The sequence below is a fragment of the Lactuca sativa genome, chromosome 8 (assembly GCF_002870075.4).
Source record: "Lactuca sativa cultivar Salinas chromosome 8, Lsat_Salinas_v11, whole genome shotgun sequence".
Taxonomy (NCBI): Eukaryota; Viridiplantae; Streptophyta; class Magnoliopsida; order Asterales; family Asteraceae; genus Lactuca; species Lactuca sativa.
The window spans coordinates 14,568,286-14,640,374 of NC_056630.2; the positions used below are offsets into that span (position 1 = coordinate 14,568,286).

The 72,089-nt window shown below is 38.2% G+C and overlaps 2 protein-coding genes and 1 long non-coding RNA gene across 4 annotated transcripts; all 3 read right to left on the reverse strand.

Moving 5' to 3' along the window:
• Positions 1-15,387: 15,387 nt before the first annotated feature.
• On the reverse strand, positions 15,388-18,845 carry LOC111905836 (uncharacterized). Of its 2 annotated transcripts, XR_006186114.2 has the most exons (6): positions 17,657-18,845; positions 16,820-17,571; positions 16,409-16,489; positions 16,096-16,283; positions 15,928-16,007; positions 15,388-15,846 (listed from the first exon to the last, which is right to left on the reverse strand). It is a non-coding gene; the product is annotated as an uncharacterized LOC111905836 (long non-coding RNA). The 2 variants fall into 2 exon arrangements; XR_008225761.1 differs by having other exon boundaries at positions 15,388-16,007.
• Positions 18,846-21,195: 2,350 nt separating this feature from the next.
• On the reverse strand, positions 21,196-24,332 carry LOC111905837 (uncharacterized). The gene is made up of 8 exons (XM_023901557.3): positions 24,182-24,332; positions 23,833-24,026; positions 23,210-23,423; positions 22,199-22,365; positions 21,960-22,084; positions 21,808-21,868; positions 21,642-21,690; positions 21,196-21,545 (listed from the first exon to the last, which is right to left on the reverse strand). The coding sequence occupies exons 2-8, from the start codon at positions 24,007-24,009 to the stop codon at positions 21,484-21,486; spliced, it is 855 nt and encodes a 284-aa protein (XP_023757325.1). The 5' UTR covers positions 24,010-24,026; positions 24,182-24,332; the 3' UTR covers positions 21,196-21,483.
• A 2,447-nt stretch (positions 24,333-26,779) lies between these two features.
• On the reverse strand, positions 26,780-36,271 carry LOC111905838 (uncharacterized protein At3g06530). The gene is made up of 28 exons (XM_023901559.3): positions 35,924-36,271; positions 35,519-35,732; positions 35,326-35,421; positions 35,106-35,223; positions 34,850-35,023; positions 34,594-34,764; positions 34,462-34,517; positions 34,126-34,364; positions 33,949-34,037; positions 33,744-33,872; positions 33,596-33,670; positions 33,318-33,486; positions 33,086-33,225; positions 32,920-33,012; positions 32,646-32,826; positions 32,453-32,553; positions 32,077-32,371; positions 31,720-31,965; positions 31,482-31,644; positions 31,314-31,389; positions 31,059-31,217; positions 30,123-30,974; positions 29,330-30,022; positions 28,604-29,236; positions 28,111-28,520; positions 27,619-27,859; positions 27,373-27,543; positions 26,780-27,249 (listed from the first exon to the last, which is right to left on the reverse strand). Exons 1-28 carry the CDS (start codon positions 36,081-36,083, stop codon positions 27,019-27,021), a joined length of 6,375 nt encoding a protein of 2,124 aa, XP_023757327.1. The 5' UTR covers positions 36,084-36,271; the 3' UTR covers positions 26,780-27,018.
• Positions 36,272-72,089: the final 35,818 nt, after the last annotated feature.

Genomic DNA, 72,089 nt, shown 5'->3' on the forward strand with positions numbered 1-72,089 from the left:
TACGCTCCGGTTATCATCAGATGCGGGTTAGAGATAAGGATGTACAGAAGACTGCTTTCAGGACTAGGTATGGTCATTATGAGTTTGTGGTGATGCCATTTGGGCTCACCAATGCTCCAGCCGCGTTCATGGATCTCAAGAACCGCGTGTGCAGGCCGATGCTGGATCGGTCAGTGATAGTATTCATAGATGATATCTTGGTATATTCCAAGACGCAGGAGCAGCACGAGGAGCACCTGCGGGAGGTGCTGGAGGCTTTGAGGAGGGAGAGAATTTTCGCAAAGTTCTCCAAATGTGAGTTCTGGTTGCGCGAGGTGCAGTTTCTTGGTCACCTCATCAACCAGAAGGGTATTTTGGTAGATCCGGCCAAGATAGAGGTCGTGATGCAGTGGGAGGTCCCGAAGTCTCCATCTGAGATTCGGAGCTTCCTAGGGTTGGCAGGGTATTATCGGAGATTTATTCAGGACTTCTCCAAGATAGCAGTGTCACTCACCCGACTGACCAAGAAGTCGGTGGTATTTCGTTGGGGGTCTGAGCAGTAGGCAGCGTTCGAGACCCTCAGACAGAGATTGTGCGAGGCTCTGATCCTTACCTTGCCAGAGGGAGTAGAGGACTTCGTAGTCTACTGTGATGCCTCGATCACAGGTATGGGAGCAGTATTGATGCAGCGAGGCCATGTGATAGCTTATGCCTCGAGACAGTTGAAGCCTCACGAGGCTAATTATCCTACCCATGATTTGGAGCTGGGGGCGGTTGTGTTTGCCCTCAAGATTTGGAGGCATTACCTTTATGGGGTCCATTGTACTATTTACACAGATCACAAGAGTTTGAGGTACCTTATGGATCAGCCGAGTCTGAACATGAGGCAGAGGAGGTGGTTGGATGTGCTAAAGGATTATGATTGTGAGATCCTTTACCACCCAGGGAAGGCCAACATGGTGGCCGACGCCCTAAGCCGCAAAGCGTCGGCGGCCCCTATCAGAGATCTGTGTTTGAGGATGACAGTGATCACCCCGTTGTTGGAGCGGATCAAGGAGGCACAGGTGGAGGGCCTCAAGGAGGAGAGACAGAAGTGTGAGAGGATCGTGGGCCGAGTAGCCTCGTTTGATTATGATAGTCGGGGATTGCTGACGCGTCACGGGAGGGTGTGGGTATCGTACTGGGGTGGAGTACGGCAAGTGTTGATGGATGAGGCTCATAAGTCTCGGTTTTCTATCCACCCAAGGGCGACGAAGATGTATCGAGATCTTCGACATGATTATTGGTGGCCCTGCATGAAGCGGGACGTCGCCTGGTACGTTGAGAGATGCCTGACCTGCCGGAAGGTCAAGGCGGAGCACCAGAGACCTCACGGCAAGATGCAGCTGTTAGACATTCCCGTGTGGAAATGGGAGGACATCACCATCGATTTTGTCACCAAGCTCCCCAGGACCACATGAGGAGTGGATTCGATATGGGTAGTAGTGGATCGGTTGACGAAGAGTGCCCATTTTATCCCGATCCAGGAGAGTATATCGGCGGAGAAGTTAGCCGATATCTATGTGCGAGAGATTGTGGCACGTCATGGAGTGTCGGTATCGGTGGTGTCAAACCGAGATGTCCGTTTCACATCCAGATTCTGGAAGCGGTTCCACGACGAGATGGGTACTCGTCTCCATTTCAGCACCGCTTTCCACCCTCAGACGGACGGGCAGAGCGAGAGGACGATTCAGACTCTCGAGGACATGCTTAGGGCATGTGTTCTAGATTTCGGTGGTAGTTGGGATACGTATCTTCCGTTAGCGGAATTTTCGTATAACAACAGTTATCATGCGAGCATTGATCGACCTCCCTTTGAGATGCTTTATGGGAGGAAGTGTAGGACCCCGATTTGTTGGGGCGAGGTCGGTCAGCGAGTCATCGGGAGCACAGAGGTGGTGCTCAAGACGACCGAGTTGATCCAGCAGGTCCGTAGTAGACTGCAGACTGCGTAGAGTCGGCAGAAGAGCTACGCCGACAGGAGGCGTTCGGACTTGGAGTTCTAGGTGGGGGATATGGTCCTTCTGAAGGTCTCACCTTGGAAGGGTGTCATCAGATTCCGGAAGAGAGGCAAGTTGGGCCCCAGATTTATTGGTCCTTTCAGGGTTTTGGCCCGGGTGGGTCGGGTTGCTTATCGGTTAGATCTTCCTGAGGAGATTAGTCAGATCCACAACACTTTCCATGTGTCTCAGTTGAGGAAGTGTTTGGTAGATGAGTCGGCAGTCGTTCCCCTAGAGGATATTCAGGTTGATAGCAGCCTGAATTATATTGAGAGGCCGGTCGCGATTCTGGACCGGAAGACCAAGACCTTGAGGAACAAGGAAATTCAGTTAGTGAAGGTGCAGTGGCAGCACCGGAAGGGATCGGAATGGACGTGGGAGGCTGAGGAGGAGATGAGAGAGCACTACCCAGAGGTATTTGCAGATTCAGCCGTAGCAGACTTCGAGGACGAAGTCTGAGATAAGTGGGGGAGAATTGTAACGACCCGTCTCCGGTATGATGATTCCTTGGTATTTACTTTGAAGTTTTGCAAGAGGGACTCGGCGAGTTCATAGCCTGAATCGCCGAGTAGGGACGGGATTTCGAGCACGTGTTAGCTGGCGACTCGGCGAGTCCATATTCTGGACTCGACGAGTCTGTCCGTCTGGGAGAAACCCTAAATCCCCGGGTTGCCCACTATTTAAGCCACCTTATGGCCTCCATTCTCGCCTCCTTCACCCTCAGAAGCTGTGAGAAAACCCTAATTCGTTCTTGAGTGATTCTAAGTGATTTTGTGTGCAATTGTGAAGGCTTGAAGAAGGAGAAGAAGAAAGGAGCAAGGAGAAGGATTGTAGAGCAGAGATTCAAGGGAAAACAAGAGTTCTTTGAGGTATTCTTCGGATTTCCTTCCCTTTTATGCTTTAAAACCCCCTCTAGATCTAGTTGATGCTTTTCTCAAGCCTTATGTTGATATGGAAGCCCTTTTATGTCAAGATATCTTTAGATCTGTTCATTTAGGAGTTGTAGAGCCCAGATCTATTGCCTTTATGGAGCTATTTTGCATCATAACCCTAGATCTACCCTTTTGAGTGCCTTTTTAGCCTTTATTCCCTTGTTCATGTGTTTGTACACGTAAAGTTGGAAACTTTACGTGGTAAATCAGCTTATTGGACTCAGATCTATCATTTGTATGTTTTGGATTCGAGTAGAATCGAGTGTAGAATAGTTGCATGGCGGTGACTCGGCGAGTCAAGTCGCGAGTCCCCGATTTCTTCCTTTTGAGCGGTGTCGAGTGGGACCAGTGAGTAGTGGAGTGGACTCAGCGAGTTTGAGGGTAGACTCAGTAATGGAGGGACTCGGCGAGTTGTTCATACAACTCGGCGAGTCCAAGGCAATCTTCTTAAGCTCAAGAACAACTCGTCGAGTTGTTCATATGACTCGGCGAGTCGGATGAAGATTGTCTGAGTTCTTGGATCGAGAGGGTACTCGTCAAGTCGATGCCATACTCGACGAGTAGCAGCGAGTAGGGTCGAGGAGTGAGAATAGGGACTCGGCGAGTTGGCGGCCCAACTCGGCGAGTCAGGTCAACTGAGAGTTGACTTTGACCGAGAGTTGACCTTGACCGAGAGTTGACTTTGACCAAGGGTAAAAGAGTCAGTTTACCCAGTACAGTGTTTAGTATTTGATTGAGTGTGTTTATGGACTTGTAGCCGGGGAGATACCGGAGCAGCAGCAGTTAGCTTCCAGAGCCATACACTCAGCAGCCAGTTCACGAGGTGAGTTTCCCTTTAGTAGGAACGGGTCTACGGCCATATGTCGGCCCGTTTAATTATCAGTAGTTCCGGACTTTGGTCTGATGCAGTAGTTAGAGTGCTTGATGTCTTTGTGATACAAGCATGTTTGTGTTATGTGTTCCGGACTCTGTTCCGATGCAGTATGCAGTATATGTGATTATAATAGTTGTTATGTTTTTATGCTATGCCATGATCAGTCAGTTCCGGACTTCGGTCCGATGCAGTAAGTTCCGGACTTCGGTCCGATGCAGTCAGTTCCGGATTCCGGTCCGATGTAGTTAGTTCCGGACTCTGGTCCGATGCAGGGGACAAGGTCCCAGTCAGTTCCGGACTTCGTTCTGATGCAGCTAGTTCCAGACTTCGGTCTGATGCAGTGGGCAAGGCCCAGTATGTGCTTTATTTATGTATTGTATGGTATGTGGTAGTTTGGGGGAGCTCACTAAGCTTCGTGCGTACAGTTTCAGTTTTGGTTTCAGGTACTTCCGCAAGCAGAGGGAAGAGCTCGGGATGATGGCATCGCACACACCACAGCTTCAGCTTTTATCCTGGGAGTTGATTTAGTTTTTGATTTGATATGACATAGATATGATACAGTTTTCCGCACAGTGTTTTGTTATGTTGAGATATATCACGTATGGTTTTATGATATGACACTCAGATTATGGTTTTTAGTTATATCGAAAAATGAAATTTTTGGGTCGTATTTTTGGGTCGTTTCATTTCAATTTCTTAGGCTATCTGAGTCTTGAGATACATGTAAGGGCGGAAGATAGTGGGAGCTTGGGGTAGTTCGTGCTATCCCTCAAATATTTCCATGAAATGAAACTAACTAGAAGTTTTTCATATTTACAAGTGTGTTCATGGAGAAAATCACTCAAACATTCTTACACAGCCATGAAATTTTAAAATATAACACCATCTACATCAAATATAACCATGTTGAAAAATTAAATGTCGTGAGGCTCTATGATTGAAGCAATTTGACTAAAGGCTTGACAATTACACTAGAAAATATACATGGAATAAAAATGATAAAGTATTTATGTGCTTCATTTTAGATCAAATGCTCATGGCCAAGGAATTTGTCGAGGAAAATCCAGGATATGGATATTGAAATACGAACTAATAGCAACGAGATTATGCAGTGCATGTGTAGACGTCAGTTTTGTAATGTTGTCTTTCTTCAAAAGCTTGCCCACAAAAGGTTTCCAACCCTTTAACAAGTTCTGATTATTATGTTTAATAAGGGAAAATTGCAAGAAGAATAATAAATTTTTAGAAAAGTTGATTTTGAAACTTTCTTTATTTTTCAATTAAATCCCTACATTTTATTTTATTATTTAATTTTAACACTCAAAAATTAATGTCATCAAAAATGTCACATCATCATCGTGATATGTGAGCACCACATTATCATGTCATGTTAGTTGACATCTAAGATGTCCGGTCAAATGGCCAGCGTTAAAACAAATTGAAAATATAGTGTTAAAATTACTATTTTTTGAAAACTTGATGTCATTTTTGCATTGTACCCTAGTTATAATGTGTTCAAGTTTTTGTTGAAATATACTGTTTTATTTTTTGAAACTTGAAATAAAGTTTTTGTTGAAGTCTTTCATTCCAGGTTGCCTTTGGTAAATATTTCAAAAGAAATTTAGATGTTTGTGATTTGAAACAACCTGCACGAATAGAACAAGTAAGCATTAAGCAATTAAACAAGTTTTTACAGTTATTTCATTTATTTCTCATTTTCTTGAAAACTAGAAATTAAAATTTTGGTTTATTTGATTAAGGTTATCACCTGGTTATTATTTGTTTTTTATTGAAACAAGTTTTTTATAAAAGTAAATTATTGAAATCTACTCTATGGTTTGGTCAAAATTGTATGTTTGGTCCTTAACTTTTTTTTGCATTCGAATTGTTCTTATGGTTTGATTTTGTTGCGTTTTTCATCCTTAAATAGATAAAGTTAGAGACCAAATGGGCAATTTTGACCAAACCATAGGGACGAAAAATGCAACAAAATCAAACTATTAGGACGATCTGAGTGCAAAAAAGAAAGTTAGGGACCAAACGTACAATTTTGATCAAACTATAGAGACGATTTCAGTAATTTTTTCTAACTTGAAATTAATTATTAGATATTAGTTGTTATTGAAACTTGAAATTAAGATATTTTCATAATTTATATACGTTGAAATCCATTGTAAGGTAACATTGGTAATTTTTTTAAAAATAAAATTAGATAAATATGTCCCCTCAAGGCTTATATATGTAATTATAGTCTCACAAAAACGTATATGAATATATGATGGTATGTGTATGGTTTAACTTAGACCATTACTTTTGTTGACATTGGAATAAAAATAGATATGTCCCTTCAAAGCTAATATGTGGGCTCACTATAAATTGCAATACAAAGAACATTTTTGGTTTAAACAAGCCGATGACGATGCCTTTGAGCTGCGACAAATATTGACCGGTCGTTGATAAGCGGCTCCAAAACAGCCAGTTAATAAGAAGGTAATATAATTGGGTTACAGGGGCAGTAACTGCAGATAGAAATTAAAAAATAGTCAAAACAACCCCCGAAAAAAAAAGGCAGAAGAAAGTCACAAGATGACACAGCATAAACAAAAGGACCATTTCTGCCAAATTAATCATCAAGTTTACTTCCGATTCCAGCGCAAAGCGCAAGTTAGCATCATGTCACTATTTCTTAGCATTGTCCAACTTTATATATATATATATATATATATATATATATATATATATATATATATATATATATATATATATATATATATATATATATATATATATATATATATATATATATATAATTCCATAAATAATACAAAAATTCCTTATTTAGGGACCAAACCGAACCCAAATAAATCATGTTTGATATTTTTTTTAAACATTGTGTGGATTTGGAGGGTTAAGAAATATGGATTATTTGTATTGTTTGATTGGGGAAGAAGGAAGTAATAGGTGAGAATAATCGTCGATATCTATTTTATTTCGATTTCATATTATTCCTGTTATGATATAATTTATTGAGATCTCTTTATTTTTCATAATTTTCAGATATCTCGATTTCTTTTGTTATGTCATTGGGCTCTTTCAACGCTTCACTAATCTTTTCAAGAAATTTTGTTTTCTTTTTTGGACCATCAATTATTTTTGCTCCCTTTCGTTTTCGATGATTTTTATCTTTGTCAATCAGTTGGTCTTCTACGCTTCAGGCGTGCCTTAGATTCATTTGCACTTGTATTTTTTTTTTCCTTTTGGATATCAATTTTACAGTAGGTACATGAGACTTTGCTACTCTCTTAGGGTCAGTAAATGTATTTGGCAATTGATTTGCTAGATTTTTTAAATGAATTATATTTTTCACTTCAAGCTCACATTAACTTGAACGATGATCTAAAATTGAAAATAATAATTCATTCCAAGAGATTTTATTTTCCGGCTTCTTTATTTCTCCCCCTGATGTTGCAAAAACCGATTCATCAAAATGACAATCATCAAATCTAGCTGTAAATAAATCTTCAGTTGATGGTTCTAAATATTTTACTATAGATGTAGATTCATATCCAACATAAATTATCATTCTTCTTTGAAGACCCATTTTTTTGCGGTTGGGTGGAGAAATGGATACATAAATTGCACATCCAATTTGATGGGTTTTGGTCATAAGACATCCTATGTGCTCATACAAACCCTAATGCTTGGATCTAGGTTTCTCTATTGTACATGCTTTGAATCCAAGACTATAAACCCTAATTCTAGCATATGGAAATCAATATTAACATATAATTAGGTTTAAGAACATACCTTGATTGTTATATAGCAATAACAATCCAATTCCTCCTTGAATTGACCTTGGAAAGCTGAGAGTCACAAGTGTCACTCCTCTAATGGCTTACAAACACCATAAGCAAGTGGAGAAGGTATAAAGAGAGAGGAGAGAGGTTAGAATTCGTCCTTAGGACTTCTTGGGAAGGGTTGGACGAATTCCTATGCCTTAGGGGGTTTATATAGGTGTAAAGATTAGGGTTTTAGTCCTTATCCTTATCTAGTTGCTTGTCCACCAAGCAACCATAAGATAAGTCCTAGAAATCCTTATCCTAGTCGAATTCTAAGAGATTTACACCTCAAATTCGTTCACCATATATATAAGATAATCCTTACCTTATTTTGTAACTATCACATAATTACAATTCAGCCCCTCTAGTTTAATTAATTACACTTGATCACAAAATTAATTCTTAATTAATTATTGACCAATATTAATTAAACAAATATGATTTCTCCTTTAATATATTATTCTTATAACATATTAATAAATCATAATAACCTCTCTCTCTATTTATTTCTCCAATCAAGTTGCTTTGGTGAAGGCAACCCAAAAGGACCATGCACCATCGGGTCAAGTACATACCAAAATAGTTATGGACTTAGACACTAATCCAACACAATTGTCCATAGATGGGAAATATTTGGCTCATGACCGCAAACCAGTTAAATAGGGGATAACTTATGATAACTAGTTGGTCTGATGTGTAAAAGTGATGTTGCGTGTAAAATTGCATGTCCTCATGTCGATGTAGGAAGTTTAGAATGCATTAGTAATGGTCTTGCAGTTAATTGATGGCGTTTGCTTAACGACTCAGCAAGACCATTTTGCGTATGAAAATGTGCAACATGATGTTCATTACTTATCTCAATCGACATGCAATAATCATTAAAAGCTTGCGATGTAAATTCTCCAGCATTGTCAAGTCGAATTTTCTTAATTGGGTAATCGGGAAAATGTGCCCTTGGGCGGATTATTTGTGCAAGTAATCTTGCAAAAGCGAGATTACGACTAGACAACAAGCACATGTGTGACCATCTAGTTGACGCGTAATTAAAACCATAAAATATATAAATGGTCCACACGACGGATGAATTGGTCCACATATATCCTCTTGAATTCTTTCTAAGAAACTAGGACTTTCAATGATGGACGAGAAATTAATTTTCCTTGAGAGCATGTAGCACAAGACAACTCATTAGCTTGAAAAATCTTCTGGTTTTTCAATGAATGACCACTTGAAGTTTCAATTATTCTACGCATCATTATTGATCCAGGATGGCCCAACTAGTCATGCCAAACTTTGAAGGTGTTAGCATACCTTTTATTTTCAATAGCATGAGATTCAATCATTCTAATATTTGTATAATACAATCTGGAGGACAATACGGGTAATTTTTCCGAAAGACTTTTCTTACTCGATATTATTTTTGACTCTTTATTATCGTCATTAATTGTTTCAACTTGATATCCGTTAGACTGAATATCCTTACTTGATAAATTTCTTGGTGATTTGGATGAAAATAATGCATCGCCAACTGTAATTATTGTCCCTTGTGGTAATACTATATTCGCTCTTCCGAGCCTTCAATCATTTTTACACTATTCGTTATTGTATTAATATTTGCTTCTCCAATTGACAAGTAAGCAAAATATTTTTCATTATTAAAAATATTATGTGTTGTTGCACTGTCTGCAAAATATATATCTTCCTCGTTTCTTTTGTGAATATCCATATTTCTCTGAAAATGACAAGAGTGATAAGGAGTTAGAGCTCTATGGTAAATTCGTGTTGATAACGTGTTATAAAATATGATCAAATAACAAGATAAATTATAAAGTAAAGAAAGATATAAGAGTGTAGAGAGCTTTTATTCCAATACTAGTGATGAAATCATCAAACTTTCTAATACATATAGTTCATTATTTATACTACCAAAATAAGATGAAAAGTGAGTTATAATATGAACGCACATTATGATGGTGCATTATTACAGTCATAAAACACATTGAAATAGTGGTTAATAATACTAAATAATGATGGAGAGTTATGGAAGAAATGGAGAATCCAATGGTCATTCGTAAAATATTTAATAACATCCTACTATTTATTACAGATTGTTTAATTCTTTTTCTTTTTAGTTTACTTTTATGGGAGTTAACCCCTTTGAATTAATTTTAATGTCAGCTAAATTGTTATAATACATTATTTTATCATAATGGTCAAAGTAAAGAAATTTGAATTATTATAATTACATGTAACATTTAATGAAACATTTCATTCTCTTTAATACTAATACATCTAATCTGAATTAAAGGATGTTATAGTTCTTTCTTATTTAATGACTCCATCATCATAATCCATCATAATCCTTGTGTTTACAGTTAAATAAGGAAATCACTCTTCTGTATTATTTCTCTACCTCATTTTTATTTGTAAACATAAAGATGTTTTTAAATAATACATAAGATTACTTTTATTATTATATCTTTTTAGAAATATATTTTTTCAATTACATTACACTACACATTTTATCTAGTTTAGTTGGATAGAGATTTTAATTCATTAAAATGTTCGGATTCAAGTTTATCATTAAGATTTGCTTTTAAAATTTTAATTTAAACTAGAAGGGTTTCCTCCGCGTTGCGGCGGTTGGAAGGTGTCACTTTTGTGTGAAACTATACTACGTAGGCTGAATTGGTAGTCACAGTAAAGTATGTTGCTATTCTTTGCAATCGAAAACCACAAGCTAGATAAGGAAATGTAATGTGTTTCAAGGGATGAGTGAACTGTTGTGTACAGATATTACATAAAGATTGTAATCCTCCTTCAAGTTTCATTTAAAAGTTGTAGAAAATACAACACAAAATTCTACCAAGTCTACAATATGGTTTTTCTAAAATCCCTGGTTCCAATACAGAATAAAGAGTCCATATTGAGAGAAAAGGGCAGTTTAGACATTTCTCATAAAGAAATTATGTCTTTCTTTTGTGGATCAACTGCGGTAAGCATTTCTGAGTGGACATCCATGCTTGCACGTCTATTTTGCATTTCTGTCAAGCTGGAAAGAAAAACAATGAATTAAGTGTAACTCTCACATGGAAATCATCGTGAGTAATATCTTCTCTTTTCAATGAAGTTCAGGCTGCAGCTAAAGAAAACTATTTACATCGATTAATTTTAAAAATAAATGTTTTTAAAATATCAGGGAAATCTAACCTTCTTTAATGCATTGGCACTCTTAATATTAAAAGAACTTCATTTTACAGATTTGTTTGACTCGGACGTTTCATCAAACACCTACCGTGCAAAACAAAATACAATTGCAAATAATAACAAATTCTTTGAATAGAACCAAAGCTAAAGGCTCAAATTCTAATACCTGAAAGAGATTATGAGCCCAAACCAATCAAAAAATATATACCCCTAAGAGCGCACAAAAACAGAAAGACAAATACTTTCAGCCACACATTTTGCTAGACAGAAAAGCTAAACACCTAAACCTTATAATGGACCGTCATTAACCATTATCCAACAAAGAAACAGACGAAAATTCGAAAGAAACACTAACAAAAATCAAACTTTTTGTCCGTGTACTATGAATATTGATCCATTTGAGGTCAAACCATGTTGTTAACAACCGTAAAACAGAACAATGTCTAGCATCAATACCTTGTTTCTATCTCTTAGACTGACCGTTATGATCAAGTAAATCTTAGTTTTCTCCATAAGGAAAGTTTAGTGGTTTAGTCGGATGACTATTAAAAATGTAAAAGAAATCTTTAAAAAGAAGATGAGATTAGGTGACACACTAAAAATGAATAAGTTTAAATAAAATTTAGGCAAAATTAGGTCTCGACCAACCATTTTATTACACACACAAAAAAAATTGAATCATGTGCGCCTACATGACTCGTCTTCCATTCAACATATAGAAAGAGCAGAATTTAGCAATTGCAAAGATGACCATAGTCCACAGTGGTTGATAAAGAACCATTTTTCCCTGTTACCTAGTTTGGAAAAGATTAAAATTAAAAAAAAAAAAAAAAACAATTATATAAATTTAGCCACCGAACTGTTTCTTTTTACGATTTTCATCATAATAGTTACGTGGCTAAATTGTTAAAAATTAATAGTTTAATGACCAAAACAATAAAAGAAATATTAATAAAAAAAGTATAATGATGAAAATAAGTTGTTTTTTTTCTGTACTTACTATAATATCAAAACTGACCAATTTAAGAAGCCATCATAATAGTTAGGTGGCGTAGATTACATCCATAATTTTTACCCACATAAGGGAAGAAACATAGTAAAAAAAAGTTATGCTTATGTCTATTTAAGAAGCCATAACTTCAAAGTTCCTTTCTTTAACTTTTCATGACTTGATTAACTTTTTATGACTTTATAAGCAATAAAATCAATAATAATTTAATGAAAATCAAAAGGCTTAGTGAATTCAAACTGCTTGAGAGCTTCCAAAGCCATTTGAATTTGCTCAAAGATGAAAGTAAAATCAAATTGGAAATGGAAATAAAATAACGATGTAATACAAAATAAAACCATAGTAAGGACTAAACACAAGAATTAACAATCTACTTTAAGTTATTTTTATATTAGAGCAAATAACTTTAAAATTAGTTCATCATGTAAAGAGTTATAAGAAGAATGAGATACATGTAATAACCTTGTGACAGCAAGTTCATCTATTGATACATATATGATGACAAATAGCAGCAACTGATATGTTGTATTTGAAAACCTGCACGGCGGAATCGCAAAAAGCTATAAAACTACTACAAAATTCAATGAAAATTAAAATGAGTCTCAGAAATACTGTCTGATAATCGCAAAAAGCAACTGATATGTTGTATTTGAAAACCTAATACAAATGTCTTCTTTTTTCTGGGTACACCCACTTCTACTACCGCTGCAATTTGTAACATCCCCCTCTGGCACGTATTACAATATTGTCCACTTTGGGCCACTCGGCACGAAGACTTCCCAGGGGGTCACCCATCCCGGTACTACTCCCGCCCGAGCACGCTTAACTGCAGAGTTCTTATGGGATCTGCTGCCCTCACGGCTTTAAAACGCGTTGTGATAGGGAAGGTATCCACACCCCTTATAAGGAATGCTTAGTTCTCCTTCCTAACCGATGTGGGATCAGATCTAACCCACTTTCACCCCCCATTATAGGGTTCGACGTCCCCGTCGAACACATCGACCCGTGCCCTGGCTCTGATACCATTTGTAACGTCCCCCTCTGGCACGTATCACAATATTGTCCACTTTGGGCCACTCGGCACGAGGACTTCCCAGGGGGTCACCCATCCCGGTACTACTCCCGCCCGAGCACGCTTAACTGCAGAGTTCTTATGGGATCTGCTGCCCTCACGGCTTTAAAACGCGTTGTGATATCCACACCCCTTATAAGGAATGCTTAGTTCTCCTTCCCAACCGATGTGGGATCAGATCTAACCCACTTTAATGTAACACCCAAGATTTTGAAAGCCAAGAAAGTAAAGGAAACCCTAAATTTAAGAGGGACTCGGCGAGTCCAAGGAAGGACTCGGCGAGTCGGAGCGGGATCCGGGTCGAGGAGTAAGTGACCAACTCAGCGAGTCGGCCAAGTGGACTCGGCGAGTCTGGTCTGTGCGAGGAAAACCCTAAATCCGGGGCTTGGAGCCTATTTAAACGTCTCAATCTTCTTTCTAGGGCTCCTTTACAGTCTCTCACACCCAGAACGCCGCACCTTAAGCCCCATTGTGTTCATTCAAGCTTTTAGCCATTTTTGAGTGGTTTTAAGGAAGAAGAAGGAGTGGGAATCTTTGAAGCATCAAGGAGTGGCTTTGGATCTGAAGTTTGGGGAACATTTCAGAGCATTGGAAGGTATCAATTTTTTTCCCTCCTTTAGATCTTCTTTGGTTATGAGTTTTGGGGCTTTTAAGCCATGCCTAAGATTAACTTCAAGCTTGAGGTCCAGATCTGAGGTTGCTACCTCAGATCCATGCTTCTTGTGGTCTAGAATCCCGAAAAGTATCAGCCATTGGGTGGATTTTGGAGCCTCTTTGTCTTAAACCCTAGTTATTAATGCTTCTTGCCTAGATCTCCCTCTCTACACGTAAAGTTTGCAACTTTACGTGGGAAATAGGCTTGGGAAGGGTAGATCTACAGTTTGGAGTTCATGCATGACTAGGAAGTTCTCTGCATGTAAGTGGGTCTTATTGGACTCGGCGAGTCCTTCGAGTGGACTCGGCGAGTAGCTTGAAGATGAGGAGGAACTCGACGAGTGGGATGAACAGATCGTCGAGTCGGATGAAGATAGGCATGAACTCGGCGAGTTGGATGAACAACTCGGCGAGTTGGATGAAGATTGTCGTGTGCTCGGCGAGTCTGTTCTTAGACTCGGCGAGTCAGGTCGCGTGGTCCCAAACCCTTCGAGTTAAGTCTCGAGTCAGCGAGTCGAGCCAGGACTCGGTGAGTTGGTCAGGACAGGAATCGGGAATCAGTAGACTCGGCGAGTCAGGGGCTGACTCGGCCAGTAGAGTCGCGAGTGGAAGGACTCTGGACTTATGAACTCGGCGAGTCAGTAGGGTGACTCGACGAGTAGGGTTGACCTGGAAGGTTGACTTTGACCAGGACGTTGACTTTGACCAGAGTTGACTTGGTTGACCTTTGAAGGTCAGTTAGACTAAGTGTTACGTTGATATTGGTAGCTCGGGGAGCTAGCGGAGCAGCAGTTCGGAGTTAGTGGTCAGGTAGCGGTCAAAGGGGTTAGCAGCAACAGTTCAGCAGTATCAGGTGAGTTCCCCTTGTATGAATGGGTCTACGGCCACAATGCCGGCCCATGTAGTTATGAGTAGAAGACCCGGGGGTTAGCCCTAGGCACAGTATGCTAGTATGATATTCGGACGAGGTCCAATGATAGAGGGCGGGTGCCCAAGGAGCGGTTTATGTGATAGATTATACTTGTTGTCTGTGTGATACTTGTATGTGCCTGGTAGGGAGGTGAGTGTGGGCGAGGACCCGTATCTCACCAATAGCAGAGTGTGGATGGTGTTCCACATCTCAGTAGCAGCAGAGTAGGGGCGAGGCCCAAGCAAGGAAGGGAGTGAGGGTGGGCTGGGACCGTATCTCACTATCAGTAGGAGTATGGACAAGGTTCCATGACTCATCAGTAGCAGGACACGGGCGGGGCCCAGGGATAGGCGAGGCCTTAGAGCAAGAGTTGTTAGTATATGTTTAGTTTATGTAATGTTATGTGATATGTTTATGTGCTATTATATGTTAGTGGGCGAGGCCCTGTGACAGGCGAGGCCTAAGTGAAACAGATCTGTATCCGAGCGGGGCTCGAAGCCAGGCGGGGCCTGGAGCGGCGGGGCCGTTGAATCGGGCGAGGCCCAGGATAGCGGGCGTGGCCCAGTATGTGCAGTATGTGGTTTTGCATGGTATGTGGTAAGGTGGGGAACTCACTAAGCTTCGCGCTTACGGTTTTCAGTTTTGTTTTCAGGTACTTCCGGTAGCGGAGGGAGGAGCTCGAGGTGATCGCATGGCACACATCATAGATTAGTCAGCCTGGGAATGTTTACTCTGATAATAAACATGTGTTTTGAAAACTTATACTCAGATTATGTTTTGGAATGATGTCTTTGTTTAAAGTAATGTTTTATTAAAAAGAAATTTTTGGTCTTGCATTTTGGGATGTTACACAATTTCACTTCCTTTCCATGTAAAAACACCAACCATACATTTAGCAGCAGAATTCCAATAGTGAAAGATTTTCACTGACCCATGTCAATTTATGTTCAATCTGAAAATCAGTATCAATGTTACAAAGCTTTTATAAGCTAATCTTTGTTTCCGACCCAATCCACCACCCTATCATGACCAATTGCATCAAATTTGTCCCACCTCCAAACGGCATACCCACAAAGACAAAAAAAATATATTAAAATGTATTGTACAGAGAGGAAGAGTAATGCAAAACTGGTTGTACATCATGTTTAAAGAGGTTGTATGAGTCCCATCCCTTTTAGTTTTTTTTTCCTTGATAGCGTTCATGACACCTACAGCTTCCTGTTTGTCATCTTCAAAGAGTATGTAACATACAAAAATTACATCACTATGTTCTATTTCACCACTAACAGTTTGAAACTTACATTTTAGAATAGGCCACTTAAGCAGAAAAACTGTTGTCACAGAAATATTTCGGTATTAAATCAAGTAAAAATGTGATAATAACTTAACCCTAGTATAATTTAATATATTACCTCATTAGCCTTTTCAATTGTTTCAAAAATATTAATGCCCTTGGAATTTGTGCAAACATGTGCAGTCACCAGCCAAAAACCTGAGTAAATTAAATATTAATAATAGTAACATTTTATGTAAAATGTAAAGTTCCAGCAATAAATTTGATGCACAAGAAGTTTAAGTACCTGGGAGGAATTCGACCCAACAATGATTAACCCAAGATTTGCTCATTGACCAACAAAAGTTGCAATCTTAATACTTCTCCAACAGCACCAAATGCTCCAGAGCAACCATCTATAACACTTGCATCACATTCAACATCACCATCTACTGTCAAATTCGAACCTCTTCCAGCAGTTGTGCATGGATCATTCTAGAGTTGATCATTTAAGAAATTAGTTTTACACAATTCTTTTAATCATTCAAGAAATTAGTTTTACACAATTCTTTTAATCATACTATGAGCAAAAGCAGAGTTGGAAAAGAAGAGGCTCTTACCATATGTGTACCCAGCAAAAGTAGTCATACCTCCAAGCTCTCAATAGCTGCTGATACAACATCTACACATGCACCGAAGCCCTATAACCAAGCAAATGAGCATGAAAAAGTATACAAAATCAACCAATGAATCATCAATCTTTAAAATAGAAATCTGCAGCTGTTTCAACCATTCTAATTAACCTTTAAATCATCAAGCCAAATTCTCTTTTCCAGAAACAAATGGATTCAAATTCGTAGTAATTTAACACATATTATTCTCCTATGCATAAAGTTTGATCAAGTGAAAAAAAATCATTTTTGGGTATTTTAAAACCTTATGAACTTTAAAGTCGAAAGGTATGTATAGATTCAAAACTCTGAAGCTCATATTCATGAACGATGGAATATAGAGTGAAAAAACAGGCGTACCTGAACCAATTAAATATTGTCTGTGAGCTCCATCCATCGCTACCCAACCGCAAAAAATATGAAGCATTAGCCAATAAATCACAAGTAATCATAAGGTGGAGAAAGTGATTTGTTTCAGTCGACTTTAGGCCTCAAACGAAGAACAAAATAGAAGATTTTAGGGGTTTTTTGTGGAGCCTCGATTTCTATAGTGAGTAGACGACGATGGCGGAGGTGGTAGGAGAGGTCGTCGTCGACGACTACCACTGAAAGAGGGAGAAGGACTCCTATCACTTTTACCCAGAGCCGTCTCGTTGTCAGCGACAATGAAGGAAGCAATTATGATGCTATGATGGTCGGCATAAGAAGATACGGCTGATGATGGTAGCATAAGAGAGAAGACGAAGAGTGGAGGCGTGGGGGTCAGGTGATTGATGATCACTTGAGAGAAGATCGAGACGTGAGATGACGGTGGAGGCGCCGATAACCCAAATCCAGAACATCGATGCTTTTGAGGAACATCGACATGCTGAAGAAGTTGGAGGTGACTCATCCTACCAAAGCTTGGTGGAGTTTCGATCATGGAGGCGGTGGTAGATTCTGATGGTGGCGGAAGAGAGACGATCCAATCACTAGACGATAGTGTGGGGGTGGGGCGATCGTCAGCTTCGTCTCCACCGGTGCACTTGAGAGAAGAGCGAGAGAGAGAGAGAGCTGATACTGTTGTTGGGAATACATACTGTTGTTGGGAATCTCCACCACCGGCACAGTTCCTTCATCATTCATGGCAAGTAGGTTAAATCCATGAAGTCAAAAAAAGATCACATACGAAGCAAAGCAGAAAGACGAAATGACTACCAAGAATCAACGGTGGAGTTAACCGATGACAATCAACCACTTCTGCAATTTCGGTGGAGAAGATAGAGTACGATGCATCTTGAATCTTTGTAATCGACTTCCAAAATTAGGGATAAAAGCAGCAGCCACCGACGGTGAGGACGGAGGAGGTGTGTTGCGGACGAAATCATCAGGGTACAGTGAAGAAGAATCGAGAATAAACAGTGAAAGCGGTGGAGTTGGAAACCTGATTGGTCGACAAAACGGTGAGGCTTTTGCAGATGAAATCATCAGGGTATGGTGAAGAAGAATCGAGAATAAACAGTGAAAGCGGTGGAGTTGGAAACCTGATTGGTCGACAAAACGGTGAGGCAAAACCGAAGAGAAGCGGTTGAGGTAAAGTGAGGAAGCAACTGGAAGTGTTATCTACTCTCGATGAAATCAATGTCGCGTGTGTATACAGAAATCAAAATCCGATTGGGCAACAAAACGGTGAAGCAAAATAAAAATAACACGTGTCCATAAAAGAATACATGTAATGGCAAGTAGGTCAAATCCATGAAGTCAAAAAAAGATCACATATGAAGCAAAGCAGAAAGACGAAATGACTACCAAGAATCAACGGTGGAGTTAACCGATGACAATCAACCACTTCTGCAATTTCGGTGGAAAAGATAGAGTACGATGCATCTTGAATCTTTGTAATCGACTTCCAAAATTAGGGATAAAAGCAGCAGCCACCGACGGTGAGGACGGAGGAGGTGTGTTGCAGACGAAATCATCAGGGTACAGTGAAGAAGAATCGAGAATAAACAGTGAAAGCGGTGGAGTTGGAAACCTGATTGGTCGACAAAACGGTGAGGCTGTTGCAGATGAAATCATCAGGGTACGGTGAAGAAGAATCGAGAATAAACAGTGAAAGCGGTGGAGTTGGAAACCTGATTGGTCGACAAAACGGTGAGGCAAAACCGAAGAGAAGCGGCTGAGGTAAAGTGAGGAAGCAACTGGAAGTGTTATCTACTCTCGATGAAATCAATGTCGCGTGTGTATACAGAAATCAAAAGCCGATTGGGCAACAAAACGGTGAAGCAAAATAAAAATAACACGTGTCCATAAAAGAATACATATAATGGCAAAAGTTGCCCTCTACAAAAACAAAAAACAATTGTAAACAACTTGATAGACAATATATAAAGACATAAATTGAGCCTCTACAAAAACAAATAACAAATGAGAAAGCATTGCAAAGACACTCATATATAAGGGATCATTTTTGTCAAATCCTTAAAGATGGAGAACTTTAATATATTGTATAATTTGTGTAATTAGTTTATATATAACCGTTTTTCACGTAACAATAACAAATTTGTAAACCATTCGGTTAAAAAAAATTAGTTATTTGGTTCATATCTTAACTTAGCGGTCATGCAAATTTCTAGTAATTGAAGGGCCTTAATTTTGTTTTTGTTCCGGGTCCCAAATATGTTTGGAACGACCCTGATTATATTATGCACAATACGCGAATATTCATCTAATCATAAATAATGTATGTTATATCACCATTCTCATGTTGCATTTCATGCCACTTGAATTGATTTTAGAATCTCTATTATTGTAGTTTTGTTGAGCTTTAGAGATTCTTCGAAATTTATAATTGCTTAATATTTTAGAATCTCTATTATTGTAGTTTTCGTGTTTTTTAAGATTAACTTTAAATTAAATAAACTAAAACACAGGATCATTTTCAAGTTAGTAAAATAAAACACGATATCGTGTATTGTCGCTTTTGTGTTATATAAAAAATATCGTACCATGCCGTGTCATTTAAAAACACGACATGACTATCTAATTTGTCACCCCTAATTACAATATAAACTATAACAAACAAAAACAAGAGTCAGCCACATTGTATATATAAAATAGGAAAATCTTCAATAAAATCCTACAATTTTTGTTTAATTTATGTTTTAGTACCAAATTAATTTTTTTTACAAAAAAGTTCTTAAAACCAGCAAAATGTTGCATTTTAACCTTTTTTTAATGGTCAGAACTTGAACAAATTAATTTGAGACTATTTTGTAAATTGACCTCGGACTTTTCTGCAAAAAAAAAAAAAAAAAAAAAATATTATTATTATTATATATTATGGAAATTGTTTCTTATGAATAGTGAACTTCCATAATTTTTGTCTATTTTAGTCCCTGTACTTTATGTTGTTTTTTTGGCAGAATTGGTCCCTGTACTTTGACAACTTTGGTCCTCATTTTTTAGCCATTTTGACACTTTTGGTCCTTGTAATCGATATTTTTAAATTTTTTAGGAAACTTTTAATATTTAAAGTTTGGCCACAAAACTTTAACAGTTTGACAACTTTGATCCCTTTTCTATTTAGGAACCTTTTAATATTTAAAGTTTGGCCACAAAACTTTAACGGTTTGATAACTTTGGGCCTCATTTTTTAGCCATTTTGACACTTTTGGTCCTTATAATCGATATTTTTATATTTTTTAAGAACCTTTTAATATTTAAAGTTTGGCCACAAAACTTTAACGGTTTGACAACTTTGATCCCTTTTCTATTTAGGAACCTTTTAATATTTAAAGTTTGGACACAAAACTTTAACGGTTCGACAACTTTGATCCATTTTCTAAAAAAAATTTAATTCCTACCGCTTTAATTCTTTAGCCATTTTCACACTTCGGGTCCTTGCAGTCAAAACTTTTATATTTTTTCATAAAAACATGAACAAAACGGTCCGGGGCAAAGCCCGGGCTTGTCATCCTTGCACTTTCTACGTCTGTCATATTTATCGATTCAGAAACAACATTGAAAGCTTTTGGCCCCCGCATAGCGGGGTAACCTTTCTAGTTATTATTATTATTATTATTATTATTATTATTATTATTAAAAACCCATTTTTAACACAATTTTCGTGTGCAAAAAATACTCAAGGGAAATGAAATTTTTGAATAAATCCTGCTAAAGTTTACAATGTTACACAAGACAACCAGCCTACAATTCACAATATCCAAATGACACTACTCCATTCCAAATCAAGTTGTTTCTAAATCATAATATGTTGGAAAAGTATAAAATAAGAGTCTTAGTTTTTAATATGATACATAAAGGATATCTTCACTGTTGAACATGTTATTATATACATCTTTTATTCTAAAAATTATCACATAGCATTTGACTCCAAGAAAAGATAAGTTTTAAATAAAATTTTGGGTTTAATTTCATGTTTATTAGTGAATTTTCAACAAAAATGTATAACACTCTATTTTGTCTTGTATGTGTTTATTTGTTCTGTAGCCTGTAGGAAAAGTAAAAACTGAATCCTAGTTTAAAATTTGTTTTAAACCACGACGTACCTAACTATGGTCTATGGATGACATACGTTGGCCTCTCTCATATATAGACTTAAAAGAAAGAGATAAAACGATGAAATCATGATTACATGCAATCAACAAACAATGCGATACTTGTCTCATTGTTTAGTATCGTATTCTAACACGAAGTCATTAAATAAAAGCTAATAGAATGATCTAAAGTAAGAATAAAAGCAAAATTATTATTTTTTTTACAAAAAAGTCTTAATATACTTATTTACATTTTTAATGAAATAATAATAAAAATAATAAGATTTTTTTTTTTGCAGAAAAGTCCCAATATTTTGGGTCAATTTATGAAATAATCCCAAAGTAATTTGTGGATTCCTCACGCCAATAATGGAGCTTTTTTTTGTGTGTCAGGAAAAAACAAAAACAAATATTTATTCAAAGAGACTGTTTATGTATCCATATAAGGGGAAAAAAAGCCTCGACAGCTCTGAAAAACAAATAAAGTTAAGGTTTTGGGTTTTCAAGAGAGGTGAACAAGAAGTTGCCAGAGAACATAGCTTCTTTATCTGCACATCAACAATCTAATATTACTAACTTTTATATTATATTGTTAGTCATTAAAGGGCATTTTAGACATTTGACCAAACAATGAATCTGCATACCTGTTAATGACAAGCAAGTACATTCTCGCCTAACATATCTTGTGAAAGCCTGCAAATTTTCAAACAGCATTACAGTGTATTTGTATGTATGTTTTGTAGATGAGAAAGAACAACAATCAATCTGGTTAATGAATGAAAAATAAATAAATAAAAGAATAATTAATACCATGACAGCTGGTAATGAAGCAGCATCTAGCTTCGATGAACCATCTTCAAGAAAGACATTTCTGTACAACATAACATAACATGTAATCAATTTCCAGAACAATTATATTTGTTTGGATGACATGAAAAAGAAAAAGAAAAAAAAAATCTCACTTCCATATTGCAGTCTGCAAGTCATCCTGTTTAGCTTCTGGAAGCATGGCAGTATCAAAAGCAACAATATTTCCATAGAATACTTTTTCCAACTCCCTCATCCATTTAGACAACAGCAAATTAACCTAAATTCCAATCACACAAGAAAAAGTTGTAAAAATAATTACTCCAAAAAGTCTTTTCTCAGCTCCTCTAAATCAGAGAATTAATAGCCGAAAAGACATAAACTAATTACTAACCCCTGCTTTTGAGACTCTCATCTCTAAATCATGATTGTAGATTTCATACACATATTGCCCCAATTCAACACCTTCTTTTCCTTCTGCTTTCAATCGACGCAAACAGAGCCACATGTGTACTACAAGCATGGAGAAATTTGTTCTAAACGTTTTCTCCAAGCTAAAAACTGCATCTCAAGGTAACAAAAAAATAAATTATCAATTAAAATATACGATATTTATCATGTATCTTAAGAAAACAAAGCCAAGTGTAAAGTAAAAACCATATTGCATCCATAAGGTTCCTCTATTTGTTCTGCATTGTAGATATTTGACTAATAGTAACTGTTCTTCACCATTATATTGAATCATTCACACATCACTAAAAAGGTCAAACAAGGAATCCATACAACCATCAACAGCTTTTTTAACTAACTTATGGGCATCTTATTTATTTAGTGATCATTTTGCGACCCCTACAGGTTGGATTTCGTCTTAATTTGAACATATATAGATGCATATTTGGATGTGTGTGTTTGGAAGTTGGAACTCATAGTTGTCATTTGATGCTTAAAATTGAATTAAATGAACAATAAATATGCAATTAGAAGTCAAACTAATTTCCCATCCAGATAACCCTTATCCATCTAGAAGTTTGGTGTATAAGTCAAAACCTTGAGATTGTGGGGAAATCATAGCTTATTTCTCATACCATGGAAATTGAAGCTTATTTTTGTATGCAACATATTTCTGGGTCAACAGAAACAAAGTCCAATGTCAATACTCAATACAAACAATAGATTCAGGCATCAGCCTAACTGAAGCTATGAATCAATCCTACCATTAATAATTTTGACGACTACAAGTTCAATTTCAAGGCCAAATGCAGACATACATGTGGAGGTAGCTATAGCAAAGGGTTGATAAGGACTGGTTTTGACTTTTGACTATACTATAGGACACTCAGCATAATGAGCTCGTATGAAGAGTACCATATTCTTTATTAATTAATAAGAAGAATAAAAGACTAACCATCATAAATGGCAGGTTTATCCACTTGAGATATAACACGGCGATAAATGACATTTGCAGCTCGAATAGACTTGCTCTGTTTGCTATAAAACAGCATCAATTTGAGGAGAAATTGGCGGAGACCCTCATAGTTAGGCTCCTCGATCCTCAGAGCAGATCCAGGTGGCAAGGCTAAAGAACAAGGCTTAGCACGAAACAGCTTATTCAGATTTACCTGTGGAATGGAATTAATCATCACCAAGCAATCAAGTTGACAGCATGCAATTGCAGAGATGATACATAAATCACATGCTTAATGATTTACTTGTAAAAACATAACTCCTCAACAGGTAATCAGTAAAAGTTACTACTGGTGTCACTTTGGTTTGGACCCAAAACAAGAGTCTGATTCAGCTAAAATGATCTTCAAGTCCTGAATGTTACTACACATGATAACACCTAACCATAATGTTGAAAATTTAAGAGTACTTCGTAATCTGAATATCCAGATTTTCAAAATGAAATGGTAGTTTTTTAAGCTTGACTAATTTAGCTCAGTTTCACAAGGCAAATTATCAGGCAGAAAAAAATAAATAAATAAATAAATAAAACCACAAAGCTGAAACGATCGAGAATTGAAGTACCTCTGATTTAGCACCAGTGTATTTCTCAGCAGCATCTGAAGCTTCTGGCACCTCAACGGCGGCAACCCTAGAAATTCGCCGGCACGGAAGAGCATACAGATCTCTAGGCATATCTGATTTACTCTGTTTCCCTACTTTATAAATATTAGCCAGTGTCCTGCTCCATCGAGGCATCATCGTCGTTGCAACAAAACCTAACAAACCAAATAACAAAACTCCTCAAATAAAAAACTTAGAAATTGCAGTGAAAATGGAAGAAAATGGCGGGGGATTTGGGGGCTGAAGAAGAATAAGTGGCGTATAACTACACACGCAGATCATTAATACACATGGGGATGAAAGGCGTTACGTGTAGTTGTCGATGCAAGCAGGTGATGTGCAGTTAGCAAATGGAGATTTTCCGTCAAACTCTCCCCAAGGTCTTAAACCCTAAAGCAGAAGAAAATTGGTTAATCCACGGTTTGCACCGTTATACTCCGATTTTGTACTAAATTAATTATCAAGACTATTTAGTTATTTACACTACAAATTTAAAAAAAAATGGTAAATCATTTCACATAAAAATTAATTGAAAACACTAATAATATTTTTAGATGTTATAATATCTAGATGGGAATATGATTTATTAAGGTAATTAACTTTTCGGTATGTTTACATTTGGGTAACTATCTTTTTTTTGTATACATCTAGGTAACAAACTTGTTGGAAGTGTTCACATATGACCATTATGACCTGCTATAGCAGATTAAATCCTAGATGTGAACATTTTCAACAAGTTCGTTACCTAGATGTATATAAAAAAATGGTTACCCAAATATGAACAAAACGAAAAGTAAAGTTAAATTACACGAATGGTCCCTGTGGTTGGGGGAATTTGTGTTTTTAGTCCCTAACTTATTTTTTTAACTTGGATGGTCCCTACTGTTTATTTTTGTCGCGCGTTTGGTCACTGTCTTACCTAAAAAGACGATTGTGCCCTTATTAATTAATTTTTTTAATTAATTTTCTTATTTATGCATTTATTTTTTACATATTTAAAAAAATTAATTAACCCTAACTTATTTTTTTAACTTGGATGATCCCTACTGTTTGTTTTTGTTGTGCGTTTGGTCCATATCTTACCTCAAAAGACTATTGTGCCCTTTTTAATTTATTTTTTAATTAATTTTCTTATTTATGTATTTATTTTTTATATATTGTAAAAAATTAATAGACCCCATATATTTGTATCTCCTCATCCTAAACCTGAAACCACATTCGAGAAATTTAAGCTCGGTCCCACCAGTCACCATCTCATCTCTTATCCTCCTAAACTTCTTTTTCCTTTCCATATTTAATGACATCAACGTCTTCAATATCTCTTCTTTTTTTGGTACTTCAACTCCGGCGAACCAACCCCACAACCCTTCTTTTGGGTTGTGGTGTTGGAAAATTCAATGAAGAGACAGTGTGTTGTGAAGTTGGTTCGTCGGAGTTGAATGACCTAAAAAAGAAGGGATAGTGAAGACGTTGATGTAGGGTCTATTAATTTTTTAAAATATATAAAAAAAATACATAAATAATAAAATAAATTAAAAAGGGCACAATAGTCTTTTGAGGTAAGGCAGGGACCAAACACGCAACAAAAATAAACAGTAGGAATCACCCAAGTTAAAAAAAAATAAGTTAGAGACCAAACGCACAAATTACCCAAACTATAGGGACCCTTCTTGTAATTTACTTTTACCTTTTCGGTGGGTTCACATCTGGGTAATAATTTATTTTTATACACATCTAGGTAACGAACTTTTTGGAAGTGTTCACATATGATCATTATGACCGGACATAACCTGCTACAGCCGGTCATAATGGTCATATGTGAACACTTTCAAAAAGTTCGTTACCTAGATATATACAAAAAAAAAATATAGTTACCTAAATATAAACAAACCAAAAAGTTAATTACCTTATTAAGTTCATTTCCCTAGTTTGCAAGTATTAAAGTCTAAAAATTACATAATAATAATGTTTGTAAATTTTTGGAAGCTTTTATAATTTAGCCTTTTCATTTAGACACAATTTTCAATTGGACCTTATTTTTCTAATTTAAAATTTAAAGTCTATAATTTGATTATTTTTTAGAAAGATAATAAATAAGAAATATGTATATAATCTCAAACATAATAGTAGTAAAAACTTCCTTAATAAATGAAGGTTTTTTTGCCACATGTCAATCTCTCATTAATTTTGACACTTGTTTCGGTTTTTTTGGTTTCGGTTTCGTCGGTTTCTCGGTTTCTTGGTTTGGGTTTGCTCACCCCTAGATTTCATCCATAATCAAGGCAAAGATGTATGGACTATGAGCATAGCCTTGATGGAGCCTGATTTCTACGGGGAAAAGCTTAATATCACTAATTATTGTCTGTGAAAACATGTGGTACATATCACGTATAACCGTGACATAACTCAACTAGACCCCTATTGCCTCCAAAGTCTTTCAAATCATCTCATCTCATGTTATCATGTCTCCTCTAGGCCAAGAACCACATATCCCTTATTTCTTTCTTGATGTTTTTCCATAAGACGTAGACCTCCTAAGCATGAAACCAAATTTTTTGCGATATCACAGTTTATTGTCTTACCCTGCTGCCAACAACCTCACTTGGTACCAAATAGTTTGATACAGCCCTACAGTTACCACAAGTTTGTGCCCCTCCATTCTACAAGTTCCTCAAACAGAAAGAGACAACAACAATTGTGTTTTTATCGATATCATTTAATGGTTTTCACTAATTTGTTTCCAATTCAATGGAACGTCTTCATATTATGAATCTTGCATAACAAGAACTTTGTTTTTAATCTACTAATTCGTTTATTTACACAATTGTTATTGGTTTTCACTAATTCATTTTCCCTACAGGGTGCAGTCCTAAACTAGTAAAGAAATTTTATTTCAAGATGGAGGATATGAAAGACTCAAAAATCAGTAAATTCTTTCAACTAAAGTTACCTGAAATTACAAAAAACGTGGAGCTTAGCTAACCACAACCACAACCACTGTTACGAGTTAAGAGAATTCAAAACTACATGTAAACTAATGTTGTTGCATTCCCAAAATTTCTTGATATCAAACAATACAAACAAACAAAACTTGAGATGATGCCCAAGGCATCTCCTACATGAACACTATAATCGTAATTAAAAATTTTACAAATATTCGCGAAGGCTTTCACCACTTAATGTCTCCATTTCCTTCAAAATTTCTTGAGCCAGTGACTTAACATTTGGTTCCACATCTTCCAACAATTCTCCAAGGAAAGGTATTGTTTCAGGCAACAACACCAAATACTCTTCTCTTAAATTCTCAACTAAATACTTCACTATCTTCAACCCCAACATCCGAGTCCTCACCTTCTCACTTCTTGTTTGCATCAAAACCTACACCCACCCATAAAAACACAGCATTTTAGTTTCACAAAAATATCCAAAATGTTTTTTATTTTATTTTTTTACTTAATGGTCTTAACTAAACTATAAAATAATAATAATAATAATAATAACCTCGTGATTAAGTGGTTTCCATAGAAGATCACTAGCAGAAGTAACAGCCATTTGCCCAACACAAGAAACTAACAATTCGTCCACTTCATTCACAGATGGTACATCTGGATGTTGTTCTAGAGAGCTTGGTGGGTCCACACCAATCTGTGAGACAATCGGCTTCAACAACACCTGCACAAAAAAAAATTAATCAAATAAGATTATATATATACATAAAAAAAAATGTGATTGATTGATTCTGCTTACTTGGAAATTTGAGGAGTCGAGAAACTCGAGGTTCCCAGTGTCATAAAGAAAACATTTATGTAGAGATGACAACACCAGTGCCCTTATATGCCACCTGGAATGTTCTGGGCTCTTGTTTACATTTGGCTCCATAAGCTTCGCCTTCTTCTTTCGAGTGGGACCCGGTGTTGCCACGTCATCATCGCTCAGATGTCGCACCAACCCATTGAGAAAGTATTTGAAGTATGGAACAAACAAGGATCTATAACATCACAGAAAATAAAACAAACGACATCAATATCACATTAGGAAAAATTGAAATACAATGATGTAATAGAAAGTTGCTATTTCCTGCATTTAGCTCAAAAATATATATATATATATATATATATATATATATATATATATATATATATATATATATATATATATATATATATATATATATATATAGCTCAAAAAAAAAAAAAAAAAAATATATATATATATATATATATATATGAGTGAACTCACCGATGGCTATCCACAAGCTTCTGTATTAATCCAAAGAACGATATTGCCCTATCAATACTTCCAGGGACTGAATCGTCATTTTGCTCATCGACATTATCTGACCACTCAACACACCGAATGAAAAGAGGCTTAAACATGTTTTCTGTAAGCTTCATTGTCAGAACCACCATTGCATTAATAACATCCTTTTCAACAGCAGTAACATTATTGACAGAAGCAGGACGTTGGCGACGAATGTCAAGAGCAACAAGACACATGTCAAATATATTCAAATAGTAAGCAGAAATAGATGATCTGTCCATTGTAGATATAAAGTTTCCCAACATCTGAAATAAAACCGATAATCCTGAATCCCCAATCTTGATTGCTTCAGAGTATATCTTCAATAGAGGTGGAAGCGACAACCGTACCTGGTAAAATAAAACAAAAATCAATTAAATATATATTTTATAAGATAAACATTTACCTAACAAAAGTCAAAGTTTCGACTTACAGGAATTTTTTCTGCTATGAGCTTTCGAACGTTGTCTGCTTTTGACTTTAACTTTGAACTTGAGTTGGTTGCGTATTGAGGGCGTAAGATTACAAGTTCCAAGATTTGAGGAAGATAAGGATTTAGGAAACCTCCAAGTTTATCAATAACAGCTTCTATGGTAACAAGAATAGACATGAAGAGAGACTCGTTTGAATTTGATGACATGTCATCACACCTCTGAAAGACATGGTTCATGATACTAGGAAGCTCAGGGAGTGCCCTAGGTCCAAGAACATTAATTAAAGCGCCAACAGTCCGGAAGCATCCGGAAGATATAGCCAAGTCTTCTGAATGTATGTGTTTGATGACAGTTGCTAGACATGTGTTGAAAACGGAATCACTAGAAGGAAAAACTGTCACTAAACTTTCAAGGGTAGAAATGGAAGAAAGTCTCAAGGAAGCATGTTTTGAAGTGTTGACACTATCATCAACTATCTTCAAGATCTCATGTAACATTTTTTCGAAGTGTCGCGATGCAACTTCATCAAAACGAAGCCATGAGCTTCTGACACTTGGATTCATTACCTTCTTGTTGTGCTTTTGAGTCAACATGGTCAACTCTTTTCCCATGTCACATACAAGCCCTAGAGCCTGTCAAACCAAAATAAACTAGTCAATATAATTATATAAACATGATTTATATGTGATAATATGAATCATGTGATTAATATAGAAATTTCTCACCTTCTTTCTCACATTTCGATCTGAATGACCTAACAAAGTGATGATGACTTGAAAATAAGTCGAGGGTAGAAGCCCTTTACTGACAGCTGTCAATACATTATTCATTACCTCCTTTAGTTCCTTTCCTAATGAATCTGAAACACCATGTTGCTTTCTTCTTGATCCAAGAAGTTGCATGTGTGTAACTACAAGCTCCATGAGATCCCCACTTGTTGCCTGAATGCTATCAACATCTTCACCAGATTTAATCTTGAATGCTATTTCAGGGTCTTGTAATTTGTCACCAATAAACTTCATAGCAACTAGCAACTGTACAAACAGTTGTGGGACCCACGTACCCATCTCTATCTTCTGAAGCAATGCCACAAGTGAAGGAAGCCATACCATGCATGAATACTGCTGACATACTTGTAAGGCAAAAGTGTACTCCCACTCTGTGGAGAAATTCTCCAAATTCTTGCTTTTTGAAGCCAACGAGTGAAAAAGTAGGAAAAGTAATGAAGCTAAGCTTCCACTCTCCCCTAAAGTACTCAAAAGATGCACAATGATTGAAAGCCTTCTATGTTCAGTAACATCAGGTAATATATTCAAAAAAACTTGTAACACTTCTTCTGGATTTTCAGTCCTTGATAGCCAACATGGGACAATAGTGGAAATCAGGTCTTCAAATACTTTCTTGGAGTGACTATCCCACTGCAGAAAACAACTTGTATTAAAAAAAACGACACATTTGATACATGGATTATGAATGCAATTTATCAAAAAGATTAATATTACATTATTATATTATTACCTGTGTTACAGCTGATTCGCAAATGACAGTAAGAATATCAAGAATGTGATCCAAGATTCTGTCTGGCAAAACTTTTGAAACTGCTGACAACAATGAGAAGACATGATTACGTGTGGTTGGATCATTTGTAGACCGTGTACAATTAAGCAATAGCTTTATGTCAAAACTCTGAGCAGCTTCATCATTTGGCATAAGGGAATTTGAGATGCCTTCAAGGACTGATAAAAGATTCTGTTGAATATAACACATTGTGACATCTGTACTTTGTGAAACATCAGCAGAAGCTTCTAGAAGTTCCTGATCCTGCTTCACAGCTTCTTGTATCCACTCTTTGTCCATGAAAACTATGGTTAAGTGCTTGAACAGTGGCTGAATAAGATCAGACCTGTTGTCTATGTCTTTCTTTAGTAACAGAATGTCAAGTAAAGAGCTTAAAAATGTGAGCTTGCTGCATCGGGTATGGCCCGCATCATTAGGTTTCAACTGGGTTGTTACTTTCTTTTTCTTTTTTCCATGTGGGGTACCAGTTAATGGACTTGATTTTTCCAAAACATAATCAAGCATGTGTTGTACCATTGATGTGGAAATCTTTATCTGTAACAAAGCGATTCTAGCAGCATTTTGAATGTCACCATTGTAGCTTCGAAACAAACACACGAGTTCTTGAAAGAGAAGCTCTTGTGTTTCAGACTTGAAACTACCATATAGAGAGCTATTAAGACATCTTAAAACAGTCACACACGGCTGTATTATAGATTGATCTTCAGAGTATGAACGATCGACCTGAAGAGCCTTCAAAATATATGATTCAACAGCGGGCCCACCAGTTGCTGAGGTAAGCTTTGTACAGCACTAAGAAGAGGGAGAAAAAATTAATTCAATGAAAGAATGAGATTTTAAAAGCTTATGATTATGTAAATTTTTTAGAGAAATTACCTCTAGTAGAAGACATAGGATTTGAACTTCTGTCTTTGACAATATTTGATGGGATTTATCATGACTGCGTCTTTCTAACAGGTCACTTAGCAAAGAGTTGAGTTCTTTAACTAGCATAACTTGGCTTCCCAAACCTTTGACTAAAGATAGTACTTTCAGCTGCCAACGTGTCAAGCATATAAAAAGTCAATATGGAAAACTCCAGAATGGATGAAAGTCAAAGGCAACTGAATTAGCATTTTGCAAGAAACATACCATTCCAAAAGGACACAATGATAGTGCAGATCCCAAGATAAACTTCAGTATGTTGTCCTTTGTTGGCCGATCAAATCTGGATAAGTTTTAAAAAGATAGAGATTAGAAAACATACAAGGCTTTTGTTATAAATATGAAAAGTGCTTATAAAATCATTAGTGAAAATACCTCTCTCCAACACTCTGTGGAACCAACATGCTATGATGTGTAGAGCTTAGCAATGTTGTAAAGAAGTCAGGAAGAAAATTTTTGTCAGACAATATAAGCTTTTTGTGCTGAACCATCAAAGCCAAAAGATCTCCAAGAAAATGACTCCAAATTGCACTTCTCCCTGTGGAAAAGGTACCACAAAATGTCATAATGCCACTCAAATATTAGTTAAGTAGGTCTAAGAAAAGAGAATTACCATTTTTCCCTCCAGATAAACTAACATGTGGCCATAAGGTAAGTAGTCCTTCAATACAGCTCATTGCAGCTACCCGTATTTCCTGGTGATCACTAGACAATGGAACAAGAACTGAAGGAAACTCAACAGGTAGTTGAAGAAGTAAACCCTCATCTACTTCATTTTCCAAACGGATTTCCTCTTCCAAATGAGAACAATAAAAGGCAAACGAGTGTAGACTTTCAATTTGGACAGCATCAGCAACACCTGCAATCAGAGAAGTCTTGTAAGAATACCCTTTTTCCATAAAAATGTTAGTGAAACTGTGAAAGAAAGGATGGAATTATAAGAACAAGAAAAGTCAAAGTCTTGACTCACCTTCATCCGTGAAAAGTGAAGACAAAAATCGGGCTGGTGAGCTCTTCTGATTTGCAACAAGATGATGAAGATGTTTCTTGAAAGCAACCTTTGAATGAGAAGCAAAGAAAGAAAAAAGATCTTGAAGAATAACTTTCTGCTTCTTGTTTTCATCATCCAGAGCTGTTGCAAAAAAAGCTTCCAGTAACCTCCAGAATATGGATATTAATATCTCAGCATTCAAAACCTCGAGATTCACATCATACATTTGACCAAGGAATGCTTTGCAATCATTGTCCACCATTCTTCTATTCGCCTGTAAATTAGTTAATTCAGTTAATAAAAAAGCTGCAAATCATGAAATGCTCATAAAAATTCTAAATCTCTTCAAAGATACCTCATCTGTAGCAACTCCAACCCCAGCCATCTCTAACTTTTCCCATTCTTTTGTAACAACTGGAAAACAGGATTCGTATATAGCAGAAAATCGACCAAGATCTGAAGCAATATCAGAGAAAATGAAGCAATCAGAATTTGCACATGTACACATGGCAGTTTAGAAAGGATAAACCCGGAATAGACAAGCTTACCTTTCTGTGACTTCATTACTGAATGCAACAAAATCAAGAAAAATAACGTCTTTGACAACTCCAAATCATGGCAGTATCCAACAAACCACTGCACGTATTCATCAGGGTTGGCCAAGAAGCATTCTGCCATGACATCCATATTTTCCATATTGAGAGCAGAAGTACTTGTATGCGCTAATTTCTGTAACAATTTGAAGATAAGAGAAAAATGATTATTATTTATTACACCTCACTTTTGGCATACGATTGATAAGCATAAAAGAATAATACTTACCTTTCCAGAAACAGAGGTGCTGCCAAGTTTCTGGTAAAGAGGCCATTTTAACTGTTTGGCTGCATCTAAAGCTTTTATATTTATCCTCTGGGTCTGATTATAAACAAAAAAAATGTCAGTAATTGCAGAAAAAAAGTCAACTAACAATGTGAATTTTATGTAAGACCTTTGGCATGACTAAGACTAAAGGAAATATCATTGCTGCAAGCTCTTTTCCATATTGTTCTGAGCCTTGAAATCTTGATATTACATGCTCCAGACATGACATGCTGACATCAGCTGCTAAAGTGGTATCACTTGATGCCTCTACAAGAAAAAATAAAGTTAACTATAATGAATGCTTAAACTTAGACCAAAAGCTATGTCAATTATCAAATACAAGTATAGAGAAAACTTACTTGATACTAATATATTGATGCATCTTTTAAACACCTTTTGAAGACCATCAAGAAGATCTGTATTTTTTATAAACTCAGACAATCTCCCCATACTTAATGCTGCCTGAACCACGCTTAGGTCATCATCGTACAGCCGTCGCAAGAGAGCATCATTTACAGTTTGAAGCTTCTAGAAGATACATAGAAGAAATATTAGAACAAAAGCAGAAGGAATTATTGACCTAAATGTTGACTGCTTCACATTATTGATCTAAAATTGCATCACATTAACATATCACCTGTGAATTAGCAGACTTATCTCCAATCATGGGGTCCGCATCCAAACTCATAACAGTAGCACGTCGAACCCTAGCCTGTGACATTATAGATATATAATAAATTTCAGTAAAATGAGCAAATTATAACAAGTTATACGAGGGCATATACCTGTGGATGTTCCAGTCCAAACCAGATCTTCGAGTCAGATAGTGGAAATGACGAGTCTAACCCTCCATCTAATGTCTTACAGAGAATCTCATATGTGAAGCTATCTTTCTTGGAATTCATTTCAACATCCTAGAAGAAATAGGAAGAATAGAGAAGTTGAAAAAGAAAGCAATCATGATTAAAAATATACAGCAAAATAACAAACCTTCAAAAAACTTTGAACAGCATCACGTAATTCCACTGGATAATGTTCATTGATGGAGAGCAAGATTTGTTTCACCTTGCTTCCTTCCACTAAAACAAGAATGAGCAAATATACAAAACTCAGTTGTTAAAAATGGAACTTAAATAATGATTTAACAATCAGAAATGCTGAATTAACCTGGTGCAGATAAAGATTGTTTGTTCCCTTTCTTGGATAACTTCATGCAGGTTGAAAGAAGTTTTGTAACTAAACGACCAACTAAAACATTAACAGGAACAGCTTTTATCATTGAAAGCAACACTTTAAGGCACGAATCATCATCATGACTGTACTCCATGAGGGATTCCAAAAATATCCCTAGAAACTTGTCGATGTTGAACTCCTTGGTCAATCCAGAAAGAACACCCGAAAGATCCCTTTATCACAAAATCAAATCCATGTTCAGGAAACATAAAGAAAAATAAAAGCTTTGAATTGTCAAAAGAAAGAAAAACTTTATCCTTTGAGGCCTACCTAATTTCCTTCAAGATATCCACAACCTTTTTAGGGAGCACTTCCATAGATTGCAACTGTCATGTAAATAAGAAGGGTATAAATTAACTGCATACAGTTACAGATAAAAAAACATATGGCAAGCAAGAATACCTGTACTACATTAACCAAGGCCATAAATGACACACGAAACAAGTGCAAATCAGTAGATTGTTCTACATCCTCACGTGCCACATCAGCAATAGAGCGAATCAAGGTTTTGACAAGATTAGGAGACAATGTTGATCTATTAGCTAGTAAACCAACAATCATCAATGCTCCTGCCTGAAAGAATCATATGCATCATTCCTATGATGAAAAAGATACCTATACTACATAAGGTCACATAAGTCAATTGCATCAATCTCACCTTGTGATCTATGTTTCCTTTTGAATGAGTCTGAAGGCCAGAAACCACAAATGGAAGAACTCTCTTTACAACATCGGTGTCAATAACAGTAAGAGAGCCCAAAACCTCTATAATGACAGCTGTACAGAAACTTATCACAGGCCTTGTAGGTTGTAGCTTCTTTGTAGGTGAGGCCTAAAAAAGAATACTTGCAATAAAAACTTTGTTCCATCTATGACAATATTCCTCATTAAAACATATGGCAAAAAAGACTTACATAGGTGCATAAAGTCTCTAAAACGCCCATATCACGAATACATTGCTGCACAATAACCTTCCTGGGTGGTGGTGCACCCGATATTTTTACACCCTCAAGAAACCGCCATTTACCATTTCTATAACATAACAAGTTGGTAATAAGGTTATGGACACTCGAATTGTAGTTGATTTCCAAAAAGAAAATAGAAAAAGAAGAATGGGATATACCCTTTTCTTACCCTGTGTCAATAAGTTGCACAATCCGGACAAAAACATGTGTATCATGGTAAGGTAGAGCACATAAAATCAATTCATCAATGTTGTATACATGAATCCTGTTGAATAAGATGCAGAATAGCACATGAACTGATATGTTGACATACAAAAATGTGAAAGGACATGAAAAAGTGAAGCTTGAATGGTAATACATACTTGTATCTACGGATTAGATATTCGAGTGTCCTTAGTGCTGAAGGTAACTTAAAATGTCCGGACAGCAGCCTCAAATAAGAACTAATTGAAGCATTGATATGGTTATTGTCTTCCACACCCATAAGTTCTCGATCCAGTTCTTTACTCTTATGAGTGAACAAATCATTCTTGTAGTTCACAAATCTTTCATCCAGGCTCACAAGACCCTCCAACCCTGAAAAAAAAACAAATCTCAGATCATTCGCAATGAGTACTAGTGATAATACTCCAGCATCCATTATAATTCAACAGGGTTGCTTCTCAAGTTCAAGTGTATTGCTAATTACTTTAAGCTTTAATGTTAATCATGTTTAGGATCGAATATACAACGGCAAGCACTGAATACCCATTTATTCATATCAATACCTGAAAGGGCAAGGTTAAAGAGAGTATCGAGGTCGATATCAGCTGCTTCTTTGGCGTCAAACAGGATGGAGGGACGGGTAAACGGTCTTTTGAGAGGGTCTGTGTCGGCTTTGACAATTGACCTGATTGCCTGCAGTTGTGAGGCGATTGACGTCGCCATTGTTGTTCTTTTGAAGACGATTAAACAGAGATGATCGGATTCCTAAACTGGTTGTTGTATTGTACCAATGTCCCGACTGGATATGATAAACCCTAAACCCCAGAGTAGAGTGGTTGCTTGTGGCAAGTGCCTATGAGGGGCTACCGACTTCAAATGAGATGGCGCGGGTGTTTAAGCCCTTTAGGGTTTATGTTTTCCTGTGTGTACCAAGACGGTTCTTTTTTATATGACAAATATGGCCCCTTTACTATTGCTCAATCTACATTTAGGTCCTCTTTCATGCTCTATGCAGTATGCACCTCCAAGTCTCAACTCCACTCCATATCTCATTTTCACTATGTTTTTTATTTATTAATTAGTTTATAACCCGTGAGTATCACGGTTACAAAATTAATTAAACTTTCATAGTAAAAACTCAAAATTATTAATTAATTATATTTTTTTAGTTATATAAAATTATAATCATTGATTTAGATAAATACGTGACATTATAATCTATATTAATTTTATTTTAAATGGTATTCTAATGTTATTTAATTTAATTTAATTAGAGTGAGAAATTTAAATTTTAAAATTTTAAATGCATAATCAATTGATTGACATGTGGCATGATATTAATTATGATGTTTAATAAGATGACACATGGCCAAAGGAGAATCAATCTATTTTTTTATTAGAATAGGGACTAGACGAATTTACGTGCGTTGCACAGCGAAGATTAAAAATATATTGTTAAAATATTGAAAAATATATGTTTAAAATAGTTATACTATTGACATTAACTTTGAGATAATATTTTACACTAATATATATATATATATATATATATATATATATATATATATATATATATAATCTCAATTATTTTGAACAATAATATTCATTGACATCAACCCACATTCCTCATTAATAGAATTAAATATAATTATCTATTTAGTATTATTTTTAACAATTATTATTATTAATTAGTTATATTTTTACTTATGCGATCATTTTCTAATTTCAATAATAATGTTCATTTAAAATACAATTTATTTATAGTTAAATATAATTTATAATTTGATGTTATTATCATTTAAAATTGTTATTCGTTAATTTTAAATCACTTATTATTAATAATAAGTTAAAGAAGACTTTTAAGAAACACTTATTATTATTATTATTAAAATGTGAAACATACACTAAATAATAAAGTGATAACATAGATAATTTGCATTTCAAAAGAGACTTGCATGGATAATATGACATATCCATGTAATTTGATTTTATTGTTTGTAATTATTGTTTATTAATTTTAAAACCACTTATTATTATTAATAAGTGAAAGAAATTTTTAAAAAACACTTATTATTATAATTAAAATGTTAAACATATATTAAAATATAAAGTGATAAGATGCATAGTTTGCATTTTAAAAAAGGTTTACATGCATAATATGGATAATATGACATATCCATGATTTTTAATTAATTATTGTTTTGAAGCAACATGAACATACAAACATGTTTACAATAGTTAATTAAATATTATATATATCATCTTCCAAAACATATAATCGATAACATGAATCTAATCTAATTACATTAAAATTTTAACCACAACATACAATGATATTCTTAAAAGAATACTTAAATCAAGAAAACACAAAAAAGAATTAGTATATAACAAAATTAAAAATTAAAAACTTCAACATAATAACATGGCTCGAAAAATTGTCCAAAGCCTTCAAACCAACACAAAAAACTTTAAACCTGTTTTCTTTGTGAATTTTGTATGTGATTTGTATTTTGTGTCTACTCAAAAAGATTGACATTTGTATAGTGAAGTATCCATTAATTGTTTATTAAATATATTATATAAGTTATAAAACCTTTGAATTGTTAATCATTATTAAGAGACTTTTGAGTGGTATTCATTAAAATAGGAGGTTTCAAATGCATGAGGTGCTTGCAAATTTTTATGGGGGTTTCAAATGCATGAGGTTTAAGAAAAAATGCTAGCTTTATAAGTATGTATGATATGATATATTTTCAATTTCACTCTACTTCATATCTCATTATCACTATGTTTTTTATTTATTAATATATTTTCAATTTCACTCCGAACATTATTTTGATATAAATAAACTAAGTTATAATTTGTACGGTTTGACAAAATAAAACAACATAGAAATTATAAAATCATATTCATCATTATAAATTTGCAAACAATTAAAATAATATTAAAAATCAAAAAACACAAAGATAATGCATTACATGAATACTCCATGTCAGATGCATTACAAGAATGGTCAATTTAACAATTATATCATTCCTAGATTAAAAAAAAATAAAGAAAGAAAGTTAGTTACTATTAACCTGCATGTTAATTAAAACTATCAATAAGTAATAAAATCATATATTTTTTAGGGAAAACTGCAATAAAGTCCATACATATTAGCCTCATAATCGATTTAGTCCCTATATAATATTTTATTCAATTAAATCCTGTAACGCTCTAAAAATTCAAGCCAATTTAAACTTTTCAAAAACAATCCAATTTCATTAAGTCATTACAATAAGGTTTTCAATACAATTATTATCAGAGTCTTCCCATAACCATATCATAAAACATAAAATGAGGAGCAGTACGATCACGCCTTCGCCTTGCCATGCTCTCCTGAAGTACTTGAAAACCATTAAACCACAACTGTAAGCCCGAAAGCTTAGTGAGATACCCCCAAAATACCAACCACATATACCACGCATAACATATCATAAATGAACTGAACAACCATGCACTTCGGGTCTACTGTGTGATTGGTCCGCCGCACCGAGCCTTCAGTCCACGTGGTCCACCCTCCGAGTCTAGCCATATCCATCGAGTCTGCAATGTGGTTGGTCCGCCCGCACCGGGCCTTCAACCCACCTGGTCCACTCTCTGAGTCTACAGTATGACTGGTCCACCCGCACCGGGCCTTTAGTTGGCCTGGTCCACTCTCCGAGCCTCGGCACGTCTGGTCCGCCCTCGTGGGGCCTACAGCCTATCCGGACCGCTCGTTGGGCCTTCGGGATAACCGGTCCGCCTTGGGTATGTTGGCCTACAACACAAAGCAGGACCCGCCTCAACCCAACCCCAGTCCAACAACCATGTGCACACAAACATACAATCATATAACAATACGCATCCAATCAACCCGATCTAGCAGATCACATAACATAACATCATCCGAACCAGGATACCGACCTAACCGGTCACTAGCATTGCATCATCCTATATACCAGGATACCGTCCTTAACCAGGTCTCTAACACATACCATCCTAGCTACCAGGATGCAAACATAGCAAAGCAATAACATAACAACGATACCCGGATTACAATCCGATAAAGGGTCGGCCTTGGTGCCTTAGACCCTGTTGATATAGTGAGGATAACTCACCTCGCAACTTCTGACCGAAAAGATAAGATCACGCTGTTCCAACCTCCGACACGAACTCCACCGCTAATAATACCAAAAGACTGAACTCAATAAATACCAATAATTACCAAAATACCCCTGGAAGCCAACTGGTCAACTCTTGGTCAAAGACAAAGTCCTTAGTCAAGTTCAAACTTCCTGACTGACTCTACTCGCCGAGTCAGCCCGCTGACTCGTCGAGTCCCTATGCTCTGAAAACTCCCATATTGCGACCCAACTCGCCGAGTCGCCCCAAGACTCGTCGAGTCCCACAAACTCTGAGTCACTTCCTGATCAACTCACCGAGTCGTCCCTCGACTCACCGATTCACAGCTCAACCAGGAAAGGTGAGGACTGTTGGATTAGTGTCTAAGTCCATAACTATTTTGGTATGTACTTGACCCGATGGTGAATGGTCCTTTTGGGTTGCCTTCACCAAAGCAACTTGATAGGATGAATTATGGAGAGAAAGGATTAAATATGAGTTATTAATATATTATGAGAATAATATATTAAAGGAGAAATCATATTATTTAATTAATATTAGTCAAGAATTAATTGGTAATTAGTTTTGTAACTAAAAGAGATTAATTAAACTTAAGGGACTAGAATTGTAATTATAAGATAATTGCAATTTGGGCCATGGATTGCCTTTTATTATAAGGTGGACGAATTTTATGGGGGAAGCCCATATGAAATCGTCCAAGGCTTTAATTAAAGGAGTCTATGGGTTGCTTAGGGCTTAAGCATCCAAATTAGGGTTTCCTTGTTAGATAACCCTAATTGCCTCATTATATATAGACCCCTTAAGGACCAAAAACATGAACAAGACTCCTCTAGGGTTTGTAGACGGTTTTGGGCAGCCTCCATCCTCTCTCCTCTTCATCCTCTTGCTTATGGTGTTTGTGAACCATTAGAGGAGTGACACTTGTGACTCTAAGCCTTCCAAAGTCAATACAAGGAGATTTGGGATTGTTATTGCTACATAACAATCAAGGTAACATCTTAAACCTATTCTCATGTTAATATGATTATTTGAATGCTATAATTAGGGTTTATAGTCTTGGATGTACAATAGAGAAACCTATATCCAAGCATTAGGGTTTGTATGAGCACATAGGATGTTCTTAGGATCAAAACCCATCAAGGACCTCACGACCAGACTCGCCGGGTCCAAAAACAGACTCGCCGAGTCCAAGGCTATCTTCAACCAACTCGCCGAGTTGTTCTTCCAACTCATTGAGTTTTTACCTATCTTCAAGCAACTCGCCGAGTACCACTAGCTCTTAATCCATTCAGTGGATTTCCAAGCCATGCAAGGGCTCCAATCCATAAATCTACCCTTCTACAAGTTGTTCCTCACGTAAAGTTGCAAACTTTACGTGAATACAAAGAGATATAAGCATAATACACTCTTGGGCTAGGGTTTGGGACCAAAAGGCTTCATCAACAACTCTTGAACATGGACTTTATGCTCGTTTGGATCATCACTACTCTAGATCTGAGGTAGCAACCACAGATCCAACCTCCAAACTCAAGATAGCACTAGGTATACTCCCAAAAACCCCACAAATGATAGATCTAGATGGATAACAGCTCAAGCAACGAATCATTATCTCAAGAGAAGACTCCGACAGAAGAATAAGCTAAAGCCTTGCAAAGCCCCTTGATCCAAGCCTCTTAATCTTCAAGGATCTCTTCAACAACACTCCTTCAAGATCCAAATGCTCTCTAATTCTCTCACAAATGGATATTAGGGTTTTTGGACTTCAAGGGAGAGTAAAGAGGTTGGGGATAGGGTATTATGTTCTTTATATAGGGCTCAGCTGTAACGCCCGTAGATCTGGGCTAGTCAATTTTGAGGCAATAAGTGTCGAAAATGACTTTTCGGAAAAAGATTAAGTTTTAGTATGTTACAAGGTTTCCGTACATATAAAGAGCGCCGAAATCCGAGTTATAACGAAGAAGTTATGACCCGTCGAAGTTTCGCGATGGAACCAGCATGACACCGGGAATTGTAAATAGTAAATTTACGATAGAGCGACTTTTAGCCTTAACGATCTAAACAAAATTCATAGAAAATGTTAAACTAAGATTGTCCATAAAAAGACCGCCCAAATCTGACTTCGTATGAGGAAGTTATGATTTTTCTAAGATTTAGCACAGCAGTGCACAGTCTGAAAATTCGAATTTTAGATCGGTCGATTTTCAGCCAAAATAATCTAAACGAGAAATGAAGATATCGTTAATAGGAGTTAAACGATAAAAAGACAGTAAAAAACGGAGCTCGTATGCGAAATTTTATGGACGAAGCTTAGTCGCTACTCTTCGAGCGCGATAAATTCGATACAGTTTTATAAATCCGAGATACATTGAGAATTAGCCAACAGGGTCTAAATGAAAGTTGTAGTACTCGTAAATACCAACACGTGGATATAAATAAAGTCGGAAACGGAGCTCGTATGCGAAAGATATGGACGAAGCTTAGTCGCTGCTCTTCAAGCGCGATAAATACGATACAATTTTTGTAAATCTGAGATAGAAGGAGAATTAGCCGACGAGTTCTAAATGAAAGTTGTAGTCCTCGTAAATACCAACGCATGGATATAAAGAACGTAGAAAACGGAGCCCGTACGCGGAAGATACGGATGAAACTTAGCGGCTACTTTACTATAAAATCCCTATAAATAAAGGGTGAACCCTTCATTATTTTTTCACACCATAAGCATTTCTTTCTCTCTCTAACCTCCCTAAACCCCTCCCGAGTTTAGGGAACCTCCCTAGCACGAGAAGAAAGCCCTGGAGCGCCTGATGGCTCCGAGAAGAAAAGCTTTCGGCTCAGAAACGCTGCTCCAGCGAAGCCCGTTTTTTATAAAAACCCGCTGTAAGTGAGCTACGCCTATACTATATTTAATATAGCTTTTATTTAATTATAGTAACATTATTATGACCTTAAAATAATTATTTGGGCTATTATTATGAGTTATATTGAGTGTTATTTAACGCTTATATAATAGTAAAAATAGTTAGACTATTAATTAGTCTCGGCAAATAATAGACTAAACTTTACTGGTAATAATACTAGGTTTCGTCAAAGGAAATTATTTTTTTTAAGAAGCGAAGCGCTGTCTGAGTTCGGAATCACCACCTTTTCAAGTGAGTGCATAGTTACTTTCATCTTACACATAGATATGAAGTATTTTATATAAATTACGTGCTATGTGTGCATATTATCTGAGTACTTGCTGTCTAAGCTAAATGAACGATTGTATACATGTTTTAAATGATTTAAACTGTATATGTATTTTATATCTACAATAATGTTGGGGTAAAACATAGGTAGATGTAATAGATGGAATATGAGTTGGATGGTGTTATAGACCATGAGGTGAGGGTGAGAGGTGGACGATGTGAGAAGTCTTTTCCCAAACGATGGCCCCGTCATTCAGCAGAGTATGGATGACAACCACAGACTATTCTAGACAGTCCAGTGGAACACTAGCAGGCTCGCAACCTGTAGGTGTTATGAACGATGTCTTCACCCGGTGTACTCTAAACCTTGGTGATCATGCATACTTGATACCTAAACACTGGTGATCATGCAGACTTGATGCCTAAAACCTTGGTGATCATGCAGACTTGATACCTAAACCTTGGTGATCATGCAGACTTGATGTCTAAACTCTGTCGGCTATGAAGACTTAGTGCCTAAACACTGACGACTATGCAGACTTAGTGCCTAAGCCCTGGCGACTATGTAGACTTAGTGTCCATTGTGTAAATCGTGGCAACGATGGACTTCGTGTCGATTCCTTAGGATGATCCTTAGGAATAAATTAACGAGAAATAGTTGATTCTTAGGGTAGATCCTTAAGAATAAAGAATATAATGGGGATGGGTAATTGAGTTGATTGTTTAATTATTTAAACATAATAATTATATTATTGTGGGTTGAAAACCCTATGTACTCACCAGGTTTTCCAACCTGGCCCACTCAGTTTATTTATATCATAGGTGTTGAGATAAAGTCACATTACACTGAGAGACTTAAAAGAGATATAGATCACTAGTGATAATGAATGTAAGTTATGTTTATGCTTATGTTTCTGTATTGACGATGACATCCCAAATATTTTAAAATGAATAAAAATACTTTTCTTCGGAAACGCTTTGATAACGTACTTATCATGTTTTACCGGGAACAAATTCTACAACATTTTTAAAAGAGGTACTCTGATTTTTATAAAGCATAAACAAAATCGGTCTTTTCTGGCCGTGAAAATGGGGATGTCACATCAACCCCCGGGATTAGGGTTTTCTCCATACAGCACCAACTCGCCGAGTCCACCCATACGACTCGCCGAGTTGGTCACTTAACATGTGACTTGCAACGCAACTCGACTTGCCGAGTCTATCCATCGACTCGCCGAGTCGACCTTCTTATTTACACTTTTAGCCATTCAACTTTACTTCTAAATTTCTGGGATGTTACAATTCTCCCCCACTTAAATTAGGATTTGTCCTCGAAGCCTGCTGCAGCACACAATTCCAGAAACTACTCTTGCAATGCACCTCCTGGCATTAACTGATCCAAGTTTCTCCAATCACTACAACCGAACCCTATAAACCCAACTCATCCCCTGCGGTGTCCTGACCACCCCCTCAAGCCGGCCACTGACTTCATCCTCTGATAACCACACTTATCAACCGAGTACCACTCCATGGTACTTCACTCGTTCCAGATCACAACAATCACTTGACTCATACGAGCTAGATATAACCTTGAACCACCGGGATCTCGACCCGGTACCGCACTGCTATCATTTTCCTCGCCAGACATATCCTTCACCGAATTCACTACTGAGACTTAACATGCTCCCTTTTTTAGTCCAACTCTATCCCTTCCATGCTGACAGGATGACACATCCTTCAGCTTCAGGGCAACTCCCATGAGTTCTTCTCCGCAATCACATACACATGCTGATCTAGCTCTAGCATGCTCGGGTTGGGAAAACCCGACACACTGACGACATCTCCAAACATCCCACAGGATAAATTACCACTGCATGCATAATTTCTTGTTCACACCAAACTGGGAATCCAAGGCTCCATCCTTGCATCCCTTCTGAGCCTCTTTGGCCCTACACCCTCGGAACTCCTTCCGTGACCTCAGCAGACATCCAAACCGGATGTGATTCCATACCACCGGCACAAACACACTACTCAATAACCATATTTAGAACACCTCAACCATACCTCCGCGCTACTGCTTTCACTTTCGTGAACTTACACTCCCTCTCGGAGCTACATACCTTTCCCTTCTTTTACCCAAGGAAATCTACTTGGCCGCCTTGTCACTACAACAAGTGTCGTGGTGCTCGCCTAACGCTACACCATTCCCTTATAACATAACTGTTATCCCATGCACCACACATGCTCTGAATCTGCTCGCAAGGACTCTCGAGTCCATGCACTACCTTCCACCAATCATGATCAATACCCGGGGTCAGACCTTCTGATGCTATCACATCACAACATACTCATTCCATCTCCTCATACAGATCTATCAACACATGCAGAGTCTTCAACATGATTGGACCGCCTTACCAGGCATTCAACCAATCTGGACCACTCTCAGAACCTTCAGAATGTCTAGACCGCCCCCGAGCCTTCGGCCTGACTGATACGCCCACTGGCCTTCAGTCTATCCGGACCGCTCAACTAGCTTTCATCATCCTGAATTATCCCTCCTGGAAAACTCTCCCATGCATACTGTTCTAGCCTTCTAGGGGTTCCGAACTCTAACTCCATCCTACATACTCAATCCCGGCCTGATCCTAGGCCTTCCACAATCAATCGCCCTTTCCACAAAACCCTTGGTCTGTATCCCGCCCCGTTTGCCTGTCACTTGTTCATACCAGCCTATGCTCTTGGCTTACTGAACCACTGCTGAATCCCAACAGCTAATCAACCTCTCTTGCTTGTCGATCTTCTGGAGAAATTTCCAATTCTCCCCACTAAGAGCACTAACTATCAACCACCGCTTGCCATAACCGACCTTCCTTAACATCCCTACACAGCACATTCCCTTACACGCGAACTGATTCCCACTAGAATGAGCAACCTTCACACAATCACATATCAACATTGATCATCTCGGACTTGAAAGAACCCCTACCTTCAGCTAACCACTCCTCATACTGCAGATGCTACCCGATATTCAGACCAAAAGCCTGATTTCCCACTAATAATCCCCATTGATGATAACAACCGAAACTCTCAATACCCAAAACCCTTAACCATACCATAACCCTCAAGGAACAACGAATACAATACCCAAAAATTCACACAACGAGACTAGCATATATAGAACACTCCATAATAATCACAAGATAACAAAATATCAAGAAGGAAACACACCCGCAGCTGCATCCGGCACTGCCGTGACCTCCTCTGCTGTAAGCTGAAAAGCACGACCCTGAGCCCTCGGGGGCTCTGCTCCACCCTGACCTCCACCCTTAATCCTCAACGTGGCCGGTGCTGGAGCTTGCACCGACCTCCCAACCAGCTGTGGACAGTTGGCCCTCATGTGACCAACCTGATGACACTGATAGCAAATCCTCATATCATGGGTTGGGGCTGACTGACGACAATCCCTCGCGTAGTGCCCCTCTCTCTCGCACTTGCGGCACGCACCACCGGACCTACAAGCTCCGGCATGACCCTTCCCGCACTTCTCACAAGTGCGACTGCTCTGACTGCTCAAACTGGAATCAACGGTCTTAGACTGTTTCGGCGCCGGCTGCGACTGTACCGGAGCCTGCCTCTGTTCTCTCAACTGTAACTCGATCTCCAACTCCCGCCGCCTAGCGGATTCCTGCAACTCCAACAATGTCTCGCACCTCTGCGTAGACACAAACTGCCTGATATCCCTCTTCAACATACTCAGATATCGGGACATCTGGGCCTGCTCATAAGCAAACTCATGGCAAAACATCGCCCTCTCAGTGAACATCCTGGTGATCTCCGTTACCGACTTGGAATTTTGCTTCAGCTCCAGGAACTCCTGAGCTAATCTCTCCCTCTCAACTCGCGGAACATAGCGAGTACTGAACATCCTTCTGAACTGATCCCAAGAAACCGCAACTCGTTGCGCATCAGAATATGATCACGTGGTCAAACTCCACCAATCATTCGCCCCGAGCCTCAAAAGGTTCAGAGCACACCTCACCCTCTGATCAGCAGGAGATGAACACGTAAAGAAACACCCCTCCACGTTTAACAACCATATCATAGCAACAATCGGGTCCTGAACTCCATCGAAGGTAGGGGGATTCGTATTATCGAAGTCCCGATACTGAAAACCTTTACCGGCTCCTCCCCTTGCCGCTGCTACAGCCGTTGTAGCTGCCGCAGCAGCCGTCTCTGAAAGAGCTGCATAGCGCTCATCAAAATACTCGACCATGGCGGTCTTGATCGTCCCAAACAGTTTCGGCAACTCGGCCCGGAACATAGTAGTAACCTCATCATGCAGGATCTCACGAATCCTAGCATCCAACTCGCCTGTGCTCATCTGACCGATAACCTCGGGTGGTGCTGACCCACCCTGAACGCCCTCTCCTGCTCCCGATCCTCACCCGGATCCACTCCCAACATCCCTCGTAACCACCATACTGAAAAATACCGCAAACATCAGATGCCACTCACTAACCCGGGAACAGACTCTCAACCCATCCCTAGGGGTTGTGACTTCCTTGATACACGTATAGGTCCTATGCTTTCAGTAGTGGGGCCCATACTACCTGCCACACCTACCCATATTTATATCAAGTATCACCACAACACCCTAGAGATGAACATACACAACAAGCAACAAATCCTCGATCATAGAGGAATACTAAATATCTCATACTGACCTACCGGTCCCACAACTCACCCGACCATGAAACTTCCACCAACTCCTGCAGCACTAGTGTATGCTAGTCATACATATCGAAGGGCCCTATAGACTTTCGAATATTCAATCCTACCCTAGCTCCCAATCAAACAAGAACAAAACATAAGGCCAAATCAAACATTCTCAGGCTATAAGATCTTAATTACATACGGCCGTGATGCATACACTAAATATCTACAGTAATGATGCCAATTTCATACAAGGAAACCCTAGGCTAGCAGGCATCATATAATCAGACAGTTCTATCATGCAATTCCTGAAGATCCCTAGCCTAGCACTAGCATGCTGTTCTATCATATCACAAAAACAATTAACTTGCATGGTATTTTGGGGTTACTTACTGGCCCCGGCTGATCGTACCTCCGCGTCCTCTTTTACTCATTTTGAAAACCGTTTTAAATTCTCTTTTGAAAACTCTCCTTGATTTGAGACTAGATTCACACGAATGTTCCTCCAATTCACTCAAATCAAGGCTCTGATACCAACTTGTAACGCTCTAAAAATTCAAGTCAATTTAAACTTTTCAAAAACAACCCAATTTCGTTAAGTCATTACAATAAGGTTTTCAATACAATTATTATCAGATTCTTCCCAGAACCATATCATAAAACATAAACATGAGTAGCGGTACGATCACGCCTTCGCCTTGTCACGGTCTCCTAAAGTACCTGAAAAACATTAAACCACAATTGTAAGCCCGAAAGCTTAGTGAGATACCCCCAAAATACCAACCACGTATACCATGCATAACATATCATAATTGAACAGAACAACCATGCACTTCGGGTCTATTGTGTGACTGGTCCGCCGCACCGGGCCTTCAGTCCACGTGGTCCACCCTCCGAGTCTAGCCATATCCATCGAGTCTACAGTGTGGTTGGTCCGCCCGCACCGGGCCTTCAACCCACCCGGCCCACTCTCTGAGTCTATAGTATCACTGGTCCGCCCGCACCGGGCCTTCAGTCGGCCTGGTCCACTCTCCGAGCCTCGGCACGTCTGGTCCGCCCTCATGGGGCCTACAGCCTATCCGGACCGCTCGTTGGGCCTTCGGGATAACCGGTCCGCCCTGGGTATGTTGGCCTACAGCATAAAGCAAGACCCGCCTCAACCCAACCCCAGTCCAACAACCATGTGCACACAAACATACAATCATATAACAATACGCATCCAATCAACCCGATCTAGCAGATCACATAACATAACATCATCCTAACCAGGATACCGACCTAAACGGTCACTAGCATAGCATCATCCTATATACCAGGATACCGTCCTTAACCAGGTCTCTAACATATACCATCCTAACTACCAGGATGCAAACATAGCAAAGCAATAACATAACAACGATACCCGGATTACAATCCGATAAAGGGCCGACCTTGGTGCCTTAGACCCTGTTGATATAGCGAGGATAACTCACCTCGTAATTTCTGACTAAAAAGATAAGATCACGCTGCTCCAACCTCCGACACGAACTCCACCACTAATAATACCAAAAGACCGAACTCAATAAATACCAATAATTACCAAAATACCCCTAGAAGCCAACTGGTCAACTCTTGGTCAAAGACAAAGTCCTCAGTCAAGTTCAAACTTCCTGACTGACTCTACTCGCCGAGTCAGCCCACTGACTCGTCAAGTCCCTATGCTATGAAAACTCCCATATTGCGACCCAACTCGCCGAGTCGCCCCAAGACTCGCCGAGTCCCACGAACTCTGAGTCACTTCCTGCTCAACTCACCGAGTCGTCCCTCGACTCACCGATTCACAGCTCAACCAGGAAAGGCGAGGACCTCACGACCAGACTCGCCGAGTCCAAGAACAGACTCGCCGAGTCCAAGGCTATCTTCAACCAACTCGCCGAGTTGTTCTTCCAACTCGTCGAGTTTCTGCCTATCTTCAAGCAACTCGCCGAGTCCATGTGACTCGCCGAGTACCACTAGCTCTTAATCCATTCAGTGGATTTCCAAGACATGCAGGGGCTCCAATCCATAGATCTACCCTTCTACAAGTTGTTCCTCACGTAAAGTTGCAAACTTTACGTGAATCCAAAGAGATCTAAGCATAATACACTCTTGGGCTAGGGTTTGGGACCAAAAGGCTTCATCAACAACTCTTGAACATGGACTTTATGCTCGTTTGGATCATCACTACTCTGGATCTGAGGTAGCAACCACAGATCCAACCTCCAAACTCAAGATAGCACTAGGTATACTCCCAAAAACCCCACAAATGATAGATCTAGATGGATAACAGCTCAAGCAACGAATCATTACCTCAAGAGAAGACTCCGACAGAAGAATAAGCCAAAGCCTTGCAAAGCCCCTTGCTCCAAGCCTCTTAATCTTCAAGGATCTCTTCAACAACACTCCTTCAAGATCCAAATGCTCTCTAATTGATATTAGGGGTTCTAGACTTCAAGGGAGAGTAAAGAGGCTGGGGAGAAGGTATTATGTTCTTTATATAGGGCTCAACCCTCGGGATTAGGGTTTTCTCCATACCGCACCAACTCGCCGAGTCCACCCATACGACTCGCCGAGTTGGTCACTTAACATGTGACCCGCAACGCGACTCGACTCGCCGAGTCTATCCATCGACTCGCCGAGTCGACCTTCTTATTTACACTTTTAGCCCTTCAACTTTACTTCTAAATTTCTGGGATGTTACAAATCCCAAATACCGGTAATCGTATTCAATTTAACCCTTTGACCCGGTCAACAGGTCATCCAACTTACAAAAACTACATTTTGGGCCCAAATTTCAAAATTTATTACAAATTTGGTCAAAAATTTACACTTTTGGCCCAGATTTTAAATTTTGTTACAAATTTGATCCAAAATTTTCCCTTTTTGCCCAAATTTTAGAATTTTATTACGAATTCATCCTAACTTTAATTTTTTTACAATTTTTTTTCTCAAAAAAATTGTTTCAAATATGTTTTTTCTTTATAAAATCATCTTATAATTTCTATATAAAAACTTTTTTTAAAAAGTTTTTGTATATGAAATATCTAGTTCTAAAACTATATATTTATTAAGTATATAAATATATATACTTAATAAATATTTATTTTTATAACTAGGTATTTCATATACAAAAAACTTTTTAAAAAAACTTTTTATATAGAAAATATAAGATTTTTAAGTGAAAATATGTTTTTTTTTGTATAAATATGATTTTATAAAGAAAAAACATATTAGAAACAATTCTTTGAGAAAAAAAAAGTTGTAAAGAAAACTAAAGTTAGGATGAATTCATAATAAAATTCTAAAATTTGGGTAAAAAGGGTTAAGTTTGGACCAAATTTGTAACAAAGTTTAAAATCTGGGCTAAAAGTGTAAATTTTGGACCAAATTTGTAATAAATTCTGAAATCTAGGCCAAAAATGTAATTTTTTAAAACTGGATGACTTGTTGACCGGGTCAAAGGGTAAAATTGAATACGATTACCGATATTTGGGACTTAATTGAATAAAAAATATATATAGGGACTAAATCGATTATGAGGCTAATATGTAGGGAATTTATTGTAGTTTCCCTATTTCTCACAACCACACACACACACACACACACACACACACACACACACATATATATATATATATATATATATATATATATATATATATATATATATATATGCTAATCATTTACTCGCGCCAAACGTCGGGTGCAAATTGATCTTTCAGAAATTACTTTTTAGAGGCGATTAGTTTTTTTGCGCGAATAGTTTACTACATCTAAACAACTATCAGTAAGTGTAATGTTAGCAGAAACGAAATCAATAACAAAATAAAAATGAAATGTTGAGATTCTTTACAAATATATGTGAACAAATGATTGATTATGTATTAATTATTATTAATCATGTAACACTTCTTTATACACCACATTTGATGTATAAACTTCGACGGGTAATGATTAGTTTCAATTTAGGGATTAGTTTGGTTTAGGAAGCATGACATATTAAAAACAAGACAATGTATTGGAAATTATCACTAATCATTAGTTTCAATAAAGTGATTCATTTTTTTTTCTTCGAACAATGTATTATTTAATGTATTCGTCGCTCTTATGGTTCATAATATCTTTTAAAAACGTACTTTCAAAATTATCTTTCAATGTATTATTGAAACAACACCAAATGGTTTGTTATATCTTTCTAAGTACATTGTCATTGTTTGTAATGACCCCTGCTTCAAAAGTTTAATGCTAAAACGTTTTTCCATTTAAATCTCTATTTTTCCTTACTAAAACCATCGTACTTCAAACGTACAATGCTAAAACAGTTTTTCCATATACACAATTATAGCATTATACTTTGGAAGTAAAAGTAACAAGGATAAATTAAAATACATTAAAAAAAATTATCAATGGAAATGAAAGTAAGATGCTTATTGGACAAATAAATCATAGGATGATCCAACTTAGATTCAACGATTCAATCGGTATAAGGGTTGTATAAACAAAACAATACTTAGAACGAAAATATGGAAGGAGGCGGGGCAACGACCTGGTAGAAAGAAAGAGAATCATAGGATAATCCAACAAATTACGGAGGGGACAGAAGAAGAAATAGAATCGACAATGGCATCAAATATGGAGAGCAGGCGATGGAAGGAGTGGGAGCAAAGAATACAACATAATTTAGATTTAGATATCAGAATTCAGATTGTTGCAAAAGGGAACGACGATCATAAAAGCAGAAAACCACAGCCACACAATTGAGAAAATAAAGTATAGATAAAAAAAAAAACATTCGAGTGTAGAAGATGATGGAACAACTCCGTCAGTTCACCGGAGAACCGGATCCACATCGACAGGAAAAATAGTGAGAAAAACCTTTGTGAAAGAGGATTAAGAGTAGATAAAAACTTGGTTTATGCTAACCGATTGGAATCTATGTACATGAGTGGATTTCAAATACCAGATTAATGTTATTGGGTGAGAGAAAGGCGATGAAGCAATCAGTGAGAGAGATGCGGTGAAACAATCAGTAGAAGAACATGTAGAAATCGGTGATAGAGATAACGATGATTCCACACGCTTTTAGCCATAACCGATGAACAGTACCCGAATGGCTTGAGGGTACTGATCATAAGCATCCTCGTATCGCTACATGTGATACAAACAAAATTGAGTGCGCCAGGCTTTGGAGCTTAGTGAATACATAGTCTACAAATCTATAGTTGACAAGGGATAACCAGGTGAGATCATATTAGAGGTAAAGTCTGTTCGGTATAAGAGTATAATGTTTGAAAATCTCACTTTAAACACCTCACTAAATTTAGCTTAGACATCATTCCCGTAAATAGATCAATCAGTAATATGACTTGGAATCACTGTCAAATCTTATTTATGAATTCAAAACAATGACTATGAATCTAAATATAAACTAAAGTAAAAATGGTATTAAGTGTAATTTAATTTACAAATATTTCCTAGACAAAAGTTTGGAAATTATGCTCGTAGAACTTCGGCCTAATGGCTACTAGATGTCGGGCTCTTAGAGACCTCAGGGCTTCGACAGAAACTTAAAAACTAAGGAATTTCGGATCAAAATGTAGAATAACTCAAGAGAGAGAAAGCTTATGGGTGTGGAGGAACGAATGAGCCATTAGAAGTTATTTATAGGATATTTTTGGGGTGCACACCGTGCCTATCGAGGTGCGCATTGCGCACATAAGGCGACGTCCCCCCAATCGTTTTGTGCTACATGTCAGCTTCTTTGTGGTTCGTGTTTCCACCTTCTAGAAGCGCAGGTCGCGCACCCGACGAGCATCGCGCTTTGCGTAAAACACAATTTTTTGTAAATTCCATAACTTGTTTATATGAGCTTCGTTTTCGACGTTCTATATATCCGCACGTAGCTATCGAAAAGATATACAAGTTTCATTTAGACCCTGTCGATTAATTCTCAATTTATATTTAAAGTTATTTGTTTTATAGGCTTACAATGTTAAAGTCCGTATAAAAATCATAACTCTTTCATCTAATGTCCGTTCTCGACTGTCTTTATATTGACATATTCTTATTAACGAGATCTTCAATTATCATTTAGATTATTTTGGCTAATAATCGATATCTAAAATTTGATTCTTGTGTTAACACAGTTATGTTGAAATATTAGAAAAACCATAACTTCCTCTTGCGAAGTTAGATTTAGATGTTAGAAAATCATGGGACCATTCTATAAATGAACATATATATTGTTATCATTTAAATCCAAACATTATGGCAAGTTTATAAGATTGTTGATGGACCGATATTCACTTACCATTTGTGGCTTGAGTTCCTGGTGTGACACAAGATCCTCAAGATCCCTTCCATCTCTCACATTAGGGTTTATCTTCATCTATAAATATATGTGATGGGGAGCAAATCAAATGGGACAAAATTAATTCACAAATTCGTTTTTCTTGAGTGCAAAGGGTTCTTAGAGTTGTCTTGAGATCAACTGGAAAACCAAGCTTATCCTTCAGATCCAAAAGCTTCAATGGAAGCAGGTACACAATCTCCTTCACCTATTTTCTTTTATCCATATTCGAGTTTAAGATCTGATATTGAAAGCTTCCGCATATATAGAATAAGATAATAAACACTAACAATTGGTATCAGAGCTTTCTCGAATTTGGTACTAGAAATTTTATGTTGGTTTAAGATCTATAACATTATATTTAAACATACCTGGTTCTTCTTCATTACATCGTGAATTATATATTTCATCATATGCTTGATTTTTCTTGATTGTTGATTGAAAGAAGGGTGTGAGATATTATACTTGTACTAGAGATCGCACGCTTCGTTAAATATTTTATTATTGTATGTACTCAATGCAACAACTTTGTTTGACAACCCATTTGCTTTTCTGCTTGCTTTCTGGGTTGTTTTTCAATTGTCAATAAACAATTTTCTACTATTGATTTTGACAGTGACCATTCAATGCTTGAAACTTGTACTATATACACTAAATTTCATTAATATATAATCAGACTTTGGTTCATGTTTTGGTTGAATTCACTATTTAGCGAAATTCATGGTTCATAATATTGTCCTGCGTGCAAAACTAATATTGTTTAGGTAATTGGTTAAGATTTGTCTGTGAGATTATTTTTTTTGTGTATAATATTCGATCTTATTAAAATAACAACAACATTTATTCTCTTTTAAGTTATTATACATAGAATACCTTCATTGATAAATCAACTTTATTTGTTTATTTTATTTTGGGATCGTTGTAAAAGAAAAATAAATAAATAAAATACTTCTATGTTGTTAGCGTTTTATTTGTTTACGACTTTATTGTGTAAATTAAATCTGCATGGTTATTTTAAAGTACTCAATTTAATAGCAGTTTATTATTGTCATGTTCAAGTTAATAAATCTGTATTTTATTTTTTACCCGATCATTTTTTTTATGGTTCGCCAATAAATTCAGTTGTGACATTATTTATTTTCTTAGAAAATTAATTTTCTAAGAATCTAAATATTACGGTTTATGTGTTTATTGTTGCGGATACCAATCGACCCAAAGATAGGTTGATATTTTGTCGAATAAACACGTATATGATAATGAATATGCGACAATTATTTTTGGTTACATGTCGTTAACAAGTCAATCCAAAGAGGGGCTTGTTAAACGGGATGAATTATTGTCAAATATTATTATTAAATTTTATGATTTATGTGTTTGTCAATGCGGATATTAATCGACCCAAAGGTAGGTTAATATTTGGTCGAATAAACATGCATATATATAGTGGTAAATATATGATAATTTTTGGGTTTCATGTGATTAATTAGTCAATCCAAAGAGGGGCTTATTAATTAACATGTTTTATTGTCAATATTTTTACTACTATAACAAAAAAAGGTTAATATTGTTGTTCAAAGACTTGATATTAATGTTGTGTTGATACCTTGTGATGTCATAATTTGAATTTTATTGATTATAGTTATGGTTTAATGAGCATAAAAACTAATTAATATTTTGTTTTGAAATACAGCAAATGCTAATTGTGGCATAATATCTTCCAACTTGAATCACATTCCAGTTCTCAATGGGACTAACTTCAAGGAATGGAAAGAGAACATTATGTTAGTTCTCGGCTGCATGGATCTTGACCTTGCACTTCGGATTGAGCAACCCATCCTTACTGCCACAAGTTCAGTGGAAAATAAAAGGGATGCTGAAAAATGGGATCGCTCAAATCGCATAAGTCTAATGATCATTAAGTGCGGCGTTCCAGAAGCCTTTAGAGGTGCAAACGAGTAGTCTATTAATGCTAAAGATTTTCTTGCTGAAATTGAACAACGTTAAGCAAAAAATGATAAGGCTGAAACAAGTACTTTTTTGCAAAAGATGATTTCAATGAAGTATAAAGGCAAAGGAAACACAAGGGAGCACATCATGGAGATGTCTCATCTTGCTTCAAAACTTAAGGCATTGAAACTAGAAATTGCTGATGATTTTCTAGTTCATTTCGTATTGCTTTCTCTTCCTGCATAATTTAATCAGTTCAAGGTCAGTTACAACTGCCAAAGGGATAAATGGACTCTTAATGATCTCATTTCCTTTTGTGTGCAAGAAGAAGAAAGGATGAAGCAGGAAACAACTGAAAGTGCTCATTTTGCTAGTACCTCTAAAGGTAAGGGCAAAAGAAAGAGAAAAGAAGTTGCTACTAAGGGACCAGTGCAAAAGAAACATCATTTAGGCAATAATCAAAAGAAAAGGGAATCGGGACCTCCTAAATGCTTCTTTTGTCAAGAACCTAGTCACTTGAAGCCGGATTGTCCAAAATACCACGCTTGGTGAGTTAAGAAAGGTATAATCCGTGCTTTGGTCTGTTCTGAGGTTAATTTAGTTTCTGTACCTAGAAATACTTGGTGGATAGATTCTGGTGCTACTACTCACATAAGTGTCTCTATGCAAGGTTGCCTGAACTACCGAAAACCAAATGATGTTGAAAGATATATCTATGTCGGTGATGGAAAGCAGGTTGAAGTCAAAGCAATTGGCACATTTCGTTTATTACTCGATATTGGCTTTTATTTGGATTTTCAAGACACTTTCATCGTACCGTCTTTTAGATGCAATTTGGTTTCTGTTTCTAAATTGGATAAATTTGGTTATTATTGTTCTTTTGGAAATGGTGAATTTAGTTTGTCTTTAAATTCAAATGTTATCGGTACTGGTTCTCTAACGTATTGTGATAAGTTATATATGCTTGATATTGTTACTTCATATAATGAAACCTTGCACGTGGATTCACGTGGTACTAAGCGAAAATTAAATAATGAAAATTCAGCAACATTATGGCAAAAACGCTTAGGCCACATCTCAAAAATGAGAATTGATAGACTTGTGTCAGATGGAGTGCTAAGTAACCTCAACTTCACAGATTTAAAAATTTGTGTTGAATGCATCAAGGGAAAACAGACAAAAACCAAAAGATTAGATGCCACTAGGTCTTCAGATGTCTTAGAATTGATACATACAAATATTTGTGGACCATTCCCTTCGTCTTCATGGAATGGTCAACAATATTTTATATCATTCATAGACGATTACTCACGTTATGGGTATCTATATCTTATTCATGAAAAATCTCAGTCACTGGAAGTGTTTAAATCTTTTAAACTTGAAGTTAAGAACCAACTTAATAAAAAGATTAAATGTGTAAGATCTGACCGTTGTGGTGAGTACTATGGCAGATATGACGGATCAGGTGAACAACGTTTAGGACCTTTTGCTAAATTCCTAGAGGAATGTGGAATCGTCCCTCAGTACACAATGCCAGGTTCGCCGAGCATGAATGGGGTATCTGAAAGACGCAACAGAACTCTTAAGGATATGGAAAGGAGTATGATAAGTCATTCTACTTTACCAGAGCCACTCTGGGGTGAAGCACTTAAGACTGCAACTTACATTTTTAATAGAGTACCAACTAAAGCAGCTGTTAAAACACCTTATGAGCTTTGGACAGGGAAAAAGCCTTGTTTAACTCATCTCCGTATCTGGGGATGTCTAGCTGAGGCAAGGCCTTATAGGCCGAATGAAAAGAAATTGGACTCCAAAACCGTTAACAGCTACTTCATTGGCTATTCTGAACGATCCAGGGGTTATAAGTTTTATGATCCTGAAACAAAATCAATTTTTGAAACAGGAACTGCAACGTTTTTTGAGGATGTTGAGTTTGGGGGAGAAATAAGGTTAGAGACATTGTCTTTGAGGAGGAATCAATCTCGATTCCTACTGTTACTTTTGACAATACACAAATTAATGTGCCTGTCGGAGAATAAGTAATTCAGGAACCTCAACAAGACAATGTCATTCATTCTCCTGTTCATAATGAACAACCTCAACTTAGGAGATCCACTAGAGAAAGGAGAAGTGCAATCCCTTCGGATTTCCATGTATATCTCCAAGAAAATGAAGAACCAGATGGAATGATTGAAAATGATCCAATCAACTTCTCTCAGGCCATGCAAAGTTCAAATTCTCAAAAGTGGATTAATGCCTTGAACGAGGAGTATAATTCCATGCAAGACAATAAAGTTTGGGATCTTGTTCCATTACCTGAAGGTACGAAGCCTATTGGCTGCAAATGGAGTTTTAAGACCAAAAGGGATTCAAAAGGCAATGTGGAAAGACATAAGGCACGTCTTGTAGCTAAGGGCTATACTCAAAAGGAAGGAATTGATTTTAAAGAGACATTTTCTCTAATTTCAACAAAAGACTCTTTTAGGTTGATCATGGCACTAGTTGCACATTACAATCTTGAGTTACGTCAGATGGATGTTAAGACAACATTTCTCAATGGTGACATTGATGAAACTATATACATGGTGCAACCAGAAAACTTTGTATCGAAAGAATCAAAGGAAATGGTTTGCAAACTAAATAAATCTATCTATGGACTCAAGCAAGCCTCCCGCCAGTGGTACCACAAGTTTCATCAGATCATTGTCTCATTTGGTTTTGAGGCAAATATAGTAGATGATTGTGTATATCACAAGTTCAGTGGGAGTAAATATATTTTTCTGGTCTTGTATGTTGATGATATATTACTTGCCACCAATGATTTAGGGGTCTTATATGAGACCAAGAAATTTCTTTCAAAGCATTTTGAGATGAAAGATCTTGGGGAAGCCTCATTTGTATTAGGAATCCAAATTCAACGAGACAGATCTCGTGGAATTCTAGGATTATCACAAAAGAGCTATATTGAAAAGATCCTTGAAAGATTTGGCATGCAAAACTGCAAACCAGGAGATACCCCTATTTCAAAAGGAGACAAATTCAGTCTCGATCAATGCCCTAAAAATGACCTTGAAGTTAAAGAGATGCATAAGATTCCTTATGCATCGGTTGTTGGGAGTCTTATGTATGCTCAAGTGTTTACACGTCCCGACATATCTTTCACTGTAGGGATGTTGGGAAGATATCTAAGCAACCCAGGTATGGACCATTGGAAAGCAGCCAAACGGGTTTTGAGATATCTACAGAGAACAAAAGACTACATGCTCACATATAGGAAATCAGATGTTTTGGAGATCATTGGGTATTCTGATTCTGATTTTGTTGGATGTCAAGACAGTTATCGATCCACATCAAGCTACATTTACTTATTAGCAGGAGGAGCTAATTAATGGAAGAGTGCTAAACAAACTTTAGTAACTTCTTCCACCATGGCAACTGAATTTGTAGCATGTTTCGAGGCATCAGATCATGCAATATGGCTACGGAACTTAGTCACAGGGTTGCGTATTATTGGTGTTGAAAGACCACTAAAGTTGTATTGTGACAATAAGTCAACAATGTTGTATTCCAACAACAACAGAAGTTCCACAAAGTCAAGGCATATTCACATTAAGTTTCTTATTGTTAAAGAAAGAGTGCAAAATGGAAAAATCGCAATAGAGCACATCGGGACAAACTCCATGATAGCGGATCCGCTCACGAAGGGATTACCTCCCAAGGTCTTTCATGAGCATACTACACACATGGGTGTGATAAATATTGATGATATTTTGTTTTAGTGGGAGTTTTTACAATTTATTTTTGGGTGCTTTATTTTGGTTTAGGAACAATTATGTTTTTTGTGTACAGACTTAAGAATTCGGTAAATTTCATTATTAGTTGCACTTATTTGAAGTTTGATCTCACTTCAAGTTAAAGAGGAACTCATCGAAAATCAATTTTGATTTTGTGACCACGCATCATGTTTAATCTATGTCGTTAGTTATACTTATATATGTGACCATTGATGGTTTAGTTACGTAAATTGTAACAAAGACCGCATTGATCCTATATAGTTATGATTAATGGACAAGACTGTGTAAGGGTATCAATATCACGATAACATACATTAAAGCGCTAATATGGTTATATGTACATTTATATATTCATGGTCCAGTGGGAGATTGTTAGAAAATCATGGGACCATTCTATAAATGAACATATATATTGTTATCATTTAAATCCAAATATTATGGCAAGTGTATAAGATTGTTGATGGACCGATATTCACTTACCATTTGTGGCTTGAGTTCCCGGTTTGACACAAGATCCTCAAGATCTCTTCCATCTCTCACACTAGGGTTTAACTCCATCTATAAATATATGTGACGAGGAGCAAATCAAATGGGACGAAATTAATTCACAAATTCGTTTTTCTTGAGTGCAAAGGGTTCTTAGAGTTGTCTTGAGATCAACTGGAAAACCAAGCTTGTTTTTCAGATCCAAAAGCTTCAATGGAAGCAGGTACACAATCTCCTTCACCTATTTTCTTTTATCCATATTCGAGTTTAAGATATGGTCTTGAAAGCTTTCACATATATAGAATAAGTTAATAAACACTAACATTAGACGTTCTCTATATGTACATATTCACTTTTCCCAAACACTACGACCTTTATTTAGGTTATTTATCCTAAATAATCTTCTATCAAAATGCCATTTTATCGTTTGTTGATAAATTCCCAAAAAGGCTTATAATATGTAGTTTGTGGCGTGCACGACTAACGATTATCTTACTCGCAGGTCCGAGTTATAATAGTTACTATATATTATATCTTACATGACTAGCTCGAAGTTACGAGTGTTACTGTATCATAAGTGGTGGTACTCTTTTATGGTGGTGCATAGTAATTCTATGTATTTCAAATTATGTTTGCCAGCCGAAGACGATGTTCCTTTTAGATCTGGTTGCAGTATTCTTTCATTCATTCAAGGTGGAGATTATTGAGGTTTTGGTTATTATGAAAGAATGGAGTTTTTGCATCCCACATTGGTACAAAGATGGAAGCTTGAGTGGTCTGTAAGCTTATAAAAGAAGACCAAATATTTGGTTTCAAAGAACCACAATCAATACATTTGAATTATTTGGTTCTTTTTTTATATTGTTTTCGGGTTTAATATTTTAATTTAGCTATCTACTTTGCACCTTTAATATTTATATTTTTTCATAAATACATTTATATAATCTAAGTTGTTTTATAAAACAAAACATAGGCATCAAGTTGCTTTAAAATATTTTTTTATCAAGCACAAAGCATAAATCACACCTTCTAAGTATTTGTTAACCTACATATACTCATATTATGTGTTTATACTTGTATATCAATATATTTTTGTTGCTACGTGATATATACATGTTTTATTCACTGGGAAGGGGGGAAATAAGTATTTGTAAAGTGAAGCTATTGCGGTTCTTCCCTATAGACCAGATCACATAATTGACCATATGTTGAGGTATGAACGTGATGCATTGATGGTAGGCGACTGTAATTACATAAATTTTCAAACCAATTTTTTTAAAATTTAAAACACATTTTTCTCGATTCAAACATCTCAAAAAGTATTATAGTATCAAATCATCCAACACATGTCCCAAGAGAAACTAAATATATAACAAATCCCGGATCCTCAAAAAACATGACTCAAATCTTTAACGTGTGTACAATCAAGCCGACGCCTTCCCATGATCCTGAGAAGTACCTGAAACACATAACACATAACACGGTAATCACAAAGCTTAGTGAGTTTCCCAAAATACCACTCATATCTCATCAGCCTCTCATGGCTATGCTCAGATAAGACCCTCTAGTCAATTGTGTCTCAGTGGGACCCTCTGGTCCCTCAACTCAGATGGACCCTCCGGTCCCTCAACTCAGTAACTCAATAAAACACAACATACATATTACAAGGACAAATAAGTAGGATATCTCAATACACAATATATGCATCATGGTTGTAAAAATCGGTCTAAGCGGCCGATTAATCGGCATCTAGGCACTTGGCGACCTCAAACCGCCTACGAATAAGGGTTAGAGGGTAAAAAAACCGGCCTTGGTCAATATAGGTCAAAATCAGATTATATGCGGTCCAAATAAGACTAAACCAAACCCAAATCGGATCCAAAATTGGACCCAAATCGAACTCAAATGACCCACCGTCTCAAAGGAGACAGCTGGCCCAAAGCGTAAGTGGATATGGATTTCAATAACCCTTATACCCTTTGTAACAACGTAAATTTTCAAAATAATTTTTCATTTTTAAAACATTCATTCATTCATAAAATAATGTCAAACACATTGTATTAAATGTTATTGTCACAAAACATCTCCCCAGAATCTCTACAAAAACTCCAATGCGTGTGTGTACGAATCATGCCGGCGCCTTCCCTCGCTCATCACTAGTACCTGAAACACACAACACAACAACTGTAAGCATAAATGCTTAGTGAGTTCCCCAAAATACCACATACAGCACATACGCCACTCGAGGCTATAATACGACCCACCGGTCGATGTGTCTTAGCGGGACCCTCCAGTCCCGTAGCTCGTTGGACCCTCTGGTCCGGTCATAGCTCGTTTGACCCTCCGGTCCGGTTTATATCATCATACAACATACAAATATCACATAACACATAATCTCATACGTAACACATAAGACCCTCTGGTCATCGCATAGTACCACTCTAGGTAATGTATAGTGAGAAGACTCACCTCGATGTCTCGGTAAATATCTTACTCGGAAGAAGTGTGATCTAGCCTCCGCCTAATCACATAAAGTAATACTCTCATAAATACAACTATACTCAACCCTAAAAGTCAACAAGGTCAATGGTCAAACTTTGACCCGACTCGTCGAGTGCACTAGGGCGACTCGACGAGTCTACACGTGTCCACTGACTCTCTTAGATCCTCTCTTGGCACGTCGAGTACTCCCCTTGACTCGATGAGTTCCACCTGACATGAATCGCGGGGCCACCCCGGGTCAACTCGCTGAGTCTCAAGAACAACTCGGCGAGTTCCAACTTGAACTCAGACCCCTGACTCTCCTTGACTCACCGAGTCATTCCCCCAACTCGACAAGTCCACTCACTGAGTGATTAATGGGAAACCTTCATACTACTCGCCGAGTCTGTTCTTCGGACTCGGCGAGTCCATGCCATGCACAAACTCAAAACAACTTATGAGGTCAGATCTGTTCCATACAATCATAGATCTGGCCTCCCCAAGCATGATAATCACGTAAAGTTCGGACCTTGACACACATATAACATCTAAATGGTCCAAATGGTGATTTAGCCCCAAAAATGACATTCCAAGCTCATGACTCCCAAAATGACTCATAAAGCTCCAAGGTTTAAGGTCTCTAGACCTCTTTGGGTCCAGATCCAGAGCACAACTCGAGAAGGGACCAAATACACCACTTAATCAACCTCTAAAAGGGTTAGAAAACCCTAACACTAAGAATCAACACCAAAAACTGAAGAAGGTTCAAGAATAATACCTCAATACAAATGACGGCCCTAAGACCCTTTAGGGTTTCTCTATGGGGGTTGGTGGCCGCAAATGACGGCCCTAAGACCCTTTAAATAGGTCTCAGACCCTGGAAATTAGGGTTTCATTAAACAGCGTGGACTCGCCGAGTCCACTCATGAACTCGCCGTGTCCAGCTGTGAACTCGCGTACAAATCTGCGACCATACTCGGCGAGTCTAGACGCCACTCGCCGAGTCTCACCCCAACACCCAAAAATAAAAGAACAAAACATCATACCTGGGAATCCGGGTGTTACAATTCTCCCTCACTAGAATCAGACCTCGCCCTCGAAGTCTCGCTCTGCAAACAACTCCGGGTTCTGCTCCCGCATCTCACGCTCCGGTTCCCAAGTCAACTCTGACCCTTTCCGATGCTGCCACTGGACCTGCACCAGTGACACTTCCTTGTTCCTCAAAACCTTGATCTTCCGATCCCTGATTGCCACCGGTCTCTCAGCATAATTCAGGCTCACATCCACCTGAATATCTTCTAATGACACCACTGCCGACTCGTCGGCTATACACTTTAACAACTGCGACACGTGGAAAGTGTCATGAAGCTGACCCAACTCTACTGGCAACTCCAAACGATAGGCTACCCTGCCTACCCTCGCGATCACCCTGAAAGGACCAACCCCTATTCCTGAATCGGATCACTCCTTTCCAAGGAGAGACCTTCAGGAGCACGAAGTCGCCGACCTGAAACTTGAGCTCGGACCGGCGTCTGTCCGCATAACTCGTCTGGCGACTCTGAGCGGTCAACAACCTCTGCCTGACCTGCTGGATCTGCTCTGTCTTCTGAAGCACAATCTCGGTGCTGCCTATCACACGCTGCCCTACTTCTCCCCAGTAAATAGGGGTTCGACACCTCCTCCCATACAACAGCTCGAAGGGCGGCATGTCAATGCTCGAATGATGGCTTTTGCTATAAGAAAACTCCGCCAAGGGCAAATATGTGTCCCAACTCCCGCCGAAATCCAACATACATGCCCGGAGCATGTCCTCGAGTGTCTGAATCGTCCGCTCACTCTGCCCATCAGTATGTGGGTGATATGTGGTACTAAAATGCAGTTTTGTACCCAATTCCTCATGAAACATCTTCTAGAATCTGTAAGTGAAACGTACATCTCGATCTGAGACGGTCGAGATCAGCACTCCATGCCGCGATACCACCTCTCTCACGTACATCTCTGCTAACTTCTCCGCAGAAGAGCTCTTACTGATGGCCAGGAAGTGAGCACTCTTCGTCAATCTGTCCACAATCACCCAAATTGCATCGACACCCCTCGCGGTCCTTGGGAATTTGGTGATGAAATCCATGGTAATTTGTTCCCATTTCCATTCGGGAATCTCTAATGGCTGCAACTTACCATGTGGACGCTGGTGCTCGGCCTTCACCATGCGACAGGTCAAGCACCTCTCTACAAAACATGCGACATCCCTCTTCATACAAGGCCACCAATAATCCTTTTTCAGGTCCAAATACATCTTAGTGGCCCCGGGATGGATCGAGAATTTCGATCGATGAGCCTCTTCCATCAAAATGGTACGCGTGCCTCCCACAGACGGTACCCAAATCCGACACTAAAATGTCATAAGCCCCCGGCTATCGGTAACCAATTTCGATACTAACCCGACAACTCGCTCTCTCTTCTGGATTTCTGGCTTCACAGCCTCAGCCTGAGCCCCACGAATAGCATCCAACACCAGGGTCATCGCTGTCAATCTCAAACAGACATCTCGACATGGGGCGCCCTCCGCCCTACGGCTTAATGCATCGGCTACAACATTATCCTTGCCCGGGTGGTACAGGATCTCACAATCATAATCCTTGACCATGTCCAACCACCTCCCCTGACGCATATTCAGGTTGGGCTGGTCCATCAAATACTTCAAACTCTTGTGGTCCGTGTATATCGTACACCGAACCCCATACAGATAATGTCGCCAGATCTTAAGAGCGAACGCTACCACTCCCAACTCCAAATCATGAGTGGGATATCTTGACTCATGAGGCTTAAGCTGCCTCGATGCATATGCAATCACATGCCCCCTCTGCATAAGCACCGCTCCCAATCTGGATATCGATGCATCACAATATACCACAAAATCTTCCATCCCTTCCGGAAGGGCTGACACTGGGGCTTTGCATAATCTCTAGTGAAGTGTCTCGAACGAGGTCTGCTGCTCCAGACCCCAAGAAAATGCAACACCCTTCCGAGTCAACTTGGTGAGTGGCACGGCGATCTTGGAGAAATCCTTAATAAATCTCCGATAATAGCCGGCCAAACCCAGAAAAGTACTGATCTCGGTGGGTGATCTCGGCACCTCCCACCTCATGACCGCCTCGATCTTGGCCGGATTGACCAATATCCCATTCTGGTTAACGAGGTGCCCTAGAAACTGAACCTCTCGTAGCCAGAACTCACACTTGGAGAACTTGGCATAAAGCCTCTCTGATCTCAGAACTCTGAGGATCTCCCTCAAATGCTCCTCATGCTGCTCTCGGGATCTCGAGTACACCAATATGTCGTCGATGAACACGATCACTGAGCGATCCAACATCGGTCTGCACACCCTATTCATGAGATCCATAAACACCGCCGGTACGTTGGTGAGTCTGAAAGGCATCACCACGAACTCTTAATGCCCCATAACGAGTCCGGAATGCTGTCTTCTGGACGTCCTCCTCCCGCACCCTTACCTGATGATAACCAGACCTCAAATCGATCTTGGAAAACCAAGATGCTCCCTGCAATTGATCGAACAAATCATCGATACTCGGCAAAGGGTAACGGTTCTTAACCGTTAGCTTATTCAACTCACAATAATTGATATGTGCATATTTAGTTCATATTAAGTGTAGATTTTTATTCATTTATTAGCTAATTTATTGCATTTCATGGACAAAAGGTACTTAAAAGTGTTTGAATTATATTTTCAGTCCAAAAGTGAAGCTCGGAAGCAAAAGGAAGCGGGAGAAGCGGTTGAGAGCTCAGGAATGGAACAAAGAAGAAAAAACACTAAAAACAACACCTACTTGGCGAGTCCAAGCGAATATTCGAGAAGATAAAGACTCGGAGACCCAGAGACTTATCGCATACGGGGATTGAGAGATGGACTCGGCGAATCGGCACCTGACTCGACGAGTCGTTTTGCATATATAAAGATAACTTCTCAGAACGATGAGGGAGAATTCTGGAACCATTCTGGAGAGGTTAGCTGTGATTGAAAAGTCAAAAAAACCCTAGAGGACGAATATACAAGCTAGAATCCAATTCCAAAGAAGATTTGAGGCAAATTTCGTCATTCTACTTAATCTTTTGTTTTTCATTATGGTTAAACAATTAGAATTTGCTTGTTTGTTGTTATTTACTTCAATCATGAGCTAAAACTCTTAAACTTCTGTTTGGGGATACAAAATTGATACTATGGTTTGATTATTGTAGGATTAATTCAATGTTGGTGATTTTTGTTATTTTAGCTTGCTAAAGAACCTTGTGTGTGAATGATAATTAATTTTCTGTTAATAGGAAGGTAATTGAATAGCATGAACATCTTTTGATTATCAGCCTCATATGCTATGTGACCATTTTGTCATATGTCTAGGATTAATGAACATGAAACTAGAATTAATAAGAAAATTAAGTAAATTCATGTGTGAGCTTGTGTGATGACCATCAACAAGAAGTTAACTAAATGACCAAATTAGTTAATTATTGCAAGTCTAAATTAACCCGAATAATTAATCTAGTGAATTTAATTAAGGTAGACAACTGATCATTGTTTGAGTTAGTTATTTCACTAAGGGTTAGTGTAGTGAACGCGAAGCTAATCATTAGAGTCGGTAGCCAATAAAAGAATTAATCCATTGCACTATTACCATGAAATCAACCATAGGATCAATTGAGTTGAACTACACAGAAGTTCCTTCTCATTATTAAATCTAGTTAGTTCTTTGCTTTCCTAGTTTTTATATAGTTAGTAAGTTTCTAGTCTTGTAAAACTAGAGAAAACCCTACTTATTAATTAATTTAGATAAAATTAGTTTTTAGTTTTAATTTACCGTTCCCTGTGTTCGATACCCTACTTATTTAGCTTTACCACAATTGATAGGTCCACTGCCTTTGTGTGTTTATTTTATTAAAAAGTAGGTTTAAAACTAGTTGAGTTTTACACACATCAATAATCAATGCACATCCGGTGCGAACCATCCTTCTTCTTGACAAAAAGAATAGGCGCCCCCCATGGCGAACTGCTCGGCCTGATAAATCCCTTCCCCAGCAGCTCCTGGATTTGCGAGGATAACTCCTGCATCTCCGGAGGCACAAGGCGATAAGGCGCCTTGGCGATAGGCGCAGCTCCCGGAACCAATTCAATACCGAACTCTACCTGCCTCTCCGGAGGCACACCCGACAACTCCTCTGGAAACACATCCAGGAACTCACGAACTATCGGAACCTCATCAACCGACTTCGGTCTCTCTGAATCAACCCTCGCATCCATCACATAAGCCACAAATCCCCTACAGCCCTGCTGTAGACTCTGTCTCGCTCTGGCGGCCGAACAAAATGTTGACCCCGTACGTGTACCCTCGCCGTACACCGTAAGAACTCCCCTACTAGGGTCTCGAATCGTCACCAATTGATGCTCGCAGTCTATCACAGCTCCATATCGACTCATCCAATCCATACCCACTATAACACACACGTCCCCCATCGCGATCGGAACCAGATCTATCAGGAACTCCACACCGAAGATCTCAAGGACACATCCTCGAATCACATCCGAAGCATACATTGCTCGCTCATCAGCTATGGAAACTCGCAGAGGCTGATTCAACGCCTCTCGACGGACACTAATATGCTGACTAAATGCTACGGAAACAAACGACCGACTCGCACCCGGGTCAAATGATACCAACGCAGGGACATAACTCACAAGAAAAGTACCTACGCATAACATCATATAAGCATAAAAACTCAACTCGAATAAAAGATGAAAAGAGAATACATACCAGCAACAACATCGGGTGTCGAGCGGACCTCCTCCGTGGTCAACTGAAATGCTCTCCCACGAGCCTTTGGGCCCTCGGCCTTCATCGGCCGAACCTCGGTAGCCCTAGCAGCAGGCGCAGATCCCTGAAGAAGTTGCGGGCACTTAGCCTTCCGATGGCCGGTCTGGTTGCAATGAAAGCAAACCGAAAATCCCTTGGGGTAATCCCTCGCGATATGCCCCTCCTTCCCACACTTGTAGAACACCCCAGCCCTGCATGACCCCTCGTGACTCTTACCGCACTTCCCATAAGTGCGGTCCTTCGTGCCCCCAAATCTCGAATCAGCGGGTCTAGCCCGCTTGGCTGCCGGCTGAGACTGAGCCGGTCGCCGATCCTTCCTCTGAGACTCGGCCTCCTCCATGGCCTGAGTCTCCAACTCAATCTCCCTCTTCCGGGCATTTTTCTGAAGCTCAGCAAATGTCTGGTAAGTCGAGTTCGCCACGAACTCCAAAATATCTCTCCTCAGCACACTCAGATAACGACTCATACGAGCCTGCTCATACGACACCTGCTCAGGGCAAAACATCGCCCTCTCATGAAACTTCCTGGTGATGACTGCCATAGAATCAGTACCCTGCTTGAGGGTCAAGAACTCTTGAATCAACCGTTCCCTCTCCACCGGGGGAACATACTCCTCTCTGAACATAGTGGTGAACCTCTCCTAGGTCACCTCGGAAATCTCAGCCAAAGTGAAGTTCGTCGTCACGAACTTCCACTAATCCTTCGCTCCCAGGCGGAGCTGGTTCAAGGCGAACCGAACCCTCAAGTGCTCTGGACAGGAACACATATAGAAACATCCCTCGATGTCAGAGATCCACCTCATAGCGGCAATCGGGTCCTGCGTCTCGTCGAACTCTGGTGGCTTCGTGTTGCTGAACTCCTGGAACAACAACGAGTCACCACCCTGAGGTCTGGCAGCAACAACAGCAGTAGTAGCTGCAGCTGCGACAACCTCAGTCAATGCTGCATACCGCTCATCAAAAGTCTCAATCAATGTGGTCTTGATGTCCCCAAACATCTCGGGAATCTCAGCCCGGATGGCAGCAACAACCTCCTCATGAATCAATCGACGGATCTCCTCGTCGATGACACCACTGCTCTCAGGTGTGTATCGAGTCCCAACCATGATGCTTCTGAAATACAACAAAAATTATCAGAGACTCGATCGAGCATACAAATACTCGATGACGCAATCCTACTTGTCCTCTGTTGTCCAAAAGATTCTTACTTGGAATGCCCACTGATCCGGTGTCTCCAGTAGTACGGGCCCAATACTACTCACCACACCGCATCAGTATTCACTCCAAGTCCTCCTCCTTGGATCTTGGATTACAAGTACTCTACTCTCAAAGCATCTCAGCAGCAGAAATCTCCTAGGTTAAGGCATCACAAATCAGGTCACTCTAGTCCTAATATGTATACCTAGCCTACTCTAGCATGCATAACATAACATATCTCATAACACATAATGTAAGGGTACTTTTGGGGATTCACCGTTCGGGCGCTGGCTGATCGTACACACGGCTCTGCTCTGTTTGTCTCAAAACTCTTTTTTCTCTTTTCAAAAGTTTTACTTCATTATCAAGATTTTTCCTCAAATCCTTAGTTTGAGTTCATATACGCCCGAAGATGCATCCGAATCCCTTAAACCAAGGCTCTGATACCAACTTGTAACAACGTAAATTTTCAAAATAATTTTTCATTTTTAAAACATTCATTCATAAAAATAATGTCAAACACATTGTATCAAATGTTATTGTCATAAAACATCTCCCCAGAATCTCTACAAAAACTCCAATGCGTGTGTGTACGAATCATGCCGGCGCATTCCCGCGCTCATCACTAGTACCTGAAACACATAACACAACAACTGTAAGCATAAATGCTTAGTGAGTTCCCCAAAATACCACATACAGCACATACGCCACTCGAGGCTATAATACGACCCTCCGGTCGATGTGACTCAGCGGGACCCTCCAGTCCCGTATTTCGTTGGACCCTCCGGTCCGGTCATAGCTCGTTGGACCCTCCGGTCCGGTCTATATCATCATACAACATACAAATATCACATAGCACATAATCTCATACGTAACACATAAGACCCTCTGGTCATCGCATAGTACCACTCTAGGTAACGTATAGTGAGAAGACTCACCTCGATGTCTCGGTAAATATCTGACTCAGAAGAAGTGCGATCTAGCCTCCGCCTAATCACATAAAGTAATACTCTCATAAATACAACTGTACTCAACCCTAAAAGTCAACAAGGTCAACAGTCAAACTTTGACCCGACTCGTCGAGTGCACTAGGGCGACTCGGCGAGTCTACACGTGTCCACTGACTCTCTTAGATCCGCTCTTGGCACGTCGAGTACTCCCCTTGACTCGACGAGTTCCACCTGACATGAATCGCGGGGGCCCCCCGAGTCAACTTGCCGAGTCGCAAGAACAACTCGGCGAGTTCCAACTTGAACTCAGACCCCTGACTCTCCTTGACTCACCAAGTCATTCCCCTAACTCGACAAGTCCACTCACTGAGTGATTAACGGGCAACCTTCATACTACTCGCCGAGTCTGTTCTTCGAACTCGACGAGTTCATGCCATGCACAAACTCAAAACAACTTCTAAGGTCAGATATGTTCCATACAATAATAGATCTGGCCTCCCTAAGCATGATAATCACATAAAGTTCGGACCTTGACACACATATAACATCTAAATGGTCCAAAACGGTGATTTAGCCCCAAAAATGACATTCCAAGCTCATGACTCCCAAAATGACTCATAAAGCTCCATGGGTTAAGGTCTCTGGACCTCTTTGGGTCCAGATCCAGAACACAACTCGAGAAGGGACCAAATACACTACTTAATTAACCTCTAAAAGGGTTAGAAAACCCTAACACTAAGAATCAACACCAAAAACTGAAGAAGGTTCGAGAATAATACCTAAATACAATCTCTATGAGCTCAAAAACCACCAAAATCGCACCTCCTTCAGCCTACTCTTGCCTTGAACACTTCCTTCTTGCAAAAACACCCACAAAAGTTCAAGATTGGCCTCTCCTTCCTCACAAACGCCTTAGATCTCTTTAGGGTTTCTCTCTGGGGGTTGGTGGCCGCAAATGACGGCCCTAAGACCCTTTAAATAGGTCTCAAACCCTAGAAATTAGGGTTTCATTAAACAGCGTGGACTCACCGAGTCCACTCATGAACTCGCCGAGTCCAGCTGTGAACTCGCGTACAAATCCGTGACCATACTCGGCGAGTCTAGACGCCACTCGCGGAGTCTCCCCCCCAACACCCAAAAATAAAAGAACAAAACATCATACCTGGGAATCCGGGTGTTACACCCTTTTTATATAAATGTTTTCCCTTGATATTTTATCCCACCAATGATGTGGGATACTCAAATGAAAAAACACAGGAACACAAAGATAAATTTGTTTGTTTCCTTTTCTTTTGATTTGTTTGATCGACGACACCCAAAAAAACCGACAATTCATTATTCCTTCCTTTTCTATTATATGTTTCGTATGTTCAGGGGGTGTTTGAGATCATTGATATAAAACTCGATCAAGTTAGTTCCTCAATATCGACTCCGATTAGAAGATGATAATCAATAGAGGTTAGTTCTTCAATGATGTTTCTTTCAAGCCTGCTCAAGTCTTCAATCATGGCATCCACATCCACAGCTTGTAGGTCTGATCTAGAGAAATGAATATACA

Excerpts from the sequence above, each read along its gene's own strand:
- LOC111905838 (XM_023901559.3), bottom strand. The coding sequence starts at position 36,083 with ATGGCGACGTCAATCGCCTCACAACTGCAGGCAATCAGGTCAATTGTC. Across the intron at positions 33,671-33,743 it reads TTGGACTGGAACATCCACAG|GCTAGGGTTCGACGTGCTAC; the intron begins GTATATGCCCTC and ends ATAATGTCACAG. Across the intron at positions 31,645-31,719 it reads TTTATCTGGAGGGAAAAATG|GGAGAAGTGCAATTTGGAGT; the intron begins GTAATTCTCTTT and ends CCTTTTCCACAG.
- LOC111905837 (XM_023901557.3), bottom strand. The coding sequence starts at position 24,009 with ATGATGCCTCGATGGAGCAGGACACTGGCTAATATTTATAAAGTAGGG. Across the intron at positions 21,691-21,807 it reads CTTCATTACCAGCTGTCATG|GCTTTCACAAGATATGTTAG; the intron begins GTATTAATTATT and ends GAAAATTTGCAG. Across the intron at positions 21,546-21,641 it reads TACTTGCTTGTCATTAACAG|ATAAAGAAGCTATGTTCTCT; the intron begins GTATGCAGATTC and ends GTTGATGTGCAG.